The sequence below is a fragment of the Oculina patagonica genome, chromosome 7 (genome assembly GCF_052425735.1).
Source record: "Oculina patagonica isolate OP01 chromosome 7, crgOcupat, whole genome shotgun sequence".
NCBI classification, from domain to species: Eukaryota; Metazoa; Cnidaria; class Anthozoa; order Scleractinia; family Oculinidae; genus Oculina; species Oculina patagonica.
Window position 1 is genome coordinate 25023914 of NC_135764.1, and position 72089 is coordinate 25096002.

Below are 72089 nucleotides of genomic sequence, written 5' to 3' on the forward strand. Positions count from 1 at the left end.
GATAAACAAGCTTTAAGGTTCAGATCCTTAAATCCAACATGGCCACCAAATCTATGCAGGATGGCTGGCAATGTATAGAGATTATTTAAAAACGAATTAATAAGGCTGATTAAAATGCATTGATGATTTTCGTGGCATGCAAAGGGGTAAAGTAAACTTTTTGGTTGCAAGTAAAGATACCAGAAAAGGAAATAAGCAGCAGTTTTCATTTGTAACATGTATCAGGCCTCTAAATTGGTAATAAATTATGTTGACTTTACTGTTTCCTGCCAATTTCAATTCTTAGAAGTCACTTGTATGAGGCATCTGTTAGTTTCTTTTAATTATTTGCCTTCTGCACAGTGTCTGCCATTCTTTAACAGAGAAAAATGTATGTCGAATAATACCACTGTCCTGTATAAAATGGCTGAGTTACCTGGTTATTAATTAAAGAACCCTTTAGCAAATGTGAAACAGTTTCGTGAAAAAAAAATTCCCTAGCTTCTTTCCATTACCAGCTTCGCAGCATCTTAAGGTACCTCATATCTTGTTACCACTATTCGTGTCTCTCTCAGCATTAATTATTTTAAACTCTGAAATAATCTTCACTTCTTAGCTGCTTAGCTAGAAGGCCTCGATGGATGGTTAGTTTTCAGTTAGAATATGGGGTTATTTATCACTTACCAGCATGAATTTTAAACATGACTCAACTATGACGTACGTTAACAGATTTCATAGACAATTACAAAAATTGTCGTTTGTCAGCACACATTTTAAATTTATTTTGGCTAATTCTGGGCTATTAGTTTATAATATACCACATTCACGACTTTGCTCACAGAGCCTTTGATTAACAATTAACACCAAGTAATACTGGTGCTATGGTAACCAAGAATGCCACGAAAATAAGAACAACTTGTCGACCAATGATTGACCATTTGTTTCATATCATTACTGTAATAGTAATTGGAAAGGGGTTCAAGTAGTGACCCAACAAAGAACTCAGCGCAGATATAGAGCTTCATGAACTGGTACTGCAGGGATGTTTGTATTACTAGGAATACTGAGGTGTGTCACGACAGAAGTGGAATTTTAAAGGAGCCCTTTAAAAATTTTAGAAATAGATAAAAGCCCTTTAATTATAGATTTAATTTAGCTTATGGTTTATCGTTTTCAGCTGATGGAAAACTCAGCGTTAAAAATGAAAACAGAACGTTTATAGACCTTTCTTAAGGACACAGAAAAAGTTGTCTTTTATTACCTGTTTTGGTTAATATTTGGCCACAAGTCATACGTTTTATTTCTCTGGTACATTTTTTTGGTGCTGTAAATTTAGTACGGTTATAATCACAACATAAATGAAACATCAAAGGCTTAATTTTATACGTGTCTAAAAACATGTGCAAATGGAATCTAATTAACTGGTGAGGATATTGGCAACGATTTGCTTCCTGACTTATGCATTTTCCGGAAACTTAAACGTACTAGCTTTAATAGCTAAATTTAGTGCTACACCATGATGTTTCACTTATGTTACCTTCTGAAAGGTTTCGAATTTCCAGCAATCTTCCAGATTGACCGATAATGACATCACTATTTATATTTACGACAATTTTCCCGAGCACTCTATGATTAAAAGGTTAAAAATAAGCATTTTTCAACTTCCAAAATCTCTGCGATGGACGCTGAAACTAAAGAGGGACTGGGCGTCTCAAGATAAAGTTTGTTGGCAACTTGCACACCGAATGTCAAAATTAAAGAAAAAAATGGGAACAAGAGTGATTCAAGTGTATCTGAAAGCCACGAGAGCTAGATCGGCAAAGGAAATGTTGTCGGATGGACAATCTTTCAACAACGATGCTGATAGACAGTCAAAGCGACTCAACATCAAGATTGGCAAAATGCTGGAGAAGCTAGAGAAACTTGACGAAAAGATGGAAGAAGTTAATTCTTAAGTCTCAAAAATCGTTAATAGAAGGCAAGGGGAAATTAAGTGTTATTCGGGCCATTAGAGGCGAAATTGAGGATTCAATCAAGAATCTGAGTAGCGATGACCAAATTTAGTATGTTGAAGGGTTAATGGCTCACTGGGGCCTCCGCTACTAGAGGGAATGGAAAGTCAGTATGGGAAAGAAGAAGTAGAAGCAAAAGGTAGTTTTAACCAACTCAAAAAAAACGTTGATGACTTAGAATGTAAGCACAAGTTAGTTGAAGAGAAGCTGACCATGATGCAGAAAGAAAAGCCTACTGATCCAGTAAAAGGTAAACATACTATCAAGATTCCCTTGAAGGGTGTTGAACAAAGCATATTCCCTCGAGACTTCAAAATCCAAGCAGTGGTGGGTGACCCTGGTGAGAAAGACAAGTTACGTTATCAAGCGTTGATCTCACAAATAGATTCAGGGCTTTCTTAGGAATATGCAGATAAGACGTTTTGGTGTCGTGATTCGCGCTGTACAGCCAGGCTTGCAGTTAAGAAGTAACTTAGAAAACGTGACTGAGCTACGTAAAATTCTTCGTTTCCATTTTTATGCAAAAAATGCTACAGAACTTTATCAGCTCCTAACAAACATTGCCCAGCAGCCCAATAAAGACCCTCAATCATTTTTTTATGAGAGCACTCACTATAAGCGAAACGATTATTAGTGCCTCAAAAGAATCAGACAGTGGTTATCAAGTATGATGGCTCCTCAGTGCAGAGTCTGTTTCCTGCGACCTGCAGGCCGCCGATTGGGCAGAATAATACAAAGGGAATACAAAGAACTTTTCTGCCCAATCAGGAGGCAGTAATCAGAGAACTGGTCTGGTAAGACTCTTTCCTCAGGGGCACCTTTCAATCGCTCCAACTTATCTATGCCGATTTTTTTTCTCGAAGTGTTGCGTTTCCCTCACTCCCAATAACTGCCCCTGGGTCTCCGAGGATGGTGTGAAGTCAGAATTCCGAGGTTTAGTAAACGTGAAATTATCGTTCGATTCACTATATCAGAGTTCAAATAAATTTGATTTAGCAGCTGACTAATCATCAAAATTGTAAAAATTCTGACCACGTCAGTAAAGATGCCAAGGGCCCGCAGAAGGTCGCGGAGAAAATCCAAACGAACATAACCAAACGCTGGAGTGGACGTCTTGAATGGAAATTTAAGGACTGCTGTCGATGCAAAGTCAAAGATACATCACAGATCGGGACGCCTCGGATATAAAACTTCATTTTGTTAAAAAAAGAAAGGTAGTGAGTTTTCTCGAACACAGGTTTAATATTGTGCAGAAATTCGTTAATTCATATACAAACGGCACTGAACAGCCGCTTGTAGCGGTTTCCATAATCTATTTTATTATGAATCTTTTTGATGCGTGTACAGTAGAAACGTCAGTATTTCGGCTAAAAACTAAAGCTTGCTTCGCGTGGCCTTCGAGTTGGATGTATAGCGAAAATTATTCAGCCCGCGAGGTAGCCGTTTAGCCATTTTTGGATCGTAAAGGGAACTGCTATCTTGCCGCTAATTTGGCGGCCATCGAAGCGGGAAGTAACTGTTTGCTCTTTGGGCGACCGGGCACGACACTTAACGTTTCCATGAAGACAATGTGCAATGTGCAATGTGCGTAGAAACCCAAAATAAAATAGCTGTTTAAAGTAGTAAAGTGAACCATAGAATTGCAGCGCGATCACATGAAAAATAAATGTACATCGTCCTTGTAAAATTTAGCGCACATGTGATGTTTGGCGGTTAATTAAATAAGCGATGACATAAACTTGTCAACGCTCAGTTGGTGGTATTTATAAATTCAAAATCGTTTTTTACGTCTATCTCGGAAACCGAAAAAGCTTTCCTTTTAGATTTGTTTTGCAAAAGAAAGACCACAAAATATCCTAACACGAGACCAAAAAAGAGAATTCGCATTTTTGAGAGAAATTGGGTTATACTGATACCTTAAGTCATTTTGTATTGATTTATTTATATATTTACACAGGTATTTATCTTCAAACCGAATCACATCTCTTCCTGACGGAGTGTTTGCAAATCTGACAAATTTGGATCGGCTGTAAGTAAAAGGAAGCGCGCATTGCTCCATCCCGGCTTTCATTGGTTTGTATATAAAAAAGAACAAAACAACAACGGAACAGCGAAGGTTTTCAACGGTTACGTTGGAAGTAATATACCAAACACGAGAGCGCTCGAGGCAGTGTTTCATCAGGATATCCAAACACCGAGAAGAGAGTTGAAAATACGACGCGCAGTGGAGTATTTTTGACGAAATTTGAGGTGTTTGGATAGCCGATGAAACACTGTCTCGAGTGCTTGATATATCTTCTCAATCGAAACAAAAGCCAAGGAGTAAACGGAGAAATAAAATCGTAAAAATCTATGCTAATTAAGATCGGGTATCCAAACCAGCGTCACGGTTATGATTTTCATTGTGTTAGCTTTATGAATTATTAATGAGTTTGAGAATGGAAGATCATTGATATACAGCACAAAGCACGAACTGCATATCGGCACTGAATTATTTAAAATACATTATAGTAAGATTATCCAGGTTTGTAAACACAGCAGTGCGAAGTTTACGAGAAGGTATAAGTCATGCTTATTCAGCCTGCTTTTAAAGACACGTGTGATCACAACGGTTTTGGTGAAACCAGTTGATTACATCAATGTCATTTGGACAACATGTAACAAGGAAAATCTTGGCAGGGTACCATAGGCGTACGGGCAATTTTTTGCCAGCGGGGGGGGGGGGGGGGGGGGGGGACCATTTGCCCAAAAACTTCGCGCTAGTTGCCCAAATTTTTTTCGAACAATCGAAAAGAAACGAGGGTCATACGATGCACTAACATAAGCCTTCATATTTTGGAGAAATAATATTCTTACACATGAAAATCATATGAGCTTATTGAACACGTTAAAAGAAATAGCTGTCTCTGCCATTTCGGTGGCCGAAGATATCAATGATACGATCCATGTCATCCATGCAGCACAAGATGTAGCAGGTATCGTTGCAAGGATATGTACCACAAGGAAACTCTGGAAACATATCAAATAGATCATTCTCGTCCATTGTTTCCAGCATTATTTCTGAAACAGTCATGTAACCTATAGATCCGCGCACGAAAACTTCGCGTAAATTTTCTGCTCGGCTTCCAGAATCTCGCCGTCGATTTTGCAAAATTTAGAAAGGCGGGAGAAGCTTTCTTTATCAGGTGTTTTACTGTGACAGATATTTGCAGTACAGTGCCTAACAAAAAAAAATACAAAAAAATATGTATATCAACATATGATCCCCTTCACAAAAAACAGAAATTCATCACGTGCTATGCAACCACAACACTGTCTCGTGTGAATTTAACTGGCTTTACCACGCTTATTTCGGGTTAAAATAGGAAATATCTATTTCTTTGAAAAAAAAAATGAAAACGTTATTTAAAACTGGCTTTGCCCAAATTTCTCTCGCTGCCCAAAAAATCTGAGGTGCCCAAAATTTTGGGGGGCTGCATTCCACCCCCTACCCCAGCCCCCCCGGTCCGTACGCCTATGCAAGGTACTAAAGCTACAAAAGAGAGCTGCGCGAGTTATTCTAAACGCCGACAAAACGGCTCCTTCTGTTCATCTGTTTAACCGTCTCAAATGGCTTCCGTTTTATGAAGATGCAAAAGTGACGAGATGTGCAATTGCATATAAAAGGTTCAAGGTTTCTTCCCTTCATATCTTCAAGAAAGTCTAAGGTTAAATAGTAATATGCATGGTAGACACACAAGACATTCAAACTACAACTTTCTTTGCCCTTCTTTTAAAATACAAAATGAAGGAGGAAGAACTTTTGCAGTTCAAACATGCCAAGCATGGAACAGCCTGTCGCGCTTGAGCTAGGAAAAAACCTTCACACAACAGTTTTCGAAACAGTTTTTGCCGTTCGATTTTTAGAAAACAACATTTTATTGACCATTTTTTTAATTTACGATAGTTCTCATTTTGAATACAGCTTTTTTAATTAGTTTTTATTAATTAGTTTTTTGATTGATAATTCGTTTCTTAGCTATTATTGTATATCGTAAGTTTTTTATTGTATATCTTAGTTTTTTAATAATTGTAAATAGGAGGGCCACATGTTTATTAGCTTTATAGCTATTAAGTGCTACCCTCTATAAATAAACACGCTACTACATTCCGACAGAGCTAATCAAAAAAAAAAATCGTCATCAGTTTTTGGTGTAAAATTGGTGCTAAAACAGGCCAACATACCCGTACATGATCAAGGTCTCCTTTCCAGGGTTTTCCATTGATTAAGATCAAAACTTTTCAGGCCAGTAAAAGGGGTGCACAAAGTAAACGATAGAGAGAATAAAAAAAAAGCCAAGAAAAACGTACAGGAAAGGAGCAAGGAAAAAAAATCAGAACGGTTCAGCAAAAAAGTCAAAAATTTGGCTTATTCGCATGCGCCAAAATAAAATAGTGTACATTTTTACATGGAAATTTCATCAAAAATTTACTGCAGTGTCAGAAAGTGCATTTCTAGCAAAGGTTAGAGAAATTCAGGACCGTAGAGCAAAGAAAATCAATTAACGGTTTCAGCATATTAAGGGTTAAGAACGGAAATCAATATTTTCATAAAAGCAATAACTGTTGAAAAATCGCGATAGATGCTTCGGAATAAAAAGGATTAAAGAGTGAAAAGATCAACTACATTGGAGGCGCGCAATGCATACCGGTCGACAGAGAGTCTTTAAATTTGTATTCTCTTTTTCTCTGAGTTACATATTACTTTTAATTTGCATTATTTTCCTTCAAATGTCTTAAGATAACAAAACAAAATTCAAGGTAAATCATTTCGCACAACAGTAAAAGGCATTAAAATTCATAAATCACTTTAATATTTTGAAAATTCAAGGAGGCTCTGAACTGTCCTGACATAGTTTTTCCTACTTTGCTAAAAGTTGTATCAGGACATGCTGATCATAACGCAATAATAAAAAAACGGGGGGCACTGAGCTCATTTTTTAACTATTAGCGCCAAAAGCCAAACACGGATGTTTTAACAGGTAATACTGGTGCTATGGTAACTAGAAATGTCACGATAATGGGAGAAACTCGTCGGCTAATGATTGGCTATTTGTTTCATAACCATTACTGTAATAGCAATTGATAAAGGGTTCAAGTAGTGACCAAACAAAGAAGTGAGCGCACCTATAGAGCTTCATCAACTGGCACTGCAGAGAGGTATGTATCACTAGGAATACTGAAGTGTGTCACAACAGAAGTGGAATTCTAAAGGAGCCCTTTAAAAATGTTCGAAGGCAAACCAACAAACAAACTTTGAATATTTAAACGATAACAACTTGCTGACATTCTTTTAAATCAAAACAATAAATGCTTTCGTCATGACACACTGGAGGTTTTGACTGATCATTTTTTATATATTCGATCCACAAACTTGGACACATAATTATATGTTTTTAATTTTTTTGTTCTTTTTTTTTAATTGGAACTAAAAGGTCTCTAGCATCGGCGTAGAGCGCAATCTACCAAATAAAAGACGACATTCAGAATCGACCATCGTTAATTTTCATCTCTGCAAAATTTAAGCTCGATGGCACCCAAAACAGCCAAGTGATAAGTAATTAGTGTTATGAAAGATGTAGCAGAATTTTGCGTTTTGAATTTATTCATGGCTTGGTGTCCTTGTGATCTTAAGTAGATACTCTGCAGCTTTCTCTACAAGGTATGGTGCCCAGCTGCTTAATATCACGTCGTATGACATATTGCGATGTCTTTAACTACTTTACTTTTTTGGTGCTGTTACCTTCAAGTTTACTTTTTAGTTATGACGTCAGAAAAGAGGCCAATGCATGCAATATTACTGCAAACGAATTGAGAGATGTAAAATATACGCTCTTAATGCAAAGGTACTGAGGAAAATGTGAAAAAAAATGTTTTTAATACGAAGAATCATTTCCGAAGATTGAAAATATAGCTAAGGCTGCATGTGAAAATACGGCGTCTATAGCAACATCAAAAACAACGGACCAAAAAAATCATCCTATTAAATATCCGCGCGAAATAAATGAAAAGCTTCTAAAATGTTAAGTATCCTAGAGTTTCCCAATGCCACAATAACCTTGGAAAGGGGACCCCTCTCATCGTGTGCCTCCGAACGTTTTAAAAGAACTCGTAGCTCATCATAAACCATGTTATTATAAACTTTATTTAAGTGTCAAAGTCTTCTTCTTCCACTAATCGGGGACACTATTATCTTAAAATTAGTTATTACAATACATTATTCATATTTATCACTATTGCTAATCAAATTATTAAAACATTGATTAACATGCAACGGTTTCTTTTACCTACAACGCTTACCTACAACGCTTACCTAGAACGCTACACGTTCCCAGGTCATGAACCTTACTATAGAAAAAAACAACTAAACCAGAATAATTGTGGAAAAAAGGGACAAGGGATAAAGTACTCCAACAAAAACTACTGTCTAACTTTTCTTTAGGGGGTGTAATAACCCCCCCCCCCCCCCCCCAGGTTACTATGTGAGAGTTGAGAATCCTTTCCCTCCATGGTACTTTGAGAGAGGCAATTATTTTTTCTGGGCGGTGTTAATATCCTAGGGTTTTAAGCGAGAGGTGATCATATTCGCTATAGGGAATGACAATCCGCCAGGCTCCACAAGGGGTGAAAGTTTTCCGGGAAATGACAGGTAATAAACCTTTATAAGGGTTCAATCCCTCGGAGTTACGGAGAAACAGTAGTCTATGAGATAAAGGGTTAACTGTAAAGTTCGAAAAACTTAATGAACTGAAACTATCGTTGCACAGTCATTAAACAATAACAATAGTAACAGTAATATACTTTACAATTATTTTTTCTTATAATCTTGATCGGTTTATGACGCCTTTACACAGGGATTTATCTTCAAACCAAATCACATCTCTAACTGACGGAGTGTTTGCCAATTTGAGAAGTTTGAGACGTCTGTAAGTAAGAGATAAAAACCGAGAGCGGAGGTATTAATCCATACGGCCATCGGGATGTATTTGGATTAATACCGACGTTCGAAGTCACATGAACGAAATTCTGTAACAGAACTTCTGTAGAGTGATTCCAGTTAACCCGTGAAATAGTTATTACATTTTTAGATACCTATAGACACTCATTCCATTGTTTTTCTTTTGTCTCCATTTGACTATTACATGTATGCACACACTGATACTACTGATAGATATTGTTTTACGGGTTAAATGAAAACATTCTAATGCTTAGAGAAAGAAACATATTTATAAAGCTGACACTTATGTAATGATTACCTGCATCATCAGAGACAAACTGCATCCTTTGAATTCCTGTTTCCCTTGCACTGAAAACAAAATTTACACATCAAAAACCCATAAAAATATTAACCTGGCGAAAGGTATTGAAATCTTAACATAGCTTGTTTTACAAATGTAACAGATTTGCTTATAAAAATGATAAACTCAAAGTACATCTTAAACCCTCCATAAATAACTGTCACTATTTTCAATTTTTTAAGAAAAACGACAATTTTTTTTAAGTTTTAAAGACATGTTTCGACAGAGCATCTGTCATCTTCAGTTGAATGGTTTACAAAGCACAGAGAGTTGAATAATAAGTAGACTAGTGGTAACCACGGGTTAGAAAGTGCGGGCCTTGACGCACTCATTCTCGACCCCAGAGCTATTGTCTTTTTCACGTGACTGACGGCGACAAAAGCTCTGGGAAACTCCACGCAAGCGTAGCCAAAATCTGGCTACGATGACTCTATTGCGCACGCTCCACATTCCAGAGACAAAAAACGGCTCTTGCAACGATTACTAGCAGTAGGATTTTGTTGCAAATTTCAGCAAAAATTAATGTTACAGCTTTAGCTCGTGTAAAGCCCCAGTAAAGTTAAAATCAGCAAGGTAGTTTTTCTAAATGAATACTTTATTTTAAAATGTTCAACAAGTGAATAATTAAAAAAGTCATTCGACCGTTGCATTCATTCAGACATGTCTGCGGTTTTATGCAAATTCAGGTCGTGTCACGTAATTGTAATTAGTGCTGTTTTTGGACGATTCTCTGCTGTTAAACGTCGTTATAAAATGAACATGGTTATTTAGGTGAAGAGGAATTGCTCTGAGACTGTTGATTTCGTCTCCAAACAGAAATACATCCGAAAACAGCACATATTACGATTGCGTGCACAATCTTTGATTTACATAAAGCACAGACGTTCAATTCCCCAGGGGCCAGGACAACCATGCCGACGCACGTTCAAATTTTGGCGCGTTCGGATCGACCAATCAGAAGTGTTTTCATTGTTTCAACGAACTTCAAATGAGAATAGGCTCTGTTCCAGGGTTGCCCAGAGCTCTTCTCGCCATCAGTCATGCGCAAAAGAGAAGAGCTCTGGGGTCGAGAATGTGACGCACTTAGAAAAGGTACTGGTACGAGAGTGCGTAATTTTAGATGGCAGTGTCGATAAATAAATGATAAAATGGACAAAAGACAATTATTCCGAGTAACGCATCAAGCAAGGAATGCATGTTTTTATCGTTTTGGGAATTGTAATCGAGCACGCGGTGTGAATTGAGATGTGATTTTTCTCAGTCGATAAACTCGCTATGTTGTGCTCGCCTTTTATTAACGTGGCGCGATTAACGATAAATCACTGGACAAAAGACAATTATTCCGAGTAACGCGTCGCGCTTAATTGCCTCGAACCGGCCGCGAACCAGTCAGAGTTGTTTTTTGATTGACAGTTTTTTTGAAGTGTAGACGAGCACGCGGTGTGAATTGAGACGTGATTTTGAGACGTGATGGTTGCTATGGATACCAGTGATGTAACGTTTAACTACTTTTCCAATTAAATGGGCAGGGAAAAGGTTCTTTTTTAAAATTTCAGTTAGCTTGGTTATATCCTCGTGTAACCCCAGCCAGGTGTTGTTGATCTTGTAGGCCCGGTCGACAAGAGTTCTAATGAGACCTACTTTGTACGAGTACGAGGTGAAGCTAAAATAATTAGTTAATAGCCCAGTAAAGGTTTTCTTGCGGTAAACTCTAGTAAGGAAAGAATTAGGGTCGTTATTATCAATAAGGACATCAAGAAAGGGTAATTGGCGATTGACTGGTATCACTGGTATCCATAGCAACCAATGTCCCGGGGACTCCCTCCCTACAACTTTGCCCACATTAACAATTTTTACTTTAGGCTGCCGTACGTAGGCTATTTTTCTGTTGTCACTTAGAAAAAGATTAGACACTTAATTAAGCGCTATTGTAATGATTTAGATATCAAACTAGTTTTTTCTTCTTTTAAGATCGGTAATCTTTTTGGGGTGAAAGACCCTATCCCCGGCGGTCTCCGTTCGCGTGTGGTTTATAAGTTTGCATGTGCGGGCTGTAATGCCTGTTATGTCGGCGAAACCACCCGACATTTTGCCACACGCGTGCGTGAGCACATAGCCAGTGATAAGGCCTCACACATTTTCAAACACCTTCAGAATTCTGAACGGTGTCGCTCCTTGTGTTCAATATATTGCTTTCATATTTTAGATCACGCCTCTACCAGCTTTCAACTTAAGATAAAAGAGGCTATCCATATTCAAAAGGAACTACCTTGCCTCAATCAACAATTACACCATGTAAATCTAAAATTATCCTTCTAATTCACACATTTTCACGTTCTGTTGTTACTACTTGTCTAATTAGCATTTTTATTTACTTATTATTCAACTCTCTGTGCTTTGTAAACCATTCGACTGAAGATGACAGATGCTCTCTCGAAACATGTCTTTAAAACTTAAAAAAAATTGTCGTTTTTCTTAATATCTTTACGTGTCTGCTGTTCTAAAGACCTTTTGGAATTTTTAATTTGATTTTAATGATATTCTCTTCATCGCAGACAGGCCCATTTTAAACTTCACGATCGAAAACTAGTCCTACTTCTACTGCAGAAAAAATATAATTCAGGCAGAATTATCTGATTTAGTCACTGCTTTAAATTGGAGAACATTAAACACTTTAAAAAATTGTATGAGTCACAACGTTCAAGAAAACAATGCTTAGCTATTAATTATATTAGTTTAGCTACAGGGCTTAAAAATGTCCCATCTGGTCGTCCAGGGCAATAACTTTTCATGCCTGTTTGCATAATGGGTAAAGGCCCTGGGAAGTCATGATCATCTGCTGACTACATGTAAGGGTCAGACTAAATGGCGTGGGTGGGTGGGTCGTGGGTCGTGGGTCGTGGGTCGTGGGTCGTGGGTCGTGGGTCGTGGGTCGTGGGTCGTGGGTCGTGGGTCGTGGGTCGTGGGTCGTGGGTCGTGGGTCGTGGGTCGTGGGTCGTGGGTCGTGGGTCGTGGGTCGTGGGTCGTGCGTCGTGCGTCGTGCGTCGTGGGTCGTGCGTTTTTTTTTTTTTTTTTTTTGTATTTTAATGATATTTATTTCATACTCAAAGGTTTTTTTTACAGCACACAAAAGATAACATACATATTTATATTACAACTCGAACACACAGATATCCAAAAAAATAAATAAAGAAATAAATAAGTAAATAAAACACTCACGCAAACACACACACACTGTACCACCTGGGAGTTACTGGTATACTAGCTCTGTGAAAAACAATTGAATTATAAGTATATTGAATTGCAAGTGATGAAATTGCAAGTATAAAAAAAAAAAAAAAAAAAAAAAAAAAAAACGCTCTGCGATAATAATTAACAATCAGTTTGATGCACTTTTATAAACTTGCCCCACTTTTTTAAATGGGTTGGCCATTTGTTGCCAGATTTAGCTACCATCATTTCTAGTTTGTAGATAGTCTTAACTTTAGCAAGGAACACCAGAAAAGAAGGTTTAACCTTATTACATCTGCAAGAATAAATATATTTTTTCGCGATTAATAAAATGTGATTTACAAACAATTCTTCTTTCGAGACTGTTATCCCAAATATTATATCTTTACAACAAAGAGAGACTATTTGAATGTCAAGGCTGCTAATCCATTTAATAACCTCCCCCCAAAAATTTACAGAATAATGGCAAGTTACAAACAAGTGTTCGAGGGATTCGTCCGCTTCTCCACATAAAGAACAAGCTGGAGATGACAAAATGCCGATTTTGCAAAGAAAAGCATTCGTTACGAGACATCTGTTTAAAAGTTTATATTGAAATTCGCGCAGTTTTGTGTCTAGGGCAACTCGATGCGGTAAGCTATATATCTGCTTCCAGTCCAACACATCGTTTTCGAATAGATCATTATATTTGAATTGCGCTGTAGGTGGAGTAATGATCCTATCACGTAATTCCTTGTAAATGATTTTTGATACAGCTTTACTGATCTGCACATTTTGTCCGTTTAAATGTAGTTGTATCTGGTCTTGTAGGTTGAATGGCTTCGCAGTAATATATTGACACGTTTTTAGACATCTTCGCCATTCGGTTGGAATTGCTTCGATGACACAAGTGAGTCTAAAGGCATCTAATGGGGAGATATTTAATTCACGTAACTTATGTTTCGTGATAAGTTCATTATTTTCAGCGATTAAATCTCCTATTTTACGTATACCGATGCTCGCTAGCTTGTGATTGTATACAGACTTGCCATTGATGCAAATAGCTTTATTATTCCAAAGAACAGTTTTTAAAATTTCAGCAGCTGATAGGTTCTGTACGCCTTTATTCGCTACAGAGCATTCTGAAAAGTATTTTAGACATTCTTCATAAAAGGGTGGAAGCTTGATAGGCAAAGTTTTCACATCAAAGTCGCAACAGAGGATAAATATGCCACCAACAGGTTTAAGGTAATGCAATAAAATAGTTTTCCAGTTGCTGGTCTGTTCGTTTGCAAGTCTCTTGCAAACAAGTATTCTTTGGGTTCTAATAATGGATTCGAGATGAGGAGCTTTGAGTCCGCCATCTTCGACATCGCTAACAAGCGCTAAACGTTTGACTTTATCTTTTACTTTCCAGATAAAATTGAATATAATGCTATTTGCCTCGTTTAAGAATTCTTTGTCTAGACATATCATGCTTGCACGATATAGGAGAATTGGAATAATGAAAGTTTTAACAATTTGAATCCTACCAATAACTGTAAGGTCTCTCCACCTCCATATTCTTAGCTTTTCTTTGATCGATTTAATCAGATCGTCACAATTTAACTTTCGTTTGGCGCATAAATCGTACGTGAAATGAATTCCAAGGATTTTAACAGACGTCTTAATTTCTAGACGATTAACAAGGTGATCTGGTAACAAGTTTGAACATCCTCCAAGTAACATTATTTCTGATTTATCCTGATTCATTCTGAGACCAGAACACTCTCCAAAGTCGTCTAAAAGGTCAAGAAACTTTGCCAAAGAAGTATCGTTCAATAAAAATGCAGTCATGTCATCTGCAAAAATTTCCAATTTAATCTCTTCTCCATCTACCGTGATTCCCTGGATGTTTTTGTTGCTTCGTATATTAATAGTCAAAATCTCCAAAACCATGATGAACAAACAAGAGGAGAGCGGGTCTCCTTGCCTTACCCCACGCTGAATTTCGAAAGGGGCAGTGGAGAACCCATTATTTAAAACGCAGCTTGAAATGTTGGTGTAAAAAGTCTGGATCCATTGTTTGAAAGAGGGTCCGAAGTGAAACGCAGAAAGAGTCCGAAACAGAAAGTCCCTACTTACAGAATCAAAAGCTTTTTTGAAGTCTATTGAGACCAGTCTCCCTTCAATCTGGTATCTTTTTGTGTATTCCAAAATATCCTCAATAGACCTAACAGCGTCGCAGATAGTCCTATCTTTGACATATGCAGATTGATTGTAGTGTATGATACTGGGTAAAACAGCCTCCAGTCGTTTAGCGATGGCTTTTGAACCAATTTTTACGTCGACATTAATGAGCGAAATTGGTCTCCAGTTAGAAATGTCCCTTCTATCTTTATCTTTTTTTTCAATAAGTGTAATAATAGCCCGTCTCTGTGAGTTGGACAGTTCACCATGATCGTAAGCGTAATTTAAGCTCTCCACCATTATTTTGCCAACGACATTCCAAAAAGCCTTATAAAATTCCACCGTTAAGCCATCATCGCCAGGCGATTTGTTTTTTTCAAATAATTGGAGGCTCTTAAAACATTCGGCAACTGTTAACTTCCCTTCACAGACTTGAGCATCATTGGCGGTGAGTTTAGGGATTACTGGGTTTTCTAAAAAAGACGTTAGCGAGTCATTCGATGGGGCTAGCGAGTCAGCTTTATAAAGGTTCGAGTAAAACTTTTCAATTTCGTACAATACCTTCTTTGGATCGGTTACTAAAACACCATCTTCGTTTAAAACCTTACGGACAGAGCTTTTTGCTTTTTTGTGCGATTTAAGGTTCAAGAAGTACTTATTGCTCTTTTCTCCTTTTTCATACCAAGTTACTTTAGATCGAACAATTGCACCTTGAGCTAAATCATCATAAATACTGTCGTACTCTAATTTTAAAATTTCGAATTGTTCACGATTTTCAGCGGAAGGACATCTGCTGCAATTTTCCTCGCAGATCTTCAGCGAAGCCTCGATATCCGTTATCCTTTTTCTTTTCTTGCGTGCCTTTTCCTTTCCATATTTTATTGAAAGTTGCCGTATTTTATATTTGATTAAATCCCAAAGCAATCTCTTATCATCAATTGTTTTGAACTCCTCAAGCCAGGTTGGGATGCTTTCATTTATCAAGGTCACGAAGTTGCCGTCTTCGGCTAAGCTAGCGTTGAATTTCCAAAATGAAGGGCCATGTTTTTGATCAACAATATTATTAAAATGAAGAAAAATTGCAGAATGATCAGAGTTGATTGATGATATGATGTCAGATTTTTCAATATCATCTTGGCAAACATCACTTATAAGCCAATAATCCAATCTCCTTTGAATAAACGGCTTCTTCTGTCTCCATGTAAAGCGTTTAGTATCTGGGTTCCTTATTCTCCAAATGTCAACCAAATCGAAATCTAGACATACATCTCGGATATCTTTTATTGAATCTTTGTTAGACGGGTTTCCGCCAGCGCAGTCAAGATCGGAATCGAGCGTGACATTAAAGTCTCCTCCAATAATGATCTTATTCTCTTTGTCGACAACGAAATTTTCGATAGCCTTGTTCAAATTGTCAAAAAATCGGCATTGTTCTTGTACCTTATTAGGCGCATACATATTTACAAACAAAAAATTTGAACTTTGCACGTCGGCTTCCATTATAATGTAGCGTCCTTCATTATCTACCTCGACAGATTTTAAATTGAAATCTAAATCACTTCTTACTAGGACCATTACTCCACAACTATGGTTAGTACCGTGCGAAAAGAAAAGCTTACCTTGCCACTGTGTTTTCCAGATGTCTTCAACGTCCGCAGTGCAGTATGTTTCTTGGAGGAAGACGATGTCATATTTCCGTTCATTTAACCACATGAAGAGAGCTTTTCTTTTTTTTGGCGAGCGAATACCTCGAACATTTAACGATAATAATTTAAAATCTGCGTATTCCTTCTCGAATGATGGCAGTAAAATCTACTACAAAGCTCGTTTTGTACTTGCAATTGCACACGAAAAAAGAATATAGGAATAATGAATTGTAATTAGTAGAGAGATTCCCAGTGGTACAGATATTAAACACGATTAACACTAAATACAATAAAAGGTTATAAAGACCGCAGATATTGTTATCCGTTATGCAGCCCATGGGATCTGGAGCGAAACCAACTCCGTAATTTGAATACGAAATATATGGAAAAATACAATTCTAAAGCGTCAAAAACAATTTACCTTACTTTCTAAATGTTTCATTACATTGAAATAAACTGTCCATCAATATATAGCTTGTCTGGTTCCTTTCTGTCGAAAGAGGCGACTTTTCCTTCTTCTCTTGCCTTTTTAAGTTTCGGCCATTGCTTTTTACGGCGTTCTTGAATTTCCTTGGGAAGATCTGTGTACACTCTGACTTCGGTATCTTCTTTGAGCTCTAGTGCTTTTTTAAAAACTCTTTCTCGGTCGGGGAATCTCAGAAAACGCACAATGATCGGTCTGTGTGCTCCGACTTTCTTCTTACCAATGCGGTGAACGCGTTGGAACTCTATGTCCCTAGCGTTATCGATTTCAAGCTCCATCTCGATGAAACGGTAAACTACTTCGCTGGAGTTTTCTGTGTCGCTAGATTCAGGAACGCCGAGCAAGCGTAAATTCTCTCGTCTATTATAAACCTCCTGATACAAACAGCGATCGTTAGCGGCCTTGATTTCCTTCTGGTTGTCATTTATTTTACGCCGCAGTTCTTGTACTTCGGTGTTGAGATTAGTAAGCCCCGCGTCCATCACGTCGGTCGCTTCTTTGATTTTAGTAGTCTTGGTTTGGAGCGCGTTTATCTCAGACTGAACACCGCTTAAAGCAGTTTCAAGGTGTTGCACCTTCTGAAGAACACCGTCCAATTTTCCTTCCACACTCGTCAGTCTGTCTAGTATTTGTTGGAGCTGCTTAGCTATGACCTCGGACATATTTGACTCTGCGATGAACTGGTTGTTGGTACTATCGCTTTCTTCACAAATTCTTTTGCCGTCAGGGGAGGCAGTTTCAGAGCTGCTGCTATTTCTGGTTTTTCGTTTCAAATTGCTTGATAATTCAGTCGCCATACACTGAAGGAGACGCTAAAGAAACACAATTTTCGATTCAAACGAGCGGAGCGAGTGAAAAACACGTCTTCACTCCTTCATGGTCGACCCAGTCTCTTACTCAGTCTCTTACTTGTGGTCGTGCGTTTTGGGTCGTGGCAAGTTCGCCCCCGATGCAAAGGAGCATTCTCACCGATTTGTTATTTTTGGATACGGCTTTTCTTATTAACAAAAATATGTTTTTCTTTCATATCTGGCGCACCGTTTCGCTTTTTTCCCTTCATGTACATGTCTGCCGGACAGTTTTACGGAAGTGGGCCGAAAATTGCAAGTATTTGCTTGACCTTGGCGTGCAGGCTGTTTGCCGACTGAGAATTTTCTGATCGGCAACGTTTTGGTAACAACCAATTTATTGAACGATTTCATGTAGGTAGCTTGGTGGTTCTTCATTCCTTGTCGAGTAAATGATTATGTTATTCATTTATTTGTTTTTCCAGTTTTATCAGGGAAGTCACGCTAGCCAATATATTTTATAATTTTTAAAGATTCGTGGCTTTTCTTGGTCATTTCAAGTGAAAAAGTTACAACTTCTCGAGTCTTTTTTTTAACTTTAAGGGATTTCTACAGAACACCCAATGGAATTTTTTTTCTGAGCATGGCAATTTTTTTATTCCTCTAAGGCCATCCCAATTAAATGTTTCGTTTCCCATCGCCCCGTCTCTTGTGATGGTGGGTCGGTCGGTCGGGCAAAAAAAAAAAAGAAAAGAAAAAAAGAATGAACACTTGAAGGCCGGTTCCAGAAAAGGCCGGGCTGCTCAATAACAAAGCCTGATTACACAGTCAACTCGAAAACGTGGTCTTTTCGTTCGTTATTCCTTAACAGTCTTTAAATAACGTAGTATCGATGTTTGTTAAAGACAAAGACATCACATCATACCAATTGTTGTTAATAAAACAAGATCGTGTGCTTGTAAATTGAAGTACTTGCTTCTTTGACTAGTGAATCTGGAATTTTTTTTTTTTTTTTTTTTACTTTTCGAAAAAAATGGGTTGGTCGGGCGATGGGAAACGAAACATTTTATTGGGATGGCCTAATGAAAAAATAAGAGTTTCTTTTCAGTTGTTCACTACCTACCAGTGATCCAATTAGTGGCGTGGGAAAGCTCAAGTAAGATTGGTTACAAATAGGTGAAATGTACATGTTTGCTGAAAGCATTTGCGGAAGCATTATCAAAACTTGCACTGTCTGGGACTATAGCGAAAGGAACTATTTTATATATTCTTGAAATGACTTAATAATTGTACGCCGGTTTTAGTACTAGAGATTTGTTTCACAAGGCCAAATCGATGTTGCTGTTTCAGAATCCGAACTTGAAGGTTCGTCGTCGACCGCGGTCAAACGACAGAAATTTGCCAAAAACAAGACACGTGCTTCAAAGATAAGGTTTTGATTTTCACAATTTACAGCAAGGCGCCCAAATGTGTGACCACTTTTAATTTATTCACATTCTTTCGTGCAGATTGAATCCAATCAGAAGTCAACTGCAAGCTATCCACGGCTTTTGATTGAATTAAATCTGCACGAAAGAATGTGAATAAATTAAAAGTGGTCACACATTTGGGCGCCTTGCTGTAAAGTTTCATGCATTACCGGTATCATGACAATTTACGAAGCTTTTTAGGGCTTTATTAAAAAATGTTTTAAAATGGTGATATGTGGACTTTTCTGCGCCATTTTTTCAAAGCACTTTGTTTCAGATGTAAGGAAAAGCGTTCAGGAAAGCGTGACTCTCGCGTGACTAAGTTATCGTGACGTTGTGTTTTAGTTCAAAGTTTAAATGAGTGACAGATGTCAAACGAAAGGTGTCAAGGATTTGCGAGGCAGTAGTTTTCGGAGCTATGTTGTACACTGTTGTATGTTATTAAGATGTGCTTATTAAGATGCCTTTCCGCCATCAACGCAACAGGGAATATGTTTATTTACACTTAGCAGCTATTTTTTGCTCATACTAGCACATCAATATGAACGAAATTCCCCGAAATAGGAAGAAAAGCTGCCTATAAAGACGTTTGAATGCGGCGAAGGTGCGTCGAGATTTGACCTTCCGTTATCATTTGAAGGTTGAGGCTGCAGATGCACTAACGAAGGTTGCGTTTAATAAAATTAAAGGGACATCCTAACTTGCAATGTCAAGCACTGTAGCGAAATGAACGTTTCATTTTGTTGACCTGACTAAAGTAATACTTTAGACCATTATTTTAAAATAAAAACGTTTGTATTATTTTTGCATATATCTCCGCGAAACCAGAAAACAAGAAACCGAGAGGAAATATTTCGACACTAGTTTGCCACTGATCCACACACTGGTCCCTGATTAAAATTCCGATTTTACACAGATGGAATGGCAGAAATAGAAGTAGCTGATCGGCTTATCAGCCAAACTGAAGGAACGTGTCCTTGTCGATGCAATCGTTTTAAGGGTGTTCTTGTTTGTTTAAGATTTTTCATTTTTTCTGCGAACTAGTAGCCTGCGTGGCTAATTGCGTGGCAGGCGTTCAAAGGGAAAGGAGAGGGGAAGTTCTAGCGGTAGCCTCATGAAACGTATATTGTAACACCTCCATCCGAGGTCTTTGAGTCTTTGAATGAGTGAATTCAAATTTTCGGTCTTGTTAAGCGTCACACATTTTTCGGTAAATTTAAAATCCAGAGATAGCTGGTAACCCACGACCCACGACCCACGACGCACGACCCACGACGCACGCCAATTAGACAATCTCTACATGTAAATAACACGGTCACAAGTTTACAACTAAGGCCCGGGCCAAACGTCGAATTTCACATGAGTAAAACCTAATGCAATTTGAGCAAAACCTTTTGCTTATGGTCATTTGCATTAGGTTCGACTCATAGCCTAACACACACAGTACATGTACTGTTCTCGGCCAGAAAAAATTGAGAGATGCTTTTTGACCACAGGGCAGCCTGGAATTATATTTTTTCCAAGTCCTCATGATCATCTCATTACTGATAATAATATTGATCAGTTTGGTTGGGGCATAAAAAATATTCATGATCTTACACATAAACATATTGGAATTTATGTTATTTTCTTTAACAGTATGTAAGCTTAAGTTCTTAAAAATATGAAAAAATAAACAATTTATTTCCAGAAGGCTGTAAATTTGATTAATAATTTAAAACTTTCACAAAACTTTTTAACTCATAACATTCATACGATGAAAATTAAACTAAGCTCAGTTTTCAGTGAAAAATAGTACAGGTATGGAGAAAGCTACATGTATATTTCTCTAAGGCTCTCAATGTCCCCTATTGCCTGACTCGACCACATTCTTACAAATTTGCAAATTCACATGTAAATTTTGTTCTGACTTGTAGTGTTACTGGAAAATTTGCTCTTTCCGACGTTTAAAAGTGCTGTGTTCTTCCTATTTCGTTTATTTAATACAGGATAAATAAACTCACCCCGGAAAAGAAATTCCAGTAGTAAGAAATGCTCAGTAGATACTATCTGCTTTGAATACAACTCGTGTTTAAGACAAAGTGACCTTCAGTAAGGCTAAGTCCTTTTTTGACATACCCGTACACGACTGATAGCTAGAACCCAACGTCGTATAAAAGTGATTTATTAGATTGAATCCTGGTTAATCTGGTAAAAGATTATTAAACATCCATTTCGATCGGTTACAATCTTTTACTTTGCTTCCCATTATGGGTAAAACGGGGAACATATCCAGAAATAATTAAAAACTGTGTCCCTCGTGTGCTTTCCAAATTATCGCGGAGTCTTCTTGGCGAACTCATGCGTACGCCTGGTAAATCGGCATGCTGTGAAATTGTTTCCTGGCTTTTGGCTCTTAACCATATTCAAAATTTTGCTGTTTACCTTGCTGTTTCACGAAAGCTTAATAATAAATCAGAATGGCAAATTCTGACAAAACTTAAGGTTTAATAAATAGCTATAAATATATTTAGCCGAGCCGAAAGCCGAGCACAGCGCCTAGTCACTAACTCTAGAGCGATAGCACTCCAGCCCGCGATCAAACGCAAATCATAACTTGGTCAGCGGTAAGCTTCAGAAAAACATTCGACCTCGATTAAACCTATATGCGAGCCCGCGATAATTATGGTCATGTGATACTGGTCAGCGGATACCTTGTTTTGAAAACTGTCAATTGACCATGACATGGATGTCCAATATCAAAGATATAAGCTGACGTTAACCATAACCTTAAAACTATTTTTGGAGTATGGCCGCCATGTTGAAATGGGGCGCCGTTGTCGCCAGGCGAACGCGCCCGCGAACCATGCCGCTAGCCACGCCGCCATCTTGCATGATTCCGTCGTATGACGCGCGCGCCCGCGAGCCATGCCGCTAGCCAAGTTGACCATGACAACTCAAATGCATGTGTCTGTTTTTTTCTATGGGTATGGGGCTCTGCTCTGCGGCCCTTTGGGCCGCTGGGAGCTCCGCTATGATTTTCGTTATATTCTTTAAAATGGGCAAACATGGTGATTTTCATCTTAGTTTCTTTCAAATAATGGGTCTTTGGCAGGATTTTGCAGCTATCACAAAATGGATAAAAATTTTAAGAGTTAATAAGGTTTTGGGGGACTCTAGCTGGCGTTTGTATGGAAATGTTTCGGACTCATCAATGCACTGGAAAAGTTTCAAAGATTTATGGAGAATTGCCTTGGCGATCTTTGCGATGACATGTGTATTCCTATCTTGGATGATGTGATAGTACTCTCAGAGACATTTTCTGAACATATTGAACATCTCTGCAGAGTTCGGGAAGCTATGGAGTGAAGTTATAACCTATAAAGTGCGATCTATTTAAACAGGAAGTATCCTTCCTTGGAAGAATTATCTCGGAAAATGGGTACCGAATAGATCCCAAAGCCACATGCGCAGTAACTGCTATGAAGAATTTAAGACCAACTGTTGGAGAAGTCAGAAGACTCCTGGCTCTAGTTGGTGCGTATCGTCGTCATATCAAAAACTTTGCACAAACCGCGAAACCTATTTTTGATCTCCTCAATCAGGACGTGTCGAGGAAAAAGAGTACCATCTCGACTACACAGAGTCACAAGCACTGTAATGGACAGTTACCATCTTAGTCACCCGTTAAGTGAAAAACGAGGTACCAGTCAGCATTGGAGGCCCTGCTCGATGAGATAACGTCACACCCTCTACCTGCATACCCAGATTGTGATGCACCATTCATAGTAGACACCGACGAGTCACAGGATGGCTTAGGCCAGAATGGATCAAGAAGTCTTACACCATTTGAACGTAATGCATTTGGGCAAGTTCTTAGCCTCAAAGTGGGAAGTAACAGAACAGTTCAGGGACTACCTCTGTTATGCTCCTGAGTTTGTGGTATACACGGACAACAATCCCTTAACTTATGTCCTAACATCTGCCACGTTGACTGCTACAGGATCGAGGTGGGTCGGAGAGCTGGCAGACTTCAACTTTGAAATACGTTCTAGACCAAGCAGGTTGAATACTGATGCTGACAGTCTTTCCAGGATACCTGCTGACTTCAATACCTACATGGAAAGTAGTACTGAGAGAGTTATTGTCAAATGGGGACTCAATTTGGTTGAAACCTCTGACTGATGAAGACGGGGAACTCTATCAGGTTGACAATCTATCAAGGGCAGCTTGTAATCAAGTAAGAGTGGTGGATGTGGCGAAAAAACAGAAAGAAGATCCCCACATTGGGCATTGATAATTCTTCCACAGAAATTTTGGCACACTGTATACCGTGAACTTCATGAGGAAATGGGCCACCTTGGTGTTGAGAGAGTGCAAGCTTTAGCCCGTGAGAGATTTCATTGGCCACACCTGAGAAGGGACATAGAAAAGTTCATCCATCACGCATGCCGCTTTTTAAAATAAAGACGACCAAAACTACCAAAAAGAGAACCATTGCAGCCAATCGTCACAACGGCTTTACTTCAAATACTTTCCATTGACTTTGTACATATAGAGCGGAGCTCAGGAGGCTACGAATACACCCTTGTTGATGGTAGACCACTTTATGAGGTATGCACAAATGTACCCAACGAAGAATTAAATGGCCATTACTGCTGCAGACAAGATCTTTAACGACTTTATCCCACGCTTTGGGGTTTCCGGAAAAGCTCCAGCATTACATGGGAGGGGAGAGTGAAAGTCGTTTGTTTAAACGGCTAGAGGGACTTTCTTCAGTGATGCATCCCAGAACTACTCCGTGTCACCCTCAAAGAAAATGGTTTAGTGGAAAGGATGAACCGAACTCTACTGAGTATGCTGCGAACTCTCCCCGAAACTCACAAATCAAGCTGGTAGGACCATGTGAACAAACTCATCCATGCCTATAACTGCACTGTTCACGAGACAACGGGTTATTCCCCATTCTTCTTGTCGTTTGGTCGAAGACCTCGGCTACCAATTGATGTAATTTTAGACCTCGAAGCGGGAGCTGGAGCGAGATCTCATGCTGAGTATGTAACTAAATGGAAAACAGTCATAAAAGAAGCTTATTCACTTGCTTTTAAATCTGCTGAGAAAAGTGGAATCAGAGGAAAAAAGAATTATGTCAAACGAGTAATATCTTTAGCATTGAAAGTAGGGGATCATGTTCTGGTTCTCAACCTCACCCCTCGAGATGCACCGGAAAAACTACGTGCCTTCTGGGAAGATGAGATTCAAGTGGTAATTGCAAGAAAAGGGGAGGGAACCCCTGTGTATGATGTAAGACCAGAATCAGACAAAGAACACATCCGTATCCCACATAGGAACCTCTTACGCATCATCATCTGCTTCCTTATATCTCCTCTGGGAGAATAGGGCCTTAGAAACCTCTTACTACCTTGCACCTAATTTTCAGCTAAACCATGGCAGCTCCTTTCTGCAAGGAGCCCAAGATCACCAACACCTTACCATTGTAACAACACTCAGCCATCGAGGCAGGAAGAAGACGGCCACGAAAGTGACAGTTACGATGACCTTCCAGACGGGTCAAGTCATTACTTTTTGCGAGGACGTGATGGGCATAATGAACTCCAAGTGCAAGGGCAGTCTACAAGCAAATAAGCAGTGGTAGCAGAACCAAACACGGCACATGTTACTTTTGATGAGGTGTCAAGTGCAATGGAGACAGATGTTTCAATCCCTGGTGGTCCTGATGGATCGCAGACGACAGAAAACCCTCAAGCCGTTGATAGAGAAACAGGTGAGGAAGAGGATGAGAGTAGTCAAGGTCTACCTCAGCGGACGACGCAAGCACTTAAGCGGCTCACTTATGGCAGTCCTGGGAAGCCAATGTATGTACGAGAGATGAATGACAACATGAATGATAACTACTTGTTGACATTTTATAAAATCAAAACAATCAAATAAATTGATGCTTTTATCATGACACACTGGAGGTTTTGACTGATCATTGTTTGATAACATCACAGAGTACTGTGTCCCATTCGATCCATAAACTTGGACACAGAATTATGTGTTTTTTTTTTTGTTCTTTTTTAATTGGAACTAATAGGTCTCTAGCATCGCCGTAGAGCGCAAACTACCAAATAAAAGACGACATTCATAATCGATCATCGAAATTTACGTTTCTGCAAAATTTAAACTCAATGGCACCCAAAACAGCCAAGTAATAAGTAATTAGTGTTATGAAAGATGTAGCAGAATTTTGCCTTATAAATTTATTCATGGCTTGGTGTCCTTGCGATTTTAAGTAGATACTCTGCAGCTTGCTCTACAAGATATGGTGCCCGGCTGCTTCATATCACGTCGTATGACATATTGTGATGTCCTTAACTCTACTTTAGTGGTGCCGCTACTTTCAAGTTTACGTTTTACTTATGACGTAAGCAAAGAGGCCAATGCATGCAATATTACTGCAAACGAGTTGAGAAATGTAAAAAATAATTTTTAATGCAAAGGTACTGAAAAAAAAACGTGAAAAAAATGTTGAAAAAAATGTTAGAAAAAAATGTTAGAAATTATTGTCCCCGAAAATTGAAAATTTAGCTAAGGCTGCAAGTCATAATACGGTCCCTAACAAAACGCACACAAAAAAAATCATCATATTAAAATGTTCGCGCTAAATAAATGAAAAGCTTCTAAAAGATTAACCCTATTCAGACCGGGCTTTTTGGACCTTCTCAGACCTGGGGGGGGGGGGGGGGAAGGGCCCTTCGGAAGCACCCCTATGAAAGCCCACCATGAAACTTATAGGATGTATTGTATGTCCGAAATTCTTTCTTTTGGTATACGTCACGTGGGATGGCGACGTCACGTCACGTGACAATTACATCAGGATGTCAAAACAGCCGCCATCTTGGATTTCAAATTTTTTCCAAAATGCCAGAAAACCACCCAAAATCACTGCAAAGTACCCAAAATTAATAAAAAATGTGGTTTAAATCGTAAAAATGTAAAAATAGTTCCATTTCATTTGATTTTTATTAACAGAAACACGGCATACATTATTCATATTTATCATTATTGCTTATCTAATTATTAAAACATTGATTAACATGCAACGGTTTCTTTTACCTTTTACTGCTTACAGTAACGTTTCCTGGTCATGAACCTTACTACAGAAACAAACAACTAAACCAGAATAATTGTGGGAAAAAAGGGATAAGGGATGAAGTACTCCCCCCCAAAGTTACTATGTGAGAGTTAAGAATCCTACTGGGAGTAACAATCCTTCCTCCCCATGGAACTTTGAGAGAGGAATTTTTTTCTAGGCGGTGATAATCTCCCAGGGTTTTAAGCGAGAGGTGATCATTTTCGCAATAGGGAATGACAATTCACCAGGGTACTGGGAGAGAGCTGGTAATCCCCACAAGGGGTTGAAAGTTTCCCGGGAAATGACATGTAATAAACCTCTATAGGGGTCCAATCCTTTGGGGTTACGGATTAATAGGAGTCTATGAGAGCAAGCGTGAACTGAGTGTAGGAGATCACTTCATCCTAATCCCATCTCTTTTAAAGTTCGAAAATCCCATTACCAGGTAAACTGAAACTATCGTTGTACTGTCATTAAAAATTTACAATAGCAACAGTAATATACTTTACAATGATTTTTTCTTATAATCGCAAACAGTTTATGACGCCTTTACACAGGTATTTATCTTCAAACCAAATCACATCTCTAACTGACGGAGTCTTTGTCAATCTGAGAAGTTTGAATCGTCTGTAAGTGAAAATAATCCCAGTGATCTTCAAAACTTGCATGGGCTTAAACATAATGTAATGAGCCAATCTAAAAATGCCGGTTTATTATTTTCATTTCACCCATTGCATTATGTTTTTTTCGTGACTGTGTTAAGTATTTGTGATGCTTAAAATGCGTTTGAGTGTTTGTGTTGCTTTAAATGGCTTTAATTATAAGTGCAACAAGGGTTATTGAGAAAATTCATACACTGTTGAAGTTTTTTCCGTGTATTAAGCCAGAACAAACTAAACACTTTCAACTATATTTTCAACTCGTTCGCTCGCTCGCTTGAGCGCATAGTTTCTTGCCTACGTCACAAGACGTCATATAGTGTACAGTACTTTTTCTCGTAAGCGCCTGGCACTTTACAGTTTCTTTTTCCTAATACTGAAATTTTTATACTTAACGAAAGCACGCTGCTTTACAAACAATGGAAGGGTGATGCTCTAATTGTTTTCACTCACGTGACATGCGGCCATATTGGATTACTGAAACAAAAAGCGATGTTTAAATAGAGTTCATTTCCTGGTGGATTTGTTTGGTTTAATTATCTGGCCTCCGATTTTTCTTTGTTTTGGAACACCAACATGACTTCCGTGGCGTTATATATAGTTTTAGATTTAACTTTGACTATTTTCAAAGATATTTGTTGCAATTCCGTTTCTATCTGGCAGAGCAGGAGGAATAAGTGAAGTCATTAGTTAAACTTTTTTTCCTTCTCAAATGCTTTTATTTTAACATAGAAAACTTCGGAGCGATAATGAAGTGCAGGGATAAAAGAAAGTGACATTTTAAATCTTATGTTTTCCTCAAATTAGCATTAAATGACTTTAATATAATAAACAGTTAAAATAAATATGCTAAAATGATTGTAAGAAATGGAAATAATCTTGATAAAGCCCAGAAAATGAGGAGTTCGCGAGACCGGTTGCCAGGCATAAAGTGAAAGGTAGCGAACACGCGATGCTACAGTGAATTTTTTTCATCTTTTTTTTTTTTTGGGGGGGGGGGGGGGAAACGTGAATCAATTTGATGGTGATAGGTTGAATATTTTTGAAGTTACACATACACCTAATCCACTGTACGGAAAAAGATGGTGCCACGCGCGGAACTCTGGGTAAATGTACCAAATCAGGTCAAGGTTATGTCAACAAACATGGCCGCGGGTCAAAAAGGTCGGCGCGAAGCGCCAAATGAAAACGAAATTTACGGTGCTAAATCAGCGAAAGACATCGACCTTTTAACTAAGACTGAAGTAATAAGGTCGTTGAAGTGTAGGACTTGTCGAAGTTTGAGCGGCCTGACCTTGAAAGAGCTAAAAAGCAAGTAAGTTTTCAGATCGCTTTGCGACTTTGGTTCACTGTTGTAAATTCGATCACTAATTAGGCATTAAGTACACTTGAATTTAACAAGGTTATACTTATTTGTGAGCAGAAAAAATTTAGGTATACATCAACTATGGCTGGGACAGAAAGTTGCCGGTGGATTCAGACGAGAGAATTGCCGAAGTCAGAAGAAAACAGGTCCAAAGCGAGCTCGATAAGGTTACTCAAAATTTTACTAGCTCGATGGTGAGGGAATCCCCGCTCGGACGACCTCATTACAAGACATTCCTGTCTTAACGTATGCAGTTGTTAAAGATTTCTTCAGGCAGACCAACGTCAAAAGGCATGTCACAGAAGAGTATGCATTGTCAAAGACCAATAAGTCTGAGATGTCGGGGAAAACCGATTAAACTGAACTTTCCGATTAGTACTTAGCTTCGAACGCTCTACCCCATGTGCTAAATTTTAGACGACTGGTTGTGGCTTAGGCTCATGTAACATATATCCTTCATACTGTTGGGATTTGAATGTCGATTTGATGCTTTAAACTTTTATTTTAGCTTTAGATCGCTCTAAAAAATTGCAAGCCCTGCACAATTTGCTTGTAAGCAAGTAATAATTTTAAGTCAATCCTTTCACGCACATGACAATTAACCGGGACGGCTGTACACAGGCTACCTGTAAATATCAGCACAACAATTAAAGATTTTTTAAGCTTTGGTGACCATGTCACTTAACTAGCACAAATATAGGTTCAGATATAATAACTGATAGTCATTAAATATGCATGCAAAATATTTTGATAAACAATGTCACCGGCCTCCCCACATAAATTACTATTGCATGGATGTCAATATTTCAATTCAGGCAGTATCTTATCAAATAAATTTTGAAAAACAACAAATTCTGTGGATATCAGGGTGTATAAGGGAACATACATGTAATGATAAAGTGCTAACAATCCGAATAATATTTTTACAGCTAGCTGGCACACATTAACCACACATTGAGCATGCTTTCTTCAGTCTACCTTAGCATAAGTAAATTTATCTTCCTTTGGTGGTGTACATGAACATACAAATTATGGTGATATGTTTCAGACTTAGCTATGCTGGAAATTTTAGAATACAGGATTTTGCAAAGCAGTTCAGTTCAGTGAAACTGTTTACAATTGAAATAATTAATTAAATTAACAACATTATATCCAGAGTTTTAAAGCACTGCAAATATATTTACATGTACTAGTTTATTTGAAGCATATTTAAGAGGTGATTTAAGGATTGGAATTAATTTTTGTGAATATTTATCAAACTTTATTTTTAAACAATTTACTTTAAAAAAATGTATTAAAAATCTGATATTTAATTTACAGGTATATAGTCTATTTTTCTGCATTGCAGCATAGCTTAAACAAATAAATAAAACTATTGTCCTTTCTGATTAAAAAATCATATCATTTTGACTTCTTACTCTCTGTAACATGTCAAACATAGGATTGGAGAATACAAACACTGGCTTGAGCACATTCTTCTTGAACTGTGTTTAGGTTATAACACGAGTATTTGGACAATCTTTACCTTGTTACTGAAGGTAGCAGTCACAGCCCAGAAAGGGGAACTTGCGTTACAAGCTTCTTGCCTGTTTCTTTCAGAAATGTTCTATCTGTAGAAGCCCCATAAGTTTGTTCACTTTCCAGAAAGTTAAGTCCACATTGTTCCACAACAGCAGCTTTCTTACTTGCCCTTGTCAGCTTCAAAATAATGCACCTGTCTTAGTTCTTGAATATTTTTAAGGTTCTGCTTTTTTTATTTCTGATGAAGTCCCAAATTCATGAAACTCCTTCTTCCCTAGTAGACTACCAGTAATTGCAGCCGGTGTATTTGATAATCTCATCTTTTAATATCTCTTACCAACACCATTCAGAACTTCTTTGAGCAACGGGTGGGCCTACTTCAGTTACATTTTCTTTATTCTGACACACTGGCATTGATTTAAACACAGAAACATAACTCTTTTCGACAATAACAGTCACATTCTCTTTGAGCTGGCTCTCTGTTAGGTCTTGACCTGTAACTTTTGGGGCTTAATATCATTCAGATTTAGATTATTCACCCTGATATCCACACATCGTTTTGCCTTGTAAAATTTATTCGAGAAGATACTGACTGAAATATTGACATACAATATTGTGCAAACACTTTATGGCAATCTTCGTAAATTTTGAAGGGTGACATTGTTTATCAAAATATTTTGTATACATATTTACTAAATTTATTAACTTGCTTGCAGGCAAATTGTGCAGGGCTAGCAATTTGTCAGAGCGATCTAAAGCTAAAATAAAAGTTTGAAGCATCAAATCGACATTCAAATCATTACAGTTTGAAGGATATTTGTTACATGAGCCTAGTTTGAAGGCTACAACAAGTCTTCTGAAGCTTAGCACATGGGGTGGAGCGTTCGAAGCTAAGTACTAATCGGAAAGTTCAGTTTAATCGGTTTTCCCCGACATCTCAAACGTTTTAGTCTTTGACAATGCATGCTCTTCTGTGACATTCTTTTTTTCGTTGGTCTGCCTGAAAAAATCTTCAACAACTTCATACGTTAAGATAGGAATGTCTTGTAATGAGGTCGTCCAGGAGGGGATTCCCTCACCAATGAGCTAGTAAAATTTTGCGTAACCTTATCGAGCTCGCTTTAGACCTGTTTTCTTCTGACTTCGGCAATTCTCCCGTCTGAATCCACCAGCCCTTTTTTGTCTCAGCCATATTTGATGTATACCTAAATTTTTTGTGCTCACAAATAAGTATAACCTTGTTAAATTCAAGTGTACTTAATGCCTAATTAGTGATCGAATTTACAACAGTGAACCAAAGTCGCAAAGCGATCTGAAAACTTACTTGCTTTTTAGCTCTTTCAAGGTCAGGCCGCTCAAACTTCGACAAGTCCTACACTTCAACGACCTTATTACTTCAGTCTTAGTTAAAAGGTCGATGTCTTTCGCTGATTTAGCCCCATAAATTTAGTTTTCATATGGCGCTACGCGCCGACCTTTTTGACCCGCGGCCATGTTTGTTGACATAACCTTGACCCGATTTGGTACATTTACCCAGAGTTCCGCGCGTGGCGCCATCTTTTTCCGTATGGCGGATTGAAGGAATGTTGACCATATCAAAAGTATAAACCATGAACGATACGACCCAAATGTATTCTCGGTAGATAGCTTTGGTAAGCTAAATGATACTCCTTTTATTGATATTTTAAGTTATTTTCTTTCTTTGAGAACCTTAAGAGCCTGATTTATGCAACCTGTCTTATTATCATGTTTATTCTATAAAAGACGATGATTACTTTTTCTGACTTCTCAGTAAACACTTGGGTCTCATCATTCATGGTTTATGTTTTCCATGGCCAAACGATACTTCAATCAGGTGAATAAACACAATCTAAATTGGAGTACGTGTCAAAAACGCTCCTCCACCCCCCTACGGCGATTTTAGTGTCTACCCCTATTCAAACCAGTTAAGTAAAGCGGGTCTACTCGTACAGACATCAAATGTTCATAGCGTTAGCTTAAAGAAACATAGTACTTTTTTATTTAAAGCTTTAGAAATATCAGAAAACGAACAAGTACGTTTTGGGATACACCTCAACGAGTTATTAATAGTCCCACAGGAGTATTTTACAGGGCATAATTTTTGTAATTTTCTTGGTACTGAAATTGTTATCGTTACTTGATCATAAACAAGCGAAAGTAATAAACAAAACAAGAAACAAGAGAAGGGTGATTTAAAGGTTAAAAGTTTTCATATTTGTCTTTAAAATCTGTAAAGTTAAGATTACCCTTCCAAGGGAAGTTGCTTTCATTTTAGAAATAGTCTTGTGTCCACTAACGATGGAAGAGGAGCATATCACCTTAATTACAAGATGCTCAAAGAACTATAAATTGCTACCATCTTGGCAATGTTATGAGTCGCAATGGATTTATTTCAGGCTTAAAAACTGATTGTCCGTATCTAGTGTTAATGGCAAATGAACGTCTTGAGTGACTGAATAAATTGAATTGAATGGCCAACTAAGGCCATTTCCTACTTTTCAGTATTTGACCAAACTTTGAAGCAACACTGGTTCGTATCAGCTTGACAATCTCAAATGGGACAAAATTTACAGATTAGACATTGTTCTCAAGTAACTTTGCAGTCATCTTGACATCTCGCCGAGTTTTATTTGGAGTTCTCGTAAACTTGACGTAGAAGAACACACTTCAGTAGAGCACACTTCAAAAAGCAACCCTTGTTTGACAAATTTTTCAAAGCAATCGACATTACGTGCAGTGGTGCAATGGCAGTTCCTGAAACTCTGAACGTTAATTCTTCACTATTGTAATTTCGTTGATTTTGTTTTCAATAACGAAATGCGTAGTTTTGAGTTTAAAAAAGATAATTCTCAAGGGTAAAAACAAACAGACAAACAAACAAAGCTAAGGAGGTTTATTTTATGACAATAAATGATTTTACTTTCTGGATGCAATTTCGAGAAATTCTGCATTGGCTAAGTCTGCATCTTGCCATAAATACTTTGCCGCTTTTGTCTTCATTTAGTGACTTTCGTTGAACATTTGTACGGTGGCCCATAAGGGACATCGAGATTTGGTTGTTTTGTTTTATTTTATTTTATTTTAAAATTAACGTTTTAATTCAGGTTGCGGACTTATTTTATGAGGCTGCCCAAAGTTTTTTTTTTTTAAGAAACCTCTAGATATTTTAGAAACTTAGGACTTTTATGGGAAACTCAAGTTTTTTTTAAAGGAAACTCAATATTTTTAGGGAATACAAGTTTTTTTCCCGAAAACTCAAGTATTTTTTCCGAGAACTCAACTTTTTCAAAAACTCAGGTTTTTTAAAAAACTCAGGTTTATTTAAGAAAACTCAACTTTTTTAAAAACTCAGGTTTGTTTTAGAAAACTCAACTTTTTCAAAAACTCAGGTTTATTTTAGAAAACTCATTTTTAAAAAAAAAAAAAACCCTCAGGTTTCTTTAAAAAAAACCCAACTTTTTTAAAAACTCAGGTTTATTTTTGAAAACTCGATGTTTTTTATAAAAGCACAAGAAGTACCGCAAACCTTTCCAACGTTGGCTCATTGCGATCCAAGATGGCGAAAGGGACGGATCCCCTAAACATATAGGTTAACCGCCAAGGATGACAGTGTTGAAGCTAGCAACCCATCGCTGTGATTTCTTCTTCTACATAAACCTTTCACAAAAAGTACTCCCTTAAGCTGAAAAACGCTTAGGCGTATTCCACGAAGGAGTAAAAGAAAACTTAGTACATGTAATTTCAAGAAGTCCAATTAAAGATTGCAACAGCATTCGATCAAAGAATTTCGATCAGATTTATTCCTGGTGTCATGTCAAGCGAGTGTACGCTGGCATTGTCTTTGTACTCCTCGACAGGCATAAAAGAAAACAGAAGATACTGAAAAGTAATCTTACTTTCTTCAACATTAGCGAGGGTTCATTATTTATGTATAGGGAAGGCTTTTGGCTCATTTTTTTCGTGGGATGGTGGGTGGGGAGGGGGAATCGTCAATTTTTCTCAATGTGAAAGAAGGTATAGGTGATGACAATTCCATGAAAAATCGCTACCATTACTTTAATCATATTTAGTAGAAGTATCTAGTTAGCTGGAGCTTATAAATTGCAGTCGATGTCAATGATAACAAACTCACACTGATGCTTTCTCAGAACTCAGAACTCAGTGTCCCTCTCTTCCCCGCATAGATCTCTTTGCGTCACTTAGAAGCAGGAATGGGAAATGGGAATGAGAAAGACTGCGTCTTTCGCTATTCTCGCCGTCCCCCCGCACGCTTACAATTATTGTTTAATTTTTGATTTCAAATTTTATTAATGGGATACCAGCGGGAGCGTCTGCAGAGAAGAGAGTCCACATTCATAAGTTAATATTCCAATTGGTGGTGACGCTAGACGGCCTCAAAATGTGCCAACTTGTACAAGACTCAACGAAAAGCAGAAAGCAGTGGCATTCCGTCCAATTTTTGGAACTGCACCTTCTTTTAGCTGGTGGTGATGGAAGTTCAGTCTCACTACTAACACTCTCATTACAAATGCCTTGTTTTAGTCATCAGGGTTTTTTGGGTGGTAGTGGTGGGGGATGGGGGCGATAATATTTTGCTCACGGTTGTAAGTTATGCAATAAGGGGGGGGGGGGGGGGCAGGAAAAAAACACACCAAGGGTGGGGGGCTCAAAAAATGCAAGTACAGAAATCTGAAATCACCATGGCCCCCTCCCCCAACTCTACATAAATTATGAACCCTCCCTTAACGCCATGCATCTTGTCTCGATGTGTGCGTGCATTCAACGGGTTTGCGGTGTCAGTTATATAACCATAAACCTGCTTCCTAAAAACCTACGTTTACTAAAATAAACCTGAGTTTTTAAAAAGTGGAGTTTTGCAAAATAAACCTGAGTTTTTACAAAAGTTGAGTTTTCAAAAATAAACCTGAGTTTTTAAAAAAAGTTGAGTTTTCTAAAATAATCTGAGTTTTTAAAAAAAGTTGAGTTTTCTTAAATAAACCTGAGTTTTTGAAAATATTAAGTTTCCTTTAAAAAATCTTGCGTTTTCCAAAAAGTACCCTAAGTTTCCAAAAAAAATTTAGAGGTTTCTTAAAAAAAAAAATTCTGGGCGGCCTTATAAAGTAAAACCAGAACCTGAATTAAAACGTAGATTTTAAAATAAAATAAAACAAAACAATCAAATCTCGATGTCCCTTATGGGCCACCGTATTACATTTACGTATACATGAGTTGATTTTTTTTTGTTACCCTAAATTTGTTTTATTTTGCTATGGGTTTGCTAATTACGTCTTGCCGTGAGTTGATTTTCTTTGGCCGTTAATTGATTTTCTGATCCCTTGCCGCGATGTCCTGTCAGAAGTGAGGTTGTTTCATATTGCTGGAAGGTTACTCCGACTTTAAGAAGTGAATGTTCTCGCGGACAACAATCATACTGACAGAGTTATTTTTTTAATAATTCCAAACAAATTTCTTCGCCTAAGTGGAGCTCACTTTTTCACTGAATAACCCGTAGAGATAATTTAGTGTACAGTAAATGTTGTTCAAATTATGCTAACGGCAAGAAATAAAAGATGACCACCGCTTTATCCCAGAAAAGTTAAAAAGTTTTGAGGCGTACGCGCGTACGTGAGCAATCCAATAGAGTGCAGCGATGTCAAACAAACACATGCCAGAAAAGTGAGACGGGAATATAATACTTAACCACGGAATATATTGATGTCACTTTCGTAAGCAAAGCTATAAGAGGATTACGAAACTATTTTCTATTGCTAGAAATCAAAGACCAAGCGCGAGCTGTGAATTCAAACTGACTCAGAGTTATCTTTTTAATAATTCCAAACAAATTTCTTCGCCTAAGTGGAGCTCACTTTTACACTGAATAACCCGTAGCGATGATTTAGTGCACAGTAAATGTTGTTCAAATTATGCAAACGGCAAGAAATAAAAGATGACCACCGCTTTATCCCATAGGAGTTTAAAAGTGTTGATGCGTACGCGCGCACGTGAGCAATTCAATGGAGTGCAGCGATGTCAATTTCCATTTTAGAAACATATGCCAGAAAAGTGAGACGGGAATACTTAACCACGGAATAAATTGGCGTCACTTTTGTAAGCAAAACTATAAGAGGATCGCGAAATTATTTTCTATTGCTAGAAAGCAAAGAATTAACTCTTAAGTATTTTTTAGTGCTATGGGTTTATTTTGCTCTGCCTCAAGAACATTGGTTCTGTTGTGCCGTAAGATATTCAGTTTAACCGTGAGTGTTTTATATTTGTCTTGCACCGATTAGTCACCGTATACATTAGTATCTGGCCGCTTATTTACCAGAATGAAAACATCGTAAACTCAATAAGCAAGCGAATCGTGGCTTAAGGCTGTTGTCTGAAAAACCCTAAGTCACTTACATTTTGGCAATACGGCAAAACTTGATGGTTAGAGCGTTGGAAACTGACTATCAGTATTAAATATTTATAAGAAATTGATTTTGAGTTCTTGAACGACTGCTTGGCTAAATGATGCCATAGCCTCGATCCCAGTTTTCTTTTTAACTTTGAAACGGTGTCACCTTGTATTGGCATTGTCATCTTCAGAGCGAAGTAAAAATAAGTTGTCTCTTTTTAATTCGCTTTTCTAATTGATTCATTTTTTTTATTTACTCACAAAAGGTTTGCTTGAGTACATCACGTCTTTAAATCGTTCCGTATTGATTTTTTTGAATATATTTTCATAGGGATTTATCTTCAAACCAAATCACATCTCTAACTGACGGAGGGTTTGCAATTCTGACATGTTCGTCTTGGCTACTCTTGTAAGTAAAACGAAGCGACTCTGTTTCATCCTTGCATTATTTTATATCAAAAAGAAGAACAAACCAAAACAACAACAACGACAAGAACAACAGAACAACGAAAGTTTTCAATGAAAGCTTGGAATGGATATTACTGATATTCAACGCAAAGCACGAATTGCATGGAAGCACCAAATTATTTAGAATAACTGAAAGCTTTAATAATCCAAAGTTTGTAAATAAAGCAGTGCAAAGTTTAAGAGAAGGTATGAGTCCGAGCATGGATTTTTGCAAGCTTTGGAAACTGAGTATCCGTATTTTAGCTCTATAAGAAATTGTCCTTGAGTTCTTGAACGACTGCTTGGATAAATGATGCCATAGCCTCGACCCCAGTTTTCTTTTTAATAACGCCAGGCATGGCCGCCATGCTAAATTTGTTTCCATATATTTTACTCTATTATATCGCAATTTACCGCTCTGACTGCCTTACTTTCCACCAAAAATCTCTATTAGGAGATCCTAGAGTTTCGTACGGACAGTGTCAATGCGGGAGACGGATTTCCACCGGCATTCTGTAGCAGTTTTATGCCTGGCATCATCGACCTTCGCTGACGACGCTGAATTTGACACCCGCCGGCTTCCTTCCTTTTAAATATTCCAGCTACAAAATGAACTAAACATGGCTAAACTGCATTGCTGGTTCCTGGACATGATCCACCAATAGATATTAAGATCTACATGGATGTTCATCCCCAACCCGGCCCTACAAATGGAGAAAACACAGCCATAATATGTAATGGAAGGCTTATGAAAACAACAAGAGGTATGCATATTCCTGTCGCAGGGAAAATGCACTACTCTCGAAACGAGCTTCTTGCCATTCGCCGCCATCCAAGTGTTATGCTTCCTCACGAACGTACTCAGTTATTTCCACACTAAAGGACTTCGGTTTATTTCGCTATAGAGGTAAGCGGGGTGGAAAACGCAAAATCTCTACCATTTCCAAATATCGGCCGACTAAAAATTATGAGCAAGGACACGTTCACTGTATCGCTACGGTAGAAAGACTCCAACGAACTCAAAACCTAGCGAATTTGACACCCGTCACCTCGACCCTCGGAAGCCCGTTGACAAGATCGACGACGGCCTACGTTCCATCCTTTTTGGTCTCAAATGTGATGTGCTTGACTCCTCAAATTGATAAATTACTACTGAGTCTACAGCTCGCGGCAGAAGAACACTTGATTTAATCCTCCCATGGAACGCCCCCCTTTCGGCCTATATGACCACGCTACAATTGAACTTCAGCGGACGAAAAGAGCTCATATGAAGCAATCTACAATCACTATCAAAGCGAGGGATTGCGCTCTAGTAAGCGCAAAGCAATGAGCTCCTATTAGGAGGCGGTGGTTTTGTGCGCCATGACTAGCGTCTTGGAGACGTGCGTGGAAAACGTCTCGCTCCTAAAAGAGATTACGACAACAGGTCTTGATCGCATCCTCCCCATTCAATCCCGGAGGTTGCACTCTACCGAGCCTCCTTGGATTACCTCCACTCTCAGGGAACTGATTCAAGCGCGTCAACGCGCCCTTTCCCCCGGGAATAACCAGCATTTTCGCGAATTTGGGAATCGTGTGAATCGTGAGAGGAAAGCGTGTCGGGCTAAATACTTCCAAGCGAAGGTTGAGCACTTAAAGGAGTGTAAGCCGTCTGCCTGGTGGACTGAAGTTAAGAAGCTTAGCGGCTGTTGTCCAGCGTTTACGGAAAGATCCTATGTCACTACATCCCTGCAACACTTATATGGGCCTACGAATAACGTCGATCTTGCCAACATCATCAACAAGGCCTTTCTCTCGCCCATGCGTAATTTCACACCTATACCGGCTGACTACGTCATAGATCCTGCTAATAGCGCAACCCAGGAATCAGTTTTTAAGAAATTGATAAAACTAAACATAACTAAGGCGCATGGTCCTGACGGAATCGCAGGGTGGGTGTTGAAAGAAAATGCAGACCTTTTGGCAGGACCGATTGCAGACATTCTTAATTCACGATATCGTGAAGGTCGCCTCCCTCCATCGTGGAAAGAAGCAGATGTTGTGCCGGTGCTCAAGCAAAAACCTGTGCAGGACATAAATAAACATCTTCGACCCACCTCCCTGACACCAGTTCTGTCAAAGATAGCGTAAGAGTACGTAGTAGAATCTTACATCAAGCCTGCTGTCCTGCAAAAGATCGATCCACAACAGTTTGGAACAGTACCCAAATCCAGCACCACGCATGCATTAATAAGTATGACACATTACTAAGCGAAATCAACAGATGGAAATGGATCGACTACGAGAGTTATGCTCTTTGACTTTCGCAAAGCATTCGATCTGATCGACCATCATGTTCTGGCACGAAGGCTTTCCTCGTATGACATCCCAAGACCGCTAATGTGTTGGATTATTATCTTTCTTATGGATCGTAAGCAAAGGGTGAAGCTCAGCTGCGATTGTGTCTTGGAGTGGGAGGCTGTCCCTGCGGGGGTCCCACAGGGGACCAAACTGGGCCCATGGCTATTTCTTATCATGATAAACGATCTCTCTGTACCTGACACAACTCTCTGGGAATATGTAGATGATACCACTCTCGCCGAGTCAGTATCCAAGAAAGAAACAAGTTGCATGCAATCATGCGCTGATGAACTTGCTCGGCAGTCTGAAGCTGACGGCTTTCAGCTGGACGAGTCTAAGTGTAAAGGGCTGAGAGTATCTTTTTCTAGTTTACCTAGTACTGTAGACCCCATCACTATTAATGATAAGCAGACCGAAGTTGTCTCGTCCGCAAAGCTATTAGGAGTTTTAGTTTCTGACGACCTCAAGTGGAATGTACATGTTAATTATATTTGCAGAAAGACCGCAACACGTCTTTATTTCATAAAGCAGCTAAAACGCGCGAAAGTCAACCCGAAAGATATGATACTGTTCTATACAACATGCATCCGTCCTGTCCTAGAGTATGCATGCTCAGTTTTATGTGTTACCGCAGTACTTATCTAATAACATAGAAAGACTGCAAAAGCGCGCACTGCGGATAATATACCCTGACCGATCTTATGGTGAGGCTCTAATAGCTGCAGGCATTTCTTTTCTGTATGAGAGGAGACAGGCACTGAGCGAAACTTTATTCGACCAAATTATGGGAGACATAAGCCATAAGCTACACGAACTGCTGCCGCCACGTAACGCGTCCACTTACTGCACACGAACCCGGTTATACTTTGAGCTTCCGATCTGTAAGACACATGGGTTTAGGAACACTTTTATTATGAACCATAGTTTTAATTATAAATAGTTTGCAATATTTTATTTTGTATAATATATTTTTTATTGTAAAGTAATTCGTAATTTGGCTGCTCCGGCGGCTGCAATGAGTTTGCTAATAAAAAAATATTTCTATCTATCTTACTTCGTTTTTCAATGAATATGAATCTCAAAATCACTTGCGTAGCGCGAGGTCGATTAAAAATTGCTAGTACCATTGCTTTATAAAAAAGTAAAAGTCAAAATACGAATTTATGGTATCGACAATAATTTTTGAGGTTAGGTAGTCAACAAGAACCGCCAGCGTTCAGTGTTCTGGGCCGCCATCTTGTAGTGATCGTGTTGTTGATGTTATTAAACCGTCTGGAATTCGCTATTTACGGATTGTCTTGTCCCAATTACTTGCGAACCTCTTTTGAGTGAACAGTATATTCCATTAGTTTTACAACAGTACGGAAACTGCCAAAAACGAAGGTGAGGTCTTTGTTAGCAGCGGCTTGATTGACACAGACTTGCACCGTTTCCGGGCACTGCTATGTCGTGAAAGAAAAGTGCCGACTTCCCCCCCCCCCCCCCCCCCCCCCCCCCCCCACCTCCTGGTCGACATGTAGTTAGAAAATACCATGAACGCCACATCCGTGAAAGAGGGAGAGTAGAGCAGTACTACTTCTTTGTGGAGTGTCAAAAAACAAATTACACCATCGCCCTGAGTGACACATAAAATGCAGCCAATAGGCTACCTAAATACCCAACTCGGTACAAAGCTCGTTTATGGAGACAATACGGAGCAGGATATCGTTTTTGACCATGGCAATGAGACGTGTATCAGTGTAAACGTCATATTTTGAAAGAAACATCTTCAAATTTTTTAAATGTTTAATTTCGCTCATATTTTTTAAGAAATTTCGGTAATATTTTGGAAGGTACAATAGTACATTAGCTGTATAAGCATGCATGATAGTGTCCCTGTACCACTTCTATTTCAAATTAAACAACATATCTCCTTTATCACTGACGACTGCAAGGGCGTCACCAAAGGAATCGGATTGTGTACAATTTTTGCCTGACGCACACACTAAAGACATTAAATGGGACTTTTGCCCAGCACAATTAAGATAAAGATATACAAACGAGAATTTCGCTCGCAAAGCGACCTTTTACTCCCTCAAATCAAACAACTCAATGTAAACAATTAAAGTCAGTGGCCAGCGACTTTTGGTCACGTACCCTTAACCAACAATTTAAGCAAGTGAGATGTGCTTACACATATCAAGATTAATAAACTGAACCCTTGCCAATTAAAATAAAGGTGAACAAGTTTTAAGAAAATAAATACAATAAGCAAGACGTTTGCCTCGCACGCGCTCAAGATAATTAAAAAGGATTTTTATTCCCCCCCCCCCCCAAAAAAAAAAAAAAAAAGCAAGAGAGACTTTTACTCGTAATGAAAAAAAGGAGAAAAAAGTTTATTCCGTCCAGATTTGAACCAACGATCAGGGCAACAACTGAGCTTTTGTAACTTTGTATGATACAGAGTATTTTGTTTTGATTATTTAAATTTTATATTTGGACGCGCTTTACAAAGTCGTTTATTGCTCGGCTATGTGTAAACAAAACAGACGAAAGGCTCTATTTTAAAAAGTCATATAGAGATCATGTCCGCCAAATTTCTGATTTGTAGCGTTGATATTGAAGGAGAGCGAATGATTTTTTATATATATGCAATTACAGAGCAATGTATGGGCGCATTGCACGGAGTTGCTAATTTTACGGCTCTTAAATGATCCACACCAAACATAAAAATGCAGGGTTTGCAAGAGTCATACAGAGAAAGTTAATGCCAAATTTTAGACTGAAAGGTTTAATATTCGAGCAGTAGAATTATTTATCACAGAAATGACTTATATAATTGCAGAGCAATGTATGGGCATGTTTTACATAATAGCAAATTTCTCGTCTCTTGAAAGATCCACCCCAAAAGATAACAATCAAACAGAGATACTTCATGCCAAATTTCAGACTGAAAGGTGTAATATTCGAGTCGTAGAATTATTTAATCTCACTTAATTATTTATTTATTAAATTTTATTTATTTTATATCTTGCTTGTGTAATTATCACAGTTTTGTTTATTTGCCTGATGGAATGTACGTGGGATGCTGATGGGAATATCGAAAAAAGAAATTCGAAATCCTTTTTTTCACCGCGTTTTCGCGCTCTAAAATCGTGAAATTTCACTTCCGGTTGGGTCCAAAACCGCGCACATTGGGGTGCTGGGTCTATTCTGCTTTTGACGTCATCGTCAGTCTAGACCCAGCTCCCCACTGTGCGCCGTGACGTCAAACAAGAATGCGCTCAGTGATACACTCAATAACCAAACAAACCGAACATAGAATTTTAAAGCTGCGCCAGCATAGATTTAAAATCGCTAAAATCACAACAACACGTGCGCTACTTATAAATTCGTTTTGAGCCTAACACGTCAAGATTAAAAACCCTCTTTTCATTTTACTTACCTGTATGTTTGCTGATATGATATATCTTAGCTTTATTTTCACACGCTGTTTCCATCGGCTTTTCTAAAAAAAAACTATCATTACCCTTGTATCCCTCTAGACTTCAGATCATTTATAAACTTCCAAGCCTTTAGCTTTTTTTTTTCGGTTTTCGGGCAACCCAGACGCAATCTTCCTTTGAAATTCCCTGTTCGGTTTGTTTGGTTCTTGAGTGTATCACTTGTTTGACGTCACGGCGCCCAGTGGGGAGCTGGGTCTAGACCGGCCATGACGTCAAAAGCAGAATAGACCCAGCTCCCCACTGTGCGCGATTTTGGACCCAATCGGAAGTGAAAATATTGCGTTTTGTAGGTCGAAAACGCGGTGAAAAAAACGAGATTTCGAATTTCTTTTTTCGATGTTCGCATCAGCATACCACGTAGATTTGATCAGGCAAATAAAAAAAATCTGTCATATACACTTTAAGTTTCTTCTACTTTAGTTAAGTATGAATGTATGGATGTTTTCTCGCTTTATAGTGTAAAACCAGACATTATGACCCAGACATAATGTAATTTATGTCAAGACATGATACTCACATGATAATCCGTTGGGTAAGGTTGTACCAGGTAGGCCAAATCTAACCAATGAGATTTGAGGGGCGTTCTTTCGAGGGTATATTACTTCTAGCTCTTAAGCTATTCTTCCTTCTCTCCTTTGCCATCGAAAAGGACAGGATCACCTTTGTGTAAAATCTTACCCGCCTCCTTCCCCTTCACCTACCAACGGGTTATCATTGCTATTTCATTTTTGCTTCTATTTCATACTTGTTGTATTCGTTTTAGTAGTGTGGCGGCGGTTTTTTGTCGCCCCACTTTTTAGAAGTTACTTATTAATCGCTTTTATATAGATCGCTGTGTTGTGATTCTGTTAAATTTGTTGTTATTAAACCTGCCACAATCGTGGCCAGATTTATCCAACACAGTTGTTTGTTTTAATAATCTTGTATTACCACACGGGAATTCAAGCAAAGCTCGCGCTAAGTAAGTGTTGTCGGTTTTCCGTAGCATGCCTTGATATAAATGAGCATTGTAGATTGAAATGTAAGTTAAATAGTAAGAATGTAATGTAGTGTGTATGTGTTGTCAATAAAGCAATAAAAAAAGAAAGAATACAATTACTAATATAAGTAAGCTAAATGATTGTGTTGAAACGGAGCAAGATGCCTAACCACGTGCAGGTCACATCGACGGAGCTTTTCAACGGTTCGACCGCCAATACCAAACAAATGCACCGTAGCAGTGCCCTCAAGGTGAAAATTGCTATCAGCACGCTTGTCAAAGGTATCTTTTAAGTCGGCATTTAGTCGTTTCACGAATGAATGGCCCAAAATGAGAACTTTCGGCACCGCCGGCACGACCTTCGACATGACAACCCGCGTGAAATATTCAACTCGCGAAAGAATTATAGGCTCCTAACAGGAGAATAACAGAAAGTTCGGAAACGAAACAATCGAATCCGAAAGACTAACGAATACCTAAACGGAGTGCAAAATATAAAAATGCTTACCTTGCTTTCGCAGAGTTCAAATAAGGTCCTGACTCAGTGAAAATATCCGAGGGACTGCACGACCACGATCGATAGCGAGGTTACTAAGCAAGCAGTTTGGCTAGAGGGGATCTTCACCTCCACCCCTACCCTGTGTCACGCAATACTACGTGACTGCAAAAAGCAATAAGACCAGAGGGATAAAACATAAAAATTCTATTTAATTTGTGAGTTGATTTCTCTGGCCTTTAATTGATTTTCTGATCCCTTGCCGTGATGTCCTGTCAGAAGTGAGGTTGTTTCATATTGCTGGAAGATTGCTCCGACTTAAAGCCGTAAATGTTCTCGCGGACGAAATTCATACTGACAGAGTTATTTTTTTAATAATTCCAAACAAATTTCTTCGCCTAAGTGGAGCTCACTTTTTCACTGAATAACCCGTAGAGATAATTTAGTGTACAGTAAATGTTGTTCAAATTATGCTAACGGCAAGAAATAAAAGATGACCACCGCTTTATCCCAGAAAAGTTAAAAAGTTTTGAGGCGTACGCGCGTACGTGAGCAATCCAATAGAGTGCAGCGATGTCAAACAAACACATGCCAGAAAAGTGAGACGGGAATATAATACTTAACCACGGAATATATTGACGTCACTTTCGTAAGCAAAGCTATAAGAGGATCGCGAAACTATTTTCTATTGCTAGATATCAAAGAATTAACTCTTAAATTTTTTTAGTGCCATGGGTTCATTTTGCTCTGCCTCAAGATTATTAGTTCTGCTGTGCCTTAAGATTTTCAGTTTAACCTTGAGTGTTTTAGATTTGTCCTGCACCTATTGGTCACCGTATACATTAGTAACTGGCCACTTATTTACTAGTCCAGTCCCTGAACTCTCTCTTCCGCGCGCCTTTTATAGGGGCTGAACCCAGGCGCGCGAAGAGAGAGTCCAGGATAACTTGCATGCGCATGCGCCAGTTCTTCCCCCAAAATTGGGGGAAAACCATATTTGGCAGCTCTTTTGAAAACGCGCGCGCACAGCTGACGAGTTTAACTACGCGACCGTGTACTAAAGCAGCATCCTAGGAATAACTTTAAAAAGCCTGGCTTTACAGTCAGTGTCTACAAAAAGCTAACGGCTTAAACAAAAATCGAAGTGTTTTGTAATTGTGTATTGAATTGGTTTTGGATGCAATTGAGCAATTTTTTTCTTGCATTTATTCGCGCGCTCGGTCGCGTATTTGAATTCGTCATTTGAGCGAGCCAGTTTTATCCTAGCGCGCACGTCCCAAGCAATTGACGCAACACTCCTCGCTTCTGATTGGTTCGTTCTGAGCATGCGCATGCAAGTTATCTTGGACTCTCTCTTCGCGCGCCTGGGTTGAAGAGAGAGTTCAGGGACTGGACTACTTATTTACCAGAATGAAAACATAGTAAATCGTGGCTTAAGGCTGTTGTCTGAAAAAAAAAGCTCCTTTTTAGAGTCACTGTCTGAGGACCAGAATCACTTACATTTTGGCCATACGGCGAGACTTGATGGTTGGAACGTTGGAAACTGACTATCAGTATTAAATATTGATAAGAAATTGATTTTGAGTTCTTGAACGACTGCTTGGCTAAATGATGCCATAGCCTCGATCCCAGTTTTCTTTTTAACTTTGAAACGGTGTCACCTTGTATTGGCATTGTCATCTTCAGAGCGAAGTAAAAATAAGTTGTTTTTTTTTTTTAATTCGCTTTTCTGATTGGCTAAGTTTGATCCAGTTTTTACTCACAAAAGGTTTGCTTGAGTACATCACGTCTTTAAATCATTCCGTATTGACTTATTTGTGTATATTTTCATAGGATTTTATTTTCAAACCAAATCACATCTCTGACTGACGGAGCGTTTGCAAATCTGACATGTTCGCCTAAGCTGTACTTGTAAGTAAAACGAAGCGACTCTATTTCATCCTTGCATTAGTATACATCAAAAAGAAGAACAAACCAAAACAACAACAACGAAAGGAACATTCAGGGAACGACTTTTGTTTAGACGCATTTACTATTATTTTCACATTTTTACATTTTACATTTACACTTTTTTTTATTTATTTTTGTTCTCGAAGATATTAGCTATACAATATAAGAGGAGATTTGTAGAAGCATCCGACAACGTCCGGTAATGCTATGAAAAATTGTTCGCTTATCCTTTGCATGAAGGTAGTCCTTATTAAAACTAAAAACGTTATGTTGTTTTTTTCTTCAAATATTTTTATTTTTCTGAGAAAAACGAAATGTTTTGATTTGACATCTAGATTCGTCTAGACTCGATTGAGAGGGTACAAATTGGGTTGAAAATTGACCATTTTCAATCGATTCGTATGTCAAAACCATCACGCGCAGAAAAAAATAAATACAACCGGTCTATTGCATGACTCTTCCTTGTCCAAATAAGCATAGTTTCAAGATTTTTGGTTTAATCTAATTATTTTACGGTAAACAAAACCAGACTATTGTCACGCGAAATGAAAGTCGGTCGGTCAAAAGAATCGTCATTTTCACTATGTGCCTTATCTCAGAATTCCTTGAGATACATGTATTTCAACTGTAGAAGGATGATACTTTCAAAATATTTAAAGTTTTGTCTGGGTAAATGATTAAGCACTTGTCAAAAAATTATTCAAAATCGTACAAAAACGACACAAAATCACGCAAGCTTTCGAATGCGTGACCAAAAGTATTACCACCGTATTTGTTCTTTAAATCAATTTAGTCGCAACACTAGCAATACCAAGGCATAAATCATAATAAATATGTTCACCTTTGCTTGATTATGATATTCTGTCCCATGCAATACGTTTTTTCCTGTCATTTCTTCAATGGCTTCCCGTTCAGTTCGCATGCCGCTTGTCGAATCCGTCTGCGACTGGTGAATTTGAAGCAACCACCGATACGAGTTTAACCAAATATGTATCGTCATGATTAACAAGCCCTTTTTGTGTTACTTGATTAAGCCATATTTCAGGTTATAGCCGGCAAAGCGTTTTCGATAAGCCACTTTGCAGTGCCTGTTGGCCCCGTTATTATTCGAAGTGAAGTATAAATTTGCATACTTTCGAGACAAGCGTGACAGTTTTTTATACTTGGGGGGTGGGGTGAGGAAGGGTCTTAAATTTTTAGATGAATCAATGGTTTGAAAACGTTTGGGATGAATTGTCACAAACTCGTATTTGCTACGTGATCTACTTTACTTATAAGTTCTGCTTACGCTCAAAATCAAAGAGAGAAAAGCCGTAAAAGTATTGACAAAAAGCCGCTGTCAGGAAAGAGTGTTGTAATCTATTAAAGTTAGACTTTCTAAAAGTCGTTTGCTTCTCGTTTCCGGTTTGGTGGTAGTCTATAATCTACTAATTGCTGGTTGCTCCTTCTATAAAAACCATATAATTCAGTTATGTACTTCATTATTCTGCAAAACAACAAAGTAAAATAATTGACCTTGTGTGTGCGAGAATTCACGTTGTTTACTTTTAGGAGACGAGACTAATGTAATTTACTAAACTCGATTATAGATGTTTGAATGATTTCTTTTTTCTCACGAACCATTTGTGGAGCAACCGGCACAACGCAGTCCCCATAAAGTGCTTTTTCCTTCAGTTGTCTGGTGAACTGTTGGAAACTCCACATGTTCTCGCTGCACTTGGTGTCTCATGGAAGTTTCTTGTTCTTTTAAAACGATAGTTGGCAGTCCTTGCTCGTATGATCGACGCGATAAAAGTAAATTAATAACCGAGGTCCCTTTGCTCATGTAACAAGGATATAGAAAATCATAAGTCCCTCTGGTCTTTTGCTGGTGTTAATGGCGAACAGGAACTTATTCTCCTTAGAGCATGCTCTAAGGAGAATAAGTTCCTGTTCGCCATTAACACCAGGTATCTTTAACAAGCAACAGGATGTTAGCGCTTGTACTATCTGTCCCTTTCATCGATCCGAGCTTGGAATTGGATGGCGAAAAAGTTCCAGTACATGCAAAGTTCCTCACGAGATTGCTAATCACAGTAAAGGGAAGACTTCTAAAGGAGATAGAGATGTAGGAAGAGAAATATCAAATGTCATATTCCAGAAAACTGGTATCCTTGTTCCCGTGGGGTCAGGTTTGACGTTGTGAAATTCTTTTACATCCCCATGTAAAATACGGTATTAGTTTGCGACAATTCATCCCCAAACGTTTTCAAACATTTGATTCATCCAAAAATTTAAGACCCTTCCTCACCCCACCCCCTATGTATAAAAAACTGTCACGCTTGTCTCGAAAGTATGCAAATTTATACTTCACTTCGAATAATAACGGTGCCAACAGGCACTGCAAAGTGGCTTATCGAAAACGCTTTGCCGGCTATAACCTGAAATATGGCTTAATCAAGTAACACAAAAATGGCTCGTTAATCATGACGATACATATTTGGTTAAACTCGTATCGGTGGTTGCTTCAAATTCACCAGTCGCAGACGGATTCGACAAGCGGCATGCGAACTGAACGGGAAGCCATTGAAAAAATGACAGGAAAAAACGTATTGCATGGGACAGGATATCATAATTAAGCAAAGGTGAACATATTTATTATGATTTATGCCTTGGTATTGCTAGTGTTGCGACTAAATTGATTTAAAGAACAAATACGGTGGTAATACTTTTGGTCACGCATTCGAAAGCTTGCGTGATTTTGTGTCGTTTTTGTACGATTTTGAATAATTTTTTGACAAGTGCTTAATCATTTACCCAGACAAAACTTTAAATATTTTGAAAGTATCATCCTTCTACAGTTGAAATACATTTATCTCAAGGAATTCTGAGATAAGGCACATAGTGAAAATGACGATTCTTTTGACCGACCGACTTTCATTTCGCGTGAGAATAGTCTGGTTTTGTTTACCGTAAAATAATTAGATTAAACCAAAACTCTTAAAACTATGCTTATTTAGACAAGGAAGAGTCATGCAATAGACCGGTTGTATTTATTTTTTTCTGCGCGTGATGGTTTTGACATACGAATCGATTGAAAATGGTCAATTTTCAACCCAATTTGTACCCTCTCAATCGAGTCTAGACGAGTCTAGATGTCAAATCGAAAATTTCGTTTTTCTCGGAAAAATAAAACTATTTGAAGAAAAAAACAACATAACGTTTTTAGCTTTAATATGGACTACCTTCATGCAGAAGATGAGCGAAATCCCTGTATTTTAAGAATTGCCGCAAAAAACAATTTTTGTTCGATTCTTCTACAAACTTGCTCATAAATATTATTTTAAAAGCTTCTCTAAAATTCGAGAGGAAATAAAGTTTATGTATGTATGCATGTAAGAACAACAGAACAACGAAAGTTTTCAATGAAACTTTGGAATGGAATATTACTGATATGCAACGCAAAGCACGAATTGCATGGTGGCACCAAATTATTTAAAAAAAATGAAAGCTTTAATAATCCAAGTTAGTATATATAGCAGTGCAAAGTTTAAGAGAAGGAATAAGTCCGAGCATGGATTTTTACAAGCTTTGGAAACTGAGTATCCGTATTTTAGCATTATAAGAAATTGTCCTTGAGTTTTTGAACGACTGCTTGGATAAATGATGCCATAGCCTCGACCCCAGTTTTCTTACTTCGCTTTTCAATGAATAGGAATCGTAAAATCACTTGCGTAGCGCGAGGTCGATTAAAAAATTGCTAGTACCATTGCTTTATAAAAAAATATTATAAAATTTGAGAGGCCAAACACGACTCCCGCTGGTTGCTAAATGTTAGCCTTCAGTCTGCTAACGGAGGATTTAATTATTGCTCTCTAGAGCCGTTTCAGTGATGATATTTATGCCATTGTGTTTGCTAGCTCTGTGGCATATTTCGTTAGGTTTATCGGCTCATGTTTGTTGAAAGATTCTTAATAGCCTTTAAAGGAATGTTGTAGTCTATATTGTGTATCGGATCAGTGGATTTCTAACCGTCAACTCGTGTCAGTCTGAAGTGGCTGTTAGTTCGTAGGATAACGCTTCGTTACGACGGTTGTGAGCTTCTATTAAAGATCCGAGTCTTTTGAAGGCTACTGCAGTCTCTAAACATCGAGAGCGATGGTTTCTTAAGTTGTGTTTAAGCTCCCCTTAGTTTGAGTGGTTGTAATTTGCGCTCTGGGAGCTATAAACTTTACCTCCATTATTTTTGATCTGTTTTGTTGCGTTACTTGCATCCAACAAATAAATTCTATAGCAGTTTGATTACTGCATTAGAAGTCTCTAGGATGCTGCAACGATCTCTTCTGGCAAATGATTTATCTTAAGCAAGGCTCGAGTTTCGGTCCTTCAGTGGACCTCATCAGTTGCTCCTATGTGAAAGTCTCATCGAATGATTTGAAATCAATCGATTTGCCGTTTTTGTACTTGTCTACAGGATCGAAAATTCTGTTTTTTAATTGGCTCACGCAAATGGACCAATTGTGTTAATGTAGTTTCGATCCATGCTTAAGTGTGTTTGTTTAGAAGGCTATTTTTCGCATTTTTGGCCTTAAAAGGTCACTTCTGATGCTAAAAAGTGGTTCTTTCTTCGCCGTGCGAGAGTAGTATTCCACATAATGAAGAAATACTTCATTTCGTATTAAGGTATCACGGAAGGAAAATTGGCGTTTTCGTTCCAAGCCAAATTGTGTGCAAACCATCAATGGCAACCCCAATAAAGTATATATTTTCTGAAAGCTTATTGAATAAAGATTGTAATTTTGGATTTTGTTTTGATAATATAGATCATAATAAGCAACGTCAGCGTTTTGTTTGCAATTATGATGTTGCGCAACTTTAAGTTTATTTGAGAACACATTTATGTGAGAGCCAAAACTTTTATGTGGAATTTGATCTACATATATTGGTCTAAAAAACAGTGTCTCAGATTTTTCATTTTTTGCTCCATTAATTTTTTATGAATTTTTAAACTTTAAAATGGCGTTTTTAGGGCTTCTTTAAGATTAAAAATTCATAAAAAATTAATGGAGCAAGAAAAGAAAAATCTGAGACACCGTTTTTTAGACCAATATATCTAGATCAAATTCCACATAAAAGTTTTGGCTCTCATGTAAATATGTTGACATATAAACCTAAAGTTGCTCAACACCATAATTGCGAACAGAATGCTGACGTTGCTTATTATGGTCTATATTATTAAAACAAAATCCAAAATTACAATCTTTTTTCAATAAGCTTTCAGAAAATATATACTTTATTAGGGTTACCATTGATGGTTTGCACACAATTTGGCTTTGAACGAAAACGCCAATTTTCCTTCTGTGATACCTTGAAGTCAAAATACGAATTTATCGTATCAACAATAAATTTTGAGGTTAGATAGTCACCAAGAACCTCTTTTGAGTGAACGGTATGTTCCATTAGTTTTACAACAGTACGGAAACAGCCAAAAAAGGCCACTTTAGTGCACGTGATTGACGCGCGAGGTCCACAATTTTAGGTATCTATTTACAAAATGTATGATTACGTATACCCACACCATCGCGACCAAATTACTGGACAAATAGGCATGCGCGACGATGAATCAGAATCAAGAATTTTGTTATAGTTAGATTTAAGTATTGAACGAAATTACGTCTTTAATTCATTTTGTATTGAATTTTTTTTTTTTTAATTGAACACACAGGTATTTATCTTCAAACCAAATCACATCTCTAACTGACGGAGTGTTTGCGGATCTGACATATATGTATGGGCTGTAAGTAAAATGAAGTGCACTTTGCTCCATGCTTTCATTGGATTATACAAAACAACAACAACAACAACAACATCAACCGAACAACGAAGGTTTACAATGGTTCCATCGGAATGCAAAATTAGCCATATACGACACAAAGCACGAATTGCATGGCGCCACCAAATTATTTAAAATAAGTGAAAGTTGGATTATCCATTTTTATAAGAAAAGCTGTGCGAAGTTAACGGCAAGGTATGAGGGTCACGTTTATTTTTGCGTGTTTTTAAAGACACTTGGGAAATAATATTTCACACGTTGAAATAACATTCCAAAAAAAAATCCCACAACATTCCAAGCGAAATGTGAACAACTTCGATTTTTCATCATGTGCCACGTACTTTTAATTTAGTTCTGTTTTAGTGGACATTTCCTAATAAATGTTCTACAGTGGAAGATAAACAATAAAGTCCATGTTGTTATTTTGTGGTTCTCTAAGTGGCGTGGCTTATATTTATACAGTTGTAAAAAAAAGTACCCTAAAAGATAAAGCACAACACGACAAGCGACTTTTTCTTGTTACCTGTCATCACAAAGATGATTAATTTATCACTAAAAACTGGTCGGTTCGCTGATGCGTGGAAAAATGCCTTGGTGCATCCATTGCTCAAGAAACCTGGACTAGAACTGGTAAACAAGAACTTCCGCCCAATAAGCAACTTACAGTTTACTTCGAAACTTACAGAGAAAGCGATTGCTATCCAGTTACAGACCCACATGCTGACCAATGGCCTGTTCCCGGAAATGCAGAGTGCGTATCGTGAGCATCACTCTACTGAGACGGCGTTACTAAAAATTGGGAATGATATTCTTATGAATATGAACCTGGATCATGTGACACTCCTAGTTCCTTTGGACCTCAGCGCCGCCTTTGATACTGTGGACCATGACATTCTTATTCATAGTCTTCAGTCACTGCTCGGTGTACGTGGGTCAGCTCTTCACTGGTTTCGATCCTATTTAAGAGGTTGTTTGCAGCAGGTTACAGTTAATGGTGCTCTATCCAAAAAGTTTGGCCTAGAATGTGGGGTGCTTCATGGTTCATGCCTTGGTCCCCTGCTTTTTACCATCTATGCTAGCAAACTTTTCAGTATTATTAAATCTCACCTGCCGTCTGCACACTCGTACGCAGATGATACTCAATTATACTTGACGTTTCGCCCATTAGAGAGTACGTGTGAAGCTGAGGCGCTAGATGCTATGGAGAAATGCATTGCTGATGTTCGTTCATGGATGATTAATGATAAGTTGATGTTGAACGATGAAAAGACTGAGTTTCTGGTGATCGGCATGAGCAAGCAGCTGTATCTAAAGTGTCTGTTAGCAGTATTAGGGTTGGCGATGTTGATGTAATTCCCGTATATTCGGCGAAAAATCTGGGTTCCTGGTTCGACTCGCACATGGATATGGCAACGCATATAACAAAGACCTGTGGTAGTGCATTCTTTTATCTGTATAACATCAGACACATACGGAAATACCTTACTAGTGAATGTACTGAGAAACTGATTCATGCATTTATAACCAGTAGGTTAGACTACTAAAACAGTCTACTCTATGGAGTTCCCAACCATCACATGAAAAAACTCCAACGTGTCACGAATGCCAGTGCGCGATTGATCTCCTGCGCACCTAAACACTGTCATATTACGCCGCTCCTTAAACAACTTCACTGGTTGCCTATCCGCCTACGTAAGGAGTTTAAAATCCTTTTGTTTACCTTTAAAGTACTTTAGGTTTCAGCCCCTAAATATCTCATCGATTTAATTTCTGTTTTACCGCCATCCAGCTACGATTTACGGCGAAATAACAATGGAATTCTTCTGAGCACCCCAAAGCGTTTCACAAAAGTTACCATGGGGGATCGATCCTTCCTGGCGGCAGCGCCACGGCTTTGGAACAGTCTTCCCATAAGCATTAGATCTGCTTGCACTCAAAGTGATTTTAAACAGAAACTTAACACATTTTAATTTAGCAAGGCATTTTGTTAGTTTATATTAAAATTTTAATTATTTATAGTTTTTCTGCAAATTATTTTTCTTATAGCCAATTGTAATTAGTCTAGGAGCCAAGGCTGAAAAGAGGCCGATATAATGAATTTCGTTGCACCCCCCTGCTATATTTGTCTGAATAGCACAACATTGTAGGACAATGTTTAAGGAATACAGAATGACATATTTTATTGATGGGACAGCGGGACATCACACTGTTATGGGGCATTTTCTACTGGGCACGTTTGCATAATTAACGCTACGTGAATTATGCAAATCTTAGTTCTGCCTCTGATTTTAAAATCTTGATAGGATATACAATATTAAGTCAAAATTCTTTAACGTTAGTCACATCATTAAGCATAAGTTTATTTTGCTGTTAGGAACTGTTGGGTAGGAAACGTTATAAATTATTTAATGGCCAAACATCAATTTTCTATGTTCTAATAAAAAAAAAATCCCGAAAAGTTGGTAAGCAGAGTTGTGCAGCGCGAGTATTCCAAATTCATTTTGTTCACTGAAATGTTTGTTTTTGTTAGCTTCCTGGACGTGGACTTCTTTTCCTGTTCCAAAACTTATTAGTCTATTTTCACAAATTAGTAAACAAGAACGCCAGGATGTAAGCATATAAAAATTAATCATCATCTGAGAAAGTCATTCACAGGAGCTCCTATTAGGCAGCGCGTTATATGTAATATTGGCTTAAATCATTTCCTCAAATATTGTTTTCCAAGATGTGGCACTTTCTCGCGTGAGCAATTAAAGGTTGAGAGGTGAGCGATAACAATTCAAAAATTACATTTAAACAATATCGTGATTTATTTACCTATATTCCTACACGTTGAGAGTCACACTCGCCTCACAAATATCTCTAGGAACCCAAACTAAAAGAGTTAGTATTAACAGTAAAAATAAAGTTATCTTAATTAAAACAAGAACTTAATTAAGACCCTGTTTGGTTCTGCAAATTGATATTTTGCGCCCAGTGTTCTATAGACTTATTTCAAGAGTTTTGCTCAAGTTTAAAAAGGACTACAGTAAATGATCTAATAAAACGCACACTCTCAAATAAACGCCTCGTATCTAATAAACGCCTCCCCTGAAAAGTAAAGTTTGTATTAGACGCCCCTCTCTAATAAACGACCCGTGTCTAAAAGACGCCCCCTCTAATAATAACCTCAAAAACCAAGGAAATGCTCATCACGCAATATAGTAATATAGGAATGGGTGTACTCAAGCGCTATATCCGTGTCTGCTGTATTAAACAAGTTAGCCAAAGACGAAAAGTCTTATGCTTGTCGTCAACTGGAGGGTACCACTACGACACGACAATGAGATTGCAACACGGCATCACGCAGCAACAATTATACGACAAAGCATCACTAAAGAGTGTCAAAGCGTGACAATACAGCCCATCAACACATATGACTTGACTTGTAGCATTGTGCTATCAAGCATTCCAAACCACACTGTACAGGTTCTTGCAAATTCTCATTTCAAGTAACGATACACTCGAAGCAACTTCAGAGGAAACAGTTAGTGAGGAGGATGAGAGGCATATCTTGTCTGGACTGATATGGCCGTTGAACATACCGTAAACCTAGACAGCAAGGCAAGAGGGGGATAATTGGCATTTCTAGGAATCCTGCAGCACTGAATAGGTGGTTTTTCACAAGCCATGATAGGTCAGCGATTACTGCTCTAACCAAGCTGATGACTGGCAATGATGACGGCAGCGGAATTGGAAACCATAAAGGGTCTAGAAAACCTAGAAAGATACGAGACTAGATGAATGTCCAGAAGGTGGTAGCTGTAATCAAGGAACCCATGCATATGGTAAACCCCTTCAAGCTGGCTTGGAAAGACGACGAACCAGCGCCATTCCTCAACATTGCGACTGGTGTGGTGATGCCACCTCAGACAACAGACCAACTGTTATTTGCAAAACAGACGTAAGTGGCCAGAGTTAAAGAATTTGTGTCCAAAAGGCTTGACAGCAACGCCAATGGCTTTTGGGACAAAATCACGAAGGCTAATGTGTCCACGTCTGCCTCGTTCTCCACAAAGGTGAGAATTGGAGAGCAAAAGACAAAAAAAAAAATACCACTAACGCAGACCGAAGGGGGCCGAAGCTTTTTTGGGCGTTCACTAGTCGTGACAAAGAACCGTCGCATCACATTGAAGGAGGCCGGTGCTGAGTTATGAGCTATCAAATGTCCCATACGCACTGAAACATCCAGATGGCTCGCTGAGGAAGACCACCAGAGTGTGCTTTTGGCCGAACTGGAGGGAGTATCTTTTGGAGTTGGAAGACTACCTTCCAACAAGCTAGAAGCAGCCTTAATGTTCAATGAAATGGCTTTGCTCCAATCCTTGATGTCAGCTGGTTGTACTACGTCTGGAAATCTTGCTCAAAAGCAATTTGCAGAAGTCACAGCAGCACTTAGCCAAGAGAATTGTTCAAGAATTGATGTTGTATTTAACCGGTAAGACAACCCAATTTCCATCAAGGGGGAAGAAAGAGAACACGGAGGAGTGGGAAGACACAAATTCCGAAGCGGTACGTCGGCCAAGTTTATGAGCAACCCCATAAACAAGACATCTTTGGTACGTTTTCTCTGCGAGACATGGGTTAAAACGGCAGAATTGAAGCTCAAACCTGGAAAGAGGTTTTTGATCGGTGGATGATTTTGTGACCCGTTTGACGCAGTTGATGCAGTATACGGCAAAGATGTTCTTCCCAGAGCTTGAAGCAGACCACGAAGAGGCCGAAACCAGAAGTCTTCTCCATGCTAAACATGCTTCAGAAACCTGTGGAAAAGTCATCATTTAGTCCCCAGAGACAGACGTTGCAGTGCTCTCTATGCACTTCTTCTCGACTCTGTCATGCATTGAACTTTGGTTCAAGATCGGTACGATGGACAAGCTTCGTCACATACCAATCCATAATATAATCTCCAGGATAAGCTCGGCCGTGCAGTGTGCGATGCGCTTCAAGGTCTCCATGCTATCACATGATATGATATTCTGCAGGCAAAAACAACCACTTGTGTCAGTGTCGGGCAAACGGCATACCATGTACGGAAGCCCACACACACACACTGATCGATACTTAGCCTTTGACTCACACCATCCTCAGTCAGTGAAGCGTGGTGTTGTTAACTGTCTATATGACCGAGCGAAACATCTCATAACAAAACCGTTAGTTATCTCTAATATAAAGAAATGAAACATGTATCGCCGGTACTTGTTTCTAACGTATATCCTTCTCCGTTCATACAAAAACTCACTAAGACCACAATACCAACAGCCAACAACAAATCCACGCAGGAATTTAGAATTACTGCGGTTTTACCCTATACTTACGGGTACTTACCACAACAGCCGTTCAACTACAAATCGGACCTCTGAGGGAACAACATCCGTTAGTCGTAATGATAATGAGGATCGAAATACACAAATAGTAGCGAACCAACGTGCATAAATAGCGACGCGCAAACAATCGATCTCATTGCTTGATAAAGCCTAGCAGTATTGCAGTCGAAACGTCTTGCCACTATCGCGAGACAAAACGAATAAACGTTCATTCCTATCCTACACCACGATGAACAATATTCACATCTTTAATGACAGTTTCTTCAAATGTGTTCAAACAAAAACCATTTTAGTTGACAAAACGTGATAAAATAGTGCTGCATAACTCTGGTAGACAACTTTCTCTGAGATTATTTACGGTTTTAAGTGTATTGAATTGATTTAACTCTATACCTACTGTAATCATTAAGTCTCCTAGCAACCGTTACAAGGGAAACGGCATCAGAACAATTTTAAAACATGAATAAGAAATTTTCTATTCTGTGTCCAAGTTTGGAGTATTTTGGAGAAAAAATGGACAGTCTACAATGATTTGAAAATCACTGGCACAATTCACGTTTGAAAAATTAGCATAATGGGAAAAAACGGTACCCGTACGGGAATGCCGATTTCGGAGCGATGTCCCGCTAGCCCATCAATAAAAAATATTTTTCTGTACTACTTAGATGTTAATTTGTATTTTTTTGCTATTCTCACAAATATAGCAGGGGGGGTGCAACGACTCGAACATTTCTCAGACTTGGCTTCTAGACTATAGGTTTCGTTTTTAATTTTCTAAAGATTGTAAATAGGTTCTTATTTTTGTATCTATTATAATGTTTGTAATGCGCATTTGGTTATTTTATAGAAAATGCCCAATATAAATATAAATTATTATTATTATTATTATTATTATTATTATTATTATTATTATTTATTTAAATTTTCATGAAATTGCCATGAATATTTAAAGTGGTTTGCCAAAAGTAATACAAACACATGCATGCTTAAAAAAGCTTTCAAGTGTCCGTTCATTCTAAATAACCAACAGACAAACCAAATAATGGCACCAAATTATTAAAAAAAAACTGAAAGCTTTAATAATCCAAGTTTGTATATAAAGCAGTGCAAAGTTTAAGAGAAGGAATGAGTCCGAGCATGGATTTTTACAAGCTTTGGAAACTGAGTATCCGTATTTTAGCTTTATAAGAAATTGTCCTTGAGTTTTTGAACGACTGCTTGGATAAATGATGCCATAGCCTCGACCCCAGTTTTCTTACTTCGCTTTTCAATGAATAGGAATCGTAAAATCACTAGCGTAGCGCGAGGTCGATTAAAAATTGCTAGTGCCATTGCTTTATAAAAAATTAAAAGTCAAAATCCGAATTTATCGTATAAACAATAAACTTTGATGTTAGATAGTCACCAAGAACCTCTTTTGAGTGAACGGTATATTCCATTAGTTTTACAACAGTACGGAAACAGCCAAAAAGGGCCTCTTTAGTGCACGTGATTGACGCGCGAGGTCTCCAATTTTAGGTATCTAATTACAAAATGCATAATTACCCACACCATCGCGACCAAATTACTTGACAAATAGGCGTTCGGACGATGAATCAGAATCGAGAATGTTGTTAAAGAAATGATTAGGAGAGTTATAGTTAGATTTAAGTATCGAAAGAAATTACGTCTCTCAATCATTTTGTATTGAATTATCTTTTATAATTGAACACACAGGTATTTATCTTCAAACCAAATCACATCTCTAACTGACGGAGTGTTTGCGGATCTGACATATATGTATTGGCTGTAAGGAAAATGAATTGCACTTTGCTCCATGCTTTCATTGGATTATACGAAACAACAACAACAACAACAACAACAACAACATCAACCGAACAACGAAGGTTTACAATGGTTCCATCGGAATGCAAAATTAGCCATATACGACACAAAGCACGAATTGCATGGCGCCACCAAATTATTTAACCCCATTCAGACCGGGGGGGGGGGGGGGGTGGGGGTTTGAGGCCTGCGCTGACTTTAAACTCTTTTAGCTTTTTTTAAGATTTAACAAAACTCTGCCAAACTTTCTGACTTTTCCTAAAATTTTTCTGGCAATTATTTGGTAGGGTAAGATGATGTGACGGGAACTTGACATCACCATGGCAACGGCATTTTGCCAGGCATGTTTTTCCAAATTTGTACTTTTGCGTGTTTCTGTTAATAAAAACCAACTTAAATGGAATTGTTTTTTACATTTACACGGGTTTTAAACACATTTTTTATTGATTTTGAGTACTTTGCAGTAATTTTGGGTGGTTTTCTGGAATTTTGGAGAAACTTTGAAATCTAAGATGGCGGATCCAAGATGGCGGCACGTGATTAGACGTCACCATCCCACGTGACGTATACCAAAGGAAAGATGCTTGGACATACAATACATTCTATAAGTTTCATTGTGATTGCTTAATTTTCATTGCTTCTGGAAGTTACATAGGGGGGGGGGGGCTTCCGAACCCCCCCCCCCCCCCCAGTCAGAGAAGGTCCAAAAATGCCCGGTCTGAATTGGGTTAAAATAAGTGAAAGTTGGATTATCCATTTTCATGAGTATAGCAGTGCAAAGTTTACGAAAAGGTATGAGTCACGTTTACTTTTTCGTGGGAAATAACAACAGAACAAGCGAGTTTTGCTTGTTACTTTATTAATTTATATATTTAAATCTCCATGAAATTTCCATGAATATTTAAAGTGGTTTGCCAAAAGTAATACAAACACATGCACACTTAAAAAGCTCTCAAGTGTTCGTTCATTCCAAAAAACCAATACACACACTGGAAGCACTATTGCATATCATTTTAGTCGGAGTCATGAAAATGATTTGTTAATAGTCATTTGCCCAGTCTGTTATTCGCTCGTTAATAAAATAATTTAATTGCATAATTTTGATTAAACTTTAGTTGAAAAATTATACATATGTACTGATTCAATAATACGACAATAAAAGAAGTTGATTTTCGAGCTAGGTTATATTTGTGTGTGTCAAAATACACCATTAGTTATGTCTAAAGGTCGCGGGGATACACCTTAGGCTAATCATTATGCATTTATTTAAAGCGTATGCACGAAGTGCAACAACATGCATCGACAAGTTTACAAAATAAATCTGACTGAATAAGTTTACAAAGTTTACAAGTTTACAAAATAAATCTGACTGAATAAAGATATGGGCGCGTGATTTGAAGTGTTCACGTGAGGCACGGACACTGCGAACAAAATGTTAACCCAAAAGTCAAATGAACTCTGAAAAAAAAGATATCCTTGTATCAGTGATTTTTCAAAAGTAAAATGAGCTCTGAAAAATAGCTATTCCTGTCTCTGTGCTTTTTATCAATTATCTTTTTCTCAGAGGTAGATATCACTTCTAATTTGCATTTTCCTTCTAATGGCTAATGATAACAAAATTCAAGGTAATCATTTCGCGCAACAGTAAAATGCATTGCAATTCATAATTCAGTTCTGAAAATTTAGGGTGGCTCTAAAAATTTCTGATATACATTTATTCCAACCTTGCTCAAAATAAGCTAAACATAAGAACATCCATCTCTCCATAATGCTAAAAGACTTTTTGGCATAAGGCACGCATGAAATCAAAAATTCAAAAAGTTTGTTTGTTTTTCTTTTGGGCATTCGTCAGCGTTTACGCGAGCACTACACGCATTTGTTTAAATAAGCGCGCGCACTTTTACCTCAGAAACCTGTAATAAATTGCGTGAAAGTTGTGCTATAAAACAAATGGTAAACGACATAGCGTACACTATTGAGTTATGGATGTTCGCGGGAGGCTTGCTAAGCACTCAAGAAGCTAGAGTCGCACTCGGCTATCGCCTCGTGCGACTCTTACGCTTCTTTCGTGCTTAGCAACCTCCCGCGAACATCCATAACTTAATAGTGTACGCTATGGCGTTTACTATTTGTTAATTAGTGCTCGTCTGAAAAGGCATTTTCAATATCTTAAAACATTGTTACAATCAAGGAAAATATTTATTTTGAGACTTGGCTCAAACTTGATTACTACTGCATTTGCTTTTTGACTCTATTATTGGAATAAACGCCGCATCATGATACAGCGTCTATTCGAGGGCGGCGTTTATAAAAGGATCCTAGTCAGCCACACCTCTATTATTCTTTACATTCGGGCAACTGGGGGAGTCTCGTTTCAGATTACATGTGACGCGCGTACAAAGTCAACAAACCGACAACGCGCGGAAGTTTTCACTCAAATCAACTTTAAAAGATCTGCCAGAATGTAAGGAATGAGCATCGAAGATGGTGACAGCCTAATAGATATCGAAGAATCTTGTTCTCCGGGGTCATCTTGAAGCACAGATATTTACGGTTCGTCCGTTGTCAGACGCGCAAGGCAAAATGAGAGCGGAGAAGCGATCGCTTCAACACTTGCCTCTTCGGCGCACCCCGTTCAAGTGCTAAGGAATGAAATAATTTTCTCTAAGCTTACTATTCAAAATCTTTCCTTATGTTATAGAGTATTCGTGTTCCTTTTTCCTTTGTAAGATTTGTTCCTGCAAGATTACGTGGAGTCGAAAGAGAACAGCTAAATCAGCTGGTTGTCCTTCTCGAAATGCCGCACTTGAGTGCTCTTGCATATGCAAATGTGGAACTAAAAATCGGCTTGCAAGAATAAAACAAGTGTCGTATTGGCTATAACTGTAATGGCTTCGAGCTGCTAAAGTAACTAAACAGAGGCGAAATAGCGAACACAACTGACTTTACTCAATCAAGATGGCGGGCAAAACGCTACACGATTCACAATGCATGATGGTACCGGAAGTCTGTACACCGCTGGCGACCGGAAGTACATAAATCACTAACTAAATATCATCACATCCCTCTCCTCCTAATGAGAAAGAGAAACACTGTCCATAGCAATTTTAAAACAACGGTTAACATGATGATTCAACAACGCTATGACAACAACAAAAAAAACTAAGTCTAGACACAGTTCTTGTTCTTGAGCTAACAGTGCTCTTCAGCGATAAATTAAATGTCCAGTCTCTCGGGGGCTTTAATGACTCTCCCGCTACGGGTTACATAACTGCCTGGGTCTGTCGAGACTTGATTTCCAGGGGTGTCTTGGATGCCAACAGCTGCGCTGCTGGGAGCATGAGACACGATCTGTCCTCCCAGCTCTGGGCTGATTTCTTGGTTACCTTGTGGGACCTCCCGTATGTGGGTTCTATTGCGCCTTAGCTCTCCTCCAGCTGGGGTTGTTACCATGTACGAGCGTGGTACTGTTGTGAGCCTTTCTTTTACTTCGGCTGGCTTCCATTTCAGTGTTGCTGGATCTTGAATTGTTACTTTTTGACCTGAAGCAAGCTCTGGGAGATGCCTAGCAGACCTGTCATGGTAGTACCTTTGAAGCTCCTGCCTCTCCTCTAGTCTGGTCCCAACTGCTTCGTTTGAGACATCTCTTGGGATTTTACTCGGGAGGTTGTCTTGTATCGGTCGACCTAAGAGAAGTTCAGCAGGTGACGGCAGCTTGTGATCGATAGGTGTGGCTCTTAGGCAAAGGAGGCCCATGTCAGGTTCTTGTGTTTTTGCCTCGAGAAGAATGGTTTTGACTGACTTCACTTGGCTCTCAATAAAGCCGTTGCTGCGTGGATAGTGTGGAGAGCTAGTAACATGCTGAAAACCAAAGTCTCTTGCAAAAGCTTCGAACGCTTGGCTGTTGTAGTGGGGCCCATTATCGGATCTTACGACCTTTGGGATTCCTTGCTCGCTGAAGATCTGTTTCATAATTTTGACTACTGTTTGGCTGTTGCTTTGACCTCTTGGTATCGGCCTGACAAATGGATATTTCGAGTAATAGTCGGCGACTATTAGGTGATCTGAACCCTCCAAGGTGAAGATGTCTGTGCCAATGGTGTGCCATGCCCTTGGGGGTACTTCTGTAGGGATAAGTGGTTCTTTTTGCTGGCTTGGTTGTAGCTCCTGGCAAGTGATGCAACTCTTGGTTATCTCGACTATGTCTTTATTTAGCCCTCTCCAATACACCGAGGTCCTAGCTCTGAGTTTGGTCTTCTCGGTTCCTTGATGCGCTGAATGAAGCCTTGTTAAGATCTCTCTTTGTAACGCGGGGGGGATGATGATGCGGTGACCTTTCATGGCTATCCCATCTTCTACAGCGAGTTCATCGCGGAAGGGCCAATATGGCTTCAGGAGTGCTGAGACTTGCTGGATGGTCGAGGGCCAGCCAAGATGAACCATTTCTTTCAACGCATTAAGCTCAGGGTCTGCAGCTGTCTCATCTCGGATTCTCTTGAGCATGTCTTCGCTGAATTGTGGATAGATTCCATGCACTTCCACATTCATTCCTGGGATAGCTTCCTTTTCTTCTGGTGATAATCTGGAGAGTGCATCGGCAACTTCCATACTCTTGCCTGGCTGGTAGCGGATTACAAGGTCATACGGTTGGAGCCTCAGTAACATCCGCTGAAGACGCGGGGGTGCGGCAGTCAGGTGCTTCAGGTGGATACTCTCGAGGGGCTTGTGGTCGGAGTGGACAGTAAAACTGTGGCCAAACAGGTAGGTGTGGAATTTCTCACAACCATACACAACGGCAAGAAGCTCTCTTTCGATGTTTGCATACCTGGTCTCCACATCAGTGAGTGCTTTACTCGCAAAGGCTACAGGTTTGCTATCCTGCATGAGAGCGGCACCCAGGCCTTTCAGTGAAGCATCAACCTGAAGGATGATCTCCTTCCTTGGATCAAAATAGGTAAGGGTGACTTCATTACTGACAGAGTCCTTGACCTTTTCGAAGGCATCTTGATGTGCGAGGCTCCACTGGAACAGGTATTTTTCTTTCAGGAGCTCTCTAAGTGGAGCTGTTAGAGAGCTGAGGTTTGGGATGAATGGACCCATATAATTTGCCAAACCTAAGAAGGTCTGCAGTTCTTGTCGGCTAGTTGGGGACGACATTTGTTTTAACGCTGAGACTTTGCTTGGGTCTGGTTGGATTCCTTCTTTGCCACAGACAACACCATAGAATTTGATCTTCTCTTGTTTCACAAAGCATTTCTCAGGATTTAATTTCAGGCCTGTTTCTTGGCATCGTTTTAACATCGCGTGCATGTTGCGATCGTGTTCCTCAGTGGTCTTGCCGAACACTACGATGTCATCTGCAATTCCTGCGACTCCTTTGCATCCTTCAAATGTTTGGTCTATTTTGGTTTGAAAGATGTCTTGTGACATTTTCAATCCAAAGGGCATTCGGTTAAATCTGTATCGCCCGAAAGGAGAATTGAAAGTGGTAAGGTAGCTTGACTCCTTGTCAAGGACAACATTCCAATACCCGCATTTTGCGTCTACAATGGAGAAAACTGTAGCCCCCATCAGCTTTGGTATGATCTCTTCTAGGGTAGGGGTGACATGATGCTCTCTTTGAATGGCTGCATTGAGATCCTTGGGGTCCAGGCAGAGCCTCAACCTCCCGTTCTGTTTCCGCCGGTAGACCAGGCTGTTGACCCATGATGTGGGTTCACCTTCTTCAATTTTAGTGATGATGCCGTTCTTAGCCATATCATCCAATTCGCTCTTGATGTCGTCCCGGAGACTGATTGGCACACGTCGCGGTGGGTGGACCACTGGTGGGACGCTGGGATCTAGGGTAATATGGTATCCTCCTTGAAATTTTCCGATGCCATTGAAACACTCGGGGTATTGAGCAATCAAATCTTGTTTATCCTTGATAGGAGGGGGCTCCTTTCGCTGCTCTGGAGGATTGGCGATTGATCTTGCATCAGAGGCATTGCTGGTGTAGAGGTGTTCTGCCTGTATGGTGCAGTTGAATTTCAACAGGTTCAGATCAGTGGAGGTTGGCAAGCCTAGAATTGCTGGACCCGGGGTGTCAGTGACATAGAAAGATGCAGTAGAGTTCTCATCTCCGTATGAGCAGGGGATAGTGACTATGCCATGATGGTTGATCCGTGAACCTCCATACGCAGTAAGCACAACATTCGAGGGTGACAGGGCGTTGGGCTTGACTTTGCCATCTCTTTCAATTTGGTGTGGGAACATCTCACGGTAAAGCCTCATGGGAAGTATGTTGCCCTGAGCACCTGTGTCAAGCTTGGCTTTTAGTGTGGTCTTCCTATAAGAGCTTTGTGGTAGGCTCACTTGAATTGAGACAAATATTTCGTCTGGGCTAGACCTTGGGCCTGCATGTGTCAGGTTTGCAATGGTGATAGACTCAAAATTGATATCTTCAAAGGAAGATGTGAGAGCAGCACTCTCTGAACCTTCCACGGTGTGAATCTGATGTCTGCGGGCTTTTGTTTGACAGACCTCTACAAAGTGACCCGCCTTTTTACAATAGAGACATGTCTGACCACGCGCTGGACACCTGGCGGACGCGTCATGGGAACGACCACAGTTTCTGCATGGCTTTGTCTTCTTGGGAGGTTTGGAAAATGGCTGATTTGGTACAGGATACTTTTGGTGTTGGGTATCCTGTGCTCCCTTCTCTTTGTCCCGTTTTTGTACAAGGTGTATGGAACCATCTACATTATCAGGTGCCATGGCTGTGAGCTGAGCTTGAGAAGATTCAAAAGATATTGCAATCTCAATGGCTTTATCCAAGGTAAGCTTGGCTCCTTTCGAGATCAACTTTTCTCTGACCTTAAGTGAGTTCGTTCCAAAAACTATTCGGTCTCTAATCATTTCGTCTGGATCTTTGAAATCACAGTCCTGAGCTAGCATTCGTAATGCTGTAATGAATTTCTCTGCTGTTTCCGAGGTGTCTTGGGTTCGACTGTGAAATTTAAAATCTTGCAAATACTGGGTTTGATTTAGGACTTACGTGATTCTCAAAACGATCGTAGTATGTTTGTAGCTTCTTGCGGTCGTCCACGGAGATGCCAGTCCATGTGTTGTAGATGTCTCTTCCTTTCTGACCGACCCAAATGAGCAAATAGCTGCACTTTTCTGCTTCATTTTTTGATTTGAGGGGTCCCGTAAACATCAGCTCCGCGTGCTGCTTGAAACGACGCCAGTTTTCTTTCAGATTGTCGCCTTCCCATTGCATGACCGGGCATTCTAAACCGCTTAATGCCATGCTCTTCAGAGTTGTAGTTTACTTCTGACACCATGTAATGGCTTCGAGCTGCTAAAGTAACTAAACAGAGGCGAAATAGCGAACACAACTGACTTTACTCAATCAAGATGGCGGGCAAAACGCTACACGATTCACAATGCATGATGGTACCGGAAGTCTGTACACCGCTGGCGACCGGAAGTACATAAATCACTAACTAAATATCATCACAATAACTAAGCCCTTTAATGCCAAGACTATCTTGCTTTTGATTCCAGAGGTCGAACGTTGATTGTCGCGAAAGAATTCTCCTTGTTTGTTCGGTGGTTTCGGCCGACCAAGCTTTGGAACGCGAGATGCCATCGGGCATCCCACTTACAAACGAATATTTTAACGGCCAATTTCAAGAAAACAATAAAATAAACGCTCGAAATGAATCACAGATAATTACTTAAGACTTTGGTGGTAGTTTGAGATGTGAATATACTGCGTACCCGAGGATGCGATTGGATTGTCGGCCACAATTAAAAACACTCGAAATTAGTAGCATTTAAAATGGCGGATTAGGCTCTTGATATGCGCAAAGCATCATGGTTGACTAGGATCCCTTAATATTTGTGCCCTTATCTGCGGCGTTTATTTGAGGGTGGCGTTTTTTCGAGGGGGCGTTTAATCGAATAAATACGGTACTCTACAATGCTGAATTTCTCAGTAGCTGTTCATTAAGAGTGTGCCCGTGAGAGAACAGGGCAGAACTATGCAACAGGTGATACAGCTCATATCACCGATTTCGCCCAAACTTAGCATAAATGTTGGGTATGGTGAGCTATTTACTATGGCAAAACATCAACTCAAAATATTTTATTCCCTTCAAGTTATGGCACCTTTTGCAAAAATGGCCATTTTTCACTAATTTATGCATATTTAATTAGCTGACTTTGATTGACCAGTTCCACAAGAAAAAAAGACTTCTGAAAATAAAATTCACTGCACTATATTCTGTGGTTATTAGGCTTTAAGTACAATAATTCACTTTAACCGTCAAATTTGATTTCGTCTCCTCAAACGGTCTTTTGGAAGGTACACATTTCGTACTGTTGGAAATAGCCTTTAACTAGTGCCCAATATCTCCCATGAGCAACAACTTATATACATTATTCTTACATGGGTAATGAAGTCCATCATTAAACTTCACAAAAATGCAACAAAATGTCTGGGGACTTCAATATTTTATTAGTATTGAGGAACTAAACACACGTGACTTAACGATTTCTTGCTATTTCATCAAAATTCACCGAAACACAGAAGCCATTTATTTGCCTCAATTTGGCATAAAATTGGTACGAAATAGCTAATCAAGCATGAATCTATAGATAACAATCAAAATATTGGCGAAGAAAAGGCAGTTAGGACATTTTTCGGAGCGTTTTCAGAGCCATATAATTCGGCAATGTTGTGATATAGCAAATGTAAAAACAGCAGCGAAAGATTTTCTTCACAAGCTCGCTCAATTCAACATTTAGGCACATCAAAGTAAAGAAACAAGAAAGTAATACTACATACATGCCACTTATCGACACACAGATGCTTTCTTTTGAAGAATTTGTTCTACCTCGCTGCACTTCGATTCTTTGATCGATCTCAATTGACATGTACTGTTGCTTTGAGGCGCGCTGAACTTGTCCAATCCATCGTGGTTCATCCTTCGTGAAAGGTGTAAACAGGTTGTCAATAAAGTCATTCAAAGAGCTGTTCAAAGTTCACGGAAGGACACTTGTCTCAGCCAGTTTGCATGAAACAAATTTAACTGGAACATAAACAGCCGCCATGTTGAATTTCTACCTTTGAGCCTGTCGTTTCAGTCAGCGGTACGGCTGTTCACTGGGCATCACGCGTCCATCACGCGTGACCACACGCGCGATCATTTGCTTTTCCTCCGCGAGTGTTCGTTGGATGCGTTTGTGATGAAAATCAGAATATTTTCAAATTGTCGTAGGGAAAACAATTTCCTGCGCTACAGCTTGACGTGTTTACCGCAATGTGATGCTGAACGAACTCTAGGGTGCTTACCATTTGTTGGAGAGAACCGGTTGGAATGACCAGTGAAAAATGGAACGGCTTCTTTCCAAAATTAGCAAACTAACCGAAATAGATGTCGCTTACCATTTGTAGCTCAGTTTCCTGTTATTTCTTTCCGTTGGTGGGAGACCTGAAGGATGGGAGACTAGAACTGGAAAACCTTACAAATGGTAAGAAAATTCAGTCTGACGTTCCGTCAATCTCCGAAGAGATTTTCCAGAAAAAATACTGTTCCATTTGACTTTCACCGAAACAAAGTTCTTGATTTTTCTGTTCAACGGTCGGCATGCACGGCAAACAAATAAAAATAATTGTTTATGTTCCAAAATGACGCTAAATGGCGGTATAAAACTGCTCCGACGTCTCGGCAATACTGCCTTTTCGGGGGTGGCACCCTGAAGAAGGCAGTATTGCCGAAACGTCGGAGCAGTTTTATACCGCCATTTAGCGTCATTTTGGAACATTAACAATTACTTTTAGCATAAAAGACGCTACACAGTTAAATAAATCAAAATGTCAACGTCTCCCAGTTACTTTCCAGACATTTGCATTTTTTTATTGCTTGTTCAAATTCCCCTCCCCTGGCGGAAATAGTGATTAATACCGCGCATAACGATTACATTTTTTGACCAAATTCCCCTACCCCCGGGGCATAAATGGGAAAAAATGAATAACTCAGCAAAATTGGAGAATAACGTTTACCACGGGATAAATCACTATACGGTGGATAGCGAGGTAGGTTTTGTAATCGTTTCTTGCGCAAGTGCTTTAGTTGGGGGAGCGTCTGTGCGGAACTGAACAAAGTATTCACGTACGAAATGCCTTTAGGGACGCAGTCTATATGGCGCTAGCCTGTTCCAAACTAACCGAACGCCTGGAACAGGCTAATATGGCGCAGCAAATATATACATATATCTATAAAGGTGTGAATGTAGAGAGAGAAAACAACAAAGAATAAAACGGGTTTCCCTCGCGTTGACCTCGAAGAAGACAGAAGACTACCTGTGCTGGTTGAAACATTATATTTTAGCTAATAAGTTTTGCCGTCTTGCGTAGTCCTAGTCTTGCAATAAATTTGTTTAGTTTTAATGCGGGGTTTAAGCTCTCTACAAAAGTCTGCATTCGCGTCTTTGTAACTCACATAGCCACTTAAATTGAGTCGGTGATGAAGAAAATTATCATTTGAAGCCGCAATTCGTCACTTGCAATGTGGGCATTCAGGAGGAAAAATGTGTCCCCATAAAAGCCCTTTTCTAAAACAAATTAATAAAACTGCAGTAATGACGTTTATCGGTAAATGGACAGATGGAGAACTTTGTGGGATCCCGAAAAAGAGAGTGGGTACAAATTCAGTCTCCTAGCTGCCAAAGTGTAATATAATATAGACGATTTGAACAGAAGGAATAGATGTACACAGGCCAGGCTGACAACCTGACCGCCATTTCTTCGAATGTCCATATTCACCCCCTCCCCCACCTCCCAAAAAAGACAGAAACAACAACAAAAAAAACAATAAACATACTAGTTTTAACCTGATATAAGATGGAAAAACTTGCTCTGATTAGTTAATGGTTTCCGACATTTCAGAGCTCAATTTCAGAGCATCAAAACCGATTGCATCGCATACATTACACTGCATCCAGTGTATTTCTCTTCAACTATTTATCAAAAAAATTCAATGGAGAAGTTGAAAAAAATTCTCACTTTTACAAGAAACGCACACTACTTATAAGGCTAAGATCAAGCCCCGGTTGTTCAGAGGGTAGATAACACCATCCGCTACTTATTCCGACGAAAACAAACATTTTCGGAGGAAAAGCAAATGAACACGCATGTGTATAGCTGTGTATAGCTGTGTTGGGCTATGTATAGGCGTGTATAGCTGTGTAGGGCTAGGCTATGTATCCCCTCTATGAACATCCCTATATAGGATTTAGTAAAACAACTATATGATGACTACACTAAGTACTTTCCCAAGTGTACGGCTTTACCGCTGACTGAAACGGCAGGCTCAAAAGTACAAATACAACATGGCGGCTGTTTATTTTCCAGTTAAATTATTTCATTCAAACTGGCTGAGACAAGTGTCCTTCCGTGAACTTTAAACAGCTCTTTGAATGACTTTATTGACAACCTGTTTACACCTTTCACGAAGAATGACCCACGATGTATTGGCTAAGTTCATCGCGCCTCAAAGCAACAGTACATGTCAATTGAGATCGATCGAAGGATCGAAGTGCAGCGAGGAAGAACAAATTCTTCAAAAGAAAGCATCTGTGTGTCGATAAGTGGCATGTATGTAGTATTAATTTCTTGTTTCTTTACTTTGATGTGCCTAAATGTTGAATTGAGCGAGCTTTTGAAGAAAATCTTTCGCTGCTATTTTTACATTTACTATCACAACATTGCCGAATTATATGGCTCTGAAAACGCTCCGAAAAATGCCCTAACTGCCAATCTTCGCCAATATTTTGATTGTTATCTATAGATTTATGCTTGATTAGCTATTTCGTACCGATTTTGTGCCGAATTGAGGCAAATAAATGGCTTCTGTGTTTCGGTGAATTTTGATGAAATAGCAAGAAATCGTTAAGTCACGTGTGTTTAGTTCCTCAATACTAATAAAATATTGAAGTCCCCAGACATTTTGTTGCATTTTTGTAAAGTTTAATGATGGACTTCATTACCCATGTAAGAATAATGTATATAAGTTGTTGCTCATGGGAGATATTGGGCACTAGTTAAAGGCTATTTCCAACAGTACGAAATGTGTACCTTCCAAAAGACCGTTTGAGGAGAAGAAATCAAATCAGACGGTTGAAGTGAATTATTGTACTTAAAGCCTAATAACCACAGAATATAATGCAGTGAAATTTATTTTCAGAAGTCGTTCTTTCTTGTGGAACTGGTCAATCAAAGTCAGCTAATTAAATATGCATAAATTAGTGAAAAATGGCCATTTTTGCAAAAGGTGCCATAACTTGAAGGGAATAAAATATTTTGAGCTGATGTTTTGTCACAGTAAATAGCTCACCATACCCAACATTTATGCTAAGTTTGGGCGAAATCGGTGATATGAGCTGTATCACCTGTTGCCTGGTCCTCTTATGGATACACTCTTAATCCCTTGCAGAAATTTTCATGTGTCAACCATATGCTCGTGATAATTGGCGTGGCCATGGAAATGCCATAATTACAAAGAGGTCTGGCAAAAATCGTCTTTTTTAAGTTTTTTTTTTGTTTAAACAAAATGGTACAATTTAATTATTTTTGCATACCATAAGCACTGTGGCTTGATTTTGCATCAAAATGACGGCTATAATGACGCCACAGCCAACAAAAATTATTTCATCTTGTGGAGTACGCTACGGGCTTACTACTCAGTGCACAAATATTTCCCTGCACCTTAATAGGATGAAGACTCTGGGCTAGGTCTCCAATTAATTTAATTCAATTAAAATGTTTACAGGAATCGAGGGAAGGAGTGAAATCGGCCTCCTCACCAAAACTCGGAATTTTCCGAGTTAAAAATGAACTGAAGGGGACTTCGAAAAAGGTTCGAGTTAGTGGGAGGTTTGAGTGATTGAGAGTAGGAGTTATCGGGATTCAACTGTACATCCGAGGGTTAAGACAGAGTTTATCTTTGGTGGTTATTTATACACAGACTGCTAATTGATAATTCTTTTCTGATTGATCAATTGTTTTGCTCTTATTTGGTGCTGTTGTGCATGGTGAACAATGATGCATATAATATATAAAGATAATAACATGAATAAGAAAAATCGGTCTAAAAAAGGATAAAAGGCAAATAACTGGGGAGCTCCGCTTTTAGGCTTGCCTAAATCTATAAATTATACTATACA